At 36.3% G+C, this 72,089-nt stretch overlaps 3 protein-coding genes and 1 pseudogene across 8 annotated transcripts; all 4 read left to right on the top strand.

The window, feature by feature from the left end:
• Positions 1–860: 860 nt before the first annotated feature.
• On the top strand, positions 861–10,461 carry LOC132306898 (uncharacterized). 2 transcript variants are annotated; one of them, XM_059804487.1, is made up of 8 exons: positions 861–1,065; positions 2,850–2,959; positions 3,274–3,387; positions 3,485–3,763; positions 3,971–4,084; positions 5,442–5,514; positions 5,660–5,726; positions 10,154–10,461. In XM_059804487.1, exons 2-7 carry the CDS (start codon positions 2,897–2,899, stop codon positions 5,695–5,697), a joined length of 681 nt encoding a protein of 226 aa, XP_059660470.1. In that variant the 5' UTR covers positions 861–1,065; positions 2,850–2,896; the 3' UTR covers positions 5,698–5,726; positions 10,154–10,461. The 2 variants fall into 2 exon arrangements, with proteins under 2 accessions (XP_059660470.1, XP_059660471.1); XM_059804488.1 differs by lacking the exon at positions 861–1,065 and adding an exon at positions 1,075–1,264.
• A 6,542-nt stretch (positions 10,462–17,003) lies between these two features.
• LOC132306899 (type I inositol polyphosphate 5-phosphatase 4-like) lies at positions 17,004–22,496 on the top strand. Of its 3 annotated transcripts, none has more exons than XM_059804490.1 (15): positions 17,004–17,784; positions 17,890–17,977; positions 18,338–18,406; positions 18,575–18,662; positions 18,750–18,854; positions 18,947–19,568; positions 19,664–19,857; positions 20,019–20,127; positions 20,219–20,367; positions 20,589–20,833; positions 20,914–20,980; positions 21,084–21,155; positions 21,537–21,597; positions 21,698–21,837; positions 21,959–22,496. In XM_059804490.1, exons 1-10 carry the CDS (start codon positions 17,755–17,757, stop codon positions 20,812–20,814), a joined length of 1,680 nt encoding a protein of 559 aa, XP_059660473.1. In that variant the 5' UTR covers positions 17,004–17,754; the 3' UTR covers positions 20,815–20,833; positions 20,914–20,980; positions 21,084–21,155; positions 21,537–21,597; positions 21,698–21,837; positions 21,959–22,496. The 3 variants fall into 3 exon arrangements, with proteins under 3 accessions (XP_059660473.1, XP_059660474.1, XP_059660472.1); XM_059804491.1 differs by having other exon boundaries at positions 17,005–17,784; positions 20,946–20,980; XM_059804489.1 differs by having other exon boundaries at positions 17,008–17,784; positions 20,910–20,980.
• A 3,206-nt stretch (positions 22,497–25,702) lies between these two features.
• LOC132306901 (putative pentatricopeptide repeat-containing protein At1g12700, mitochondrial) lies at positions 25,703–29,345 on the top strand. Of its 3 annotated transcripts, none has more exons than XM_059804493.1 (2): positions 25,703–25,772; positions 27,293–29,345. In XM_059804493.1, the coding sequence occupies exon 2, from the start codon at positions 27,374–27,376 to the stop codon at positions 29,030–29,032; it is 1,659 nt and encodes a 552-aa protein (XP_059660476.1). In that variant the 5' UTR covers positions 25,703–25,772; positions 27,293–27,373; the 3' UTR covers positions 29,033–29,345. The 3 variants fall into 3 exon arrangements, with proteins under 3 accessions (XP_059660476.1, XP_059660475.1, XP_059660477.1); XM_059804492.1 differs by having other exon boundaries at positions 27,319–29,345; XM_059804494.1 differs by having other exon boundaries at positions 27,346–29,345.
• On the top strand, positions 29,341–41,775 carry LOC132309491 (type IV inositol polyphosphate 5-phosphatase 7-like; annotated as a pseudogene).
• Positions 41,776–72,089: the final 30,314 nt, after the last annotated feature.

Raw genomic sequence — 72,089 nt, forward strand, 5'->3', positions numbered from 1 at the left:
GCTAATCTTTGAAAATTTAATAAGATCTTGAATTAGTTTTAAATTAAATTACTTTTAAATAAAAAAAAGTTTAAAGACATTTTGTAAATTTTTAATAAATTACAAACAAATTCATATAAAATTAATTATGGTAAATGTTAACATACAAGTTGAAAAGGAAAAAGGTAATCATAGTTTAAATATTATATATAATGTGTATATATATATATATACATATGAAAATAATATTAGAATTAGGGCGGGTTGGCTAACTCTTCAACCCAAGCTCAACCCTAATCGTAAAAATGATTTTCCAAGCCCACAAAAAATCGGATTGGACTCAGGTTGGGTTTGGGTTGCCCAACCCAAGTTGCACCCCTAGTTTTTTTTGACTTACATGTATTGGTATGTGGTCCTCTTGAATTTTTTATCTTCTTTTTATCATTATAAAGGCACAAAAACCAAGCCATTAATGGCAGCACAGAGGTAAAAAGCTCAAGGGAGAATGATAGCAACAGAACAGACCCAAAGGTCCAACATCTCTGACAGCGGGAAAACCGCCCAAACCCGCATAAGATCAAATTAGATGGTAAAGATGAGACAAAGTTGGGAACAATTAAAACGGACATACATTAGAGATCTAGCCGGAGAGAAAACAACAAATCCATCCATACTGGCAGGAAACAAGCCAAACATGAGCAGATCTAGCCGAACAAAAGCAAAAACGGCTTGAAAAATACCTACACAGCGAATTTATTGACACATGCCAAGTTTAGGATGTTACTAAATTAGGCAAAATATGACAGTCATATTTAACGGTAGTCTCTACCTTCGACTTTGAAAGGCTTAAACATATCAGTATCATGGATGTCTCCTAAAATGTGATTTGCAATACCCAATTTGTGAAGAAGAAAAAAATACCCAATTTGATTGTTTTGCCTTACGTTAAAAATAAAAAATAAAAAATAAAAAAATAAATAAATACTGTACCCAATTTGATTTAAGTGACCTGTTTCTGGGTGCTAATATCTTCTCCGCTCTGTAAGCTATCGTTCTTACACACGCCGCAAAAGCTTAAAACCAAAGGTTGCACTTTCCCTCATATATATTCTTGTTCTTCATTTCACTCGCTAACTCAATATACATACACACACATATATATACACATGTATATTTTTATTGTTAATTTTTCTTCGCAACTTCATAAAATAGTGTTTTGATCTTGTTTGGGGCACACACCCACATGGATTCAAGTTATCTTTTCGCGACTCTTTTACAGTTTCTGGTATTTCTTTTGGTTTCTGGAATATTTTACATATGCAATATGACTGTATATATATTATATAGAAAACCACACGCGCACTTGAAAGCTGATGAAAAGTTTGAATGAATAACGATGTAATTTGGGTAAATTGTACATTTGAAGTTATGTGGTTGCATTGGGGGAATTCATCAATTCTGTAGAGAGCACTTCCCAGATAATCAACTGTTTGTGACATAGTTACCCACTTTATCAATATGAACGAGCCTTTAAAAAATGTCAATGTTCAGTGACTACTTGTATTGGTTGGGAAGATTTTATTTTTATTTATTTTATTTATTTTTTCTCAGTGTGAATTATCCTGATATACAACTTTAGAGTAGATGATGATTTGGTATTTTAAATTGTAGATAGTGATTGTTGAAAAAGTAGAATTTTTAGCTGTGTAGCCATTGCGGATGGGAGTTCTTTCTCTTTCCTTGAAGAAGCATCTGCATTGATTTTGTAGTTCTTACCGTGGGCATTGTTAATTGTGGTGAATGAGTTTTGTATGTGCTTCAGTGCAGCAATAACTAAATGCCTATCGGAATTTTTAACATCGAATATCATGTTTCTGTTCTACTGAAAAGTTTTAATAGCCATATTTGCAATGCCTTTCATGTTACCATGTTCACTTTCAAAAAAGCATTTGTGAAAAGAAGCAATTGCATCAAGGTATCTGTTTCTATTAATAGCCAATGACTAATCATATATTGTTGTCGTCAAACTTTTAACATTCTATATGAACTAATTATTGAACGAAAATGCTTGTGACTGGGGAATGTCCTGTTATTTGTCTTCTTTCTTCAGCTCTACCGGCCTGTCCACTAAAAATAGTTTGTGTCATCAGGCTGTTGGATGAAGTGTGCACTGTGTGACATTAGTGAGCTTTTTTGCTTACGGATGAAATGAATGAGCCTCCAAATCAGTTTTGTGGATGCAATATTCCATGATCAATTGATCGCTCCCTCCTCCAAACACACTTGCACACAGTACTTAACGAGAAAGGGAAAAGGAGAAAAAACTGAATTGATAAGCTAACCAGCCAACGAATGGGGGATGGACAATTGTAGAAATTTTTGTTGGCCAAGTATTAATTCTTTCTTTTCTACAAACAAGAAACATTGTGATATATTGTTGAATAATTCCTTTGTCTATGTTTGTGTTTTTTTACCAATGATGATTTGAAAGGATAACAATGCTTATTGCGTAGCATACTCCTTCACTATGCATCTCATTGGCTACAAGGGAAAGACATTGAAAAAAAAGAACCTGCTCGAGGATTAAATTATCATTTTTCTAGTTATGCATCTGAAAAGGAATTAGCTAGGAGAGCCTTTCAAAATGTAGTCTGACCTCGTATGGCCAATATTAGCACCTATCAGTATCTGGTTTATTCTACTGTGGCTGATAATAGTGTCCATCTATATCTTGCGTACTTTATTTTTATGCAAAAATTTTATAGAACAGAAAGGGAGGCTGAATAAATTATACTTGTCAGAGCTCCTCTGTATCTTTTGTTTAGATTATTACTTTCTCTTGCATGGTAAATCTATCAACATATTTGCAGTTAAGACAAAGACCCTAGATCAACATCAGACTACTAAAATATTCTTTATGGAGATCGTGGAAGACAGAAAATCTGGATCCTTAGTTTTACTGAAGCAAGGCGCTGAAGCTGTAAGTTACAATTGTTCTTTTAATGGCATGTTCTAGAACCACAAAATGTTTCCAGATCTTTTAAACTCATTTTGATGATCTGTGCATTGCAGCATTGGTCACCAACTGATCTCTATTATATTTTTATAAATATTTTGAGGATGATAGGATATGAAAATTATATCATTGTAATAAAATTTTCAATACAGGATACGTATAGGGACAAATCATAGCCATTGCCTGGTTTTGCAGTTTACTATGCAGCAATGAATACAAGTTGACCTACCCATCCTGTTTATCTTATAATTTTGTATTTCTTTGCTTTTTTCTCTTAGAAAATTTTGGAGTCAACCTTTATGGGAAGGAGATCTGTTGTTAAGGAACGTTTCTCAAAGAAGTACAGGCATCCGTCATTAGATTCAAAGCTTACTCTCAAACGCTTAAATGCGGTAAATGAACTTTCTTGTCAACATTATTTATCTCGATGGAGTAATGATCCAGTATTGGATGCTTGCTTGACTTTTCATAATTCAAAATCTGTAACAGGAGGCTAGATGCATGACAAAAGCTAGAAAACTTGGGGTTTTGACTCCAATTATTTATGCTGTTGACCCTGTGTTGCATACCCTAACATTTGAATATGTGGAGGGTCCTTCTGTCAAAGACATATTCCTTGACTCTGGAGCACATGGCATTGTTAAAGAACAAATAGATGATATTGCAGTGAAGATTGGTGGTGCAATAGGCAAACTACATGATGGTGGCCTAATACATGGTGATTTGACCACATCAAACATGTTAGTCCGAAATAATAGCAATCAGTTGGTGGGTCTTATTTTCATATTATATTATTTATTTATTTGTTTTATTTTTAATTAAAAATATTATTGATTTATATATTTTAGGGACAATTTTTATTTTTTATTTTATGTTCTTTTCCGGTTTGCAGATGTTCTATCTTTCTGATTCTGTATGACTACTTGTTTTATGTTTTTATAAATCTGCATCACAGCTGGTTCTTTCTTCTCTCAGGTACTCATCGACTTTGGTTTGGGCTTCACTTCAACTCTTGCAGAAGATAAGGCAGTTGATTTGTATGTACTGGAAAGAGCTTTACTTGCAATGCATTCTTCATGTGGGAATGTGGTAAGTCAACTATTCCACTTTTGATTAATTCTTGGCAAGCAGATAGAGATAGAGCATTAGATACTTTTTTTTTTTTTTTTTCAATGAGTTGAAATCACATTGTAACTACAACATTAATGCATGAGCTACTCATCCCCGGGACCGGAACTTCAAAGGAACAACCTCCCCCACCCGCGGGGAGGGGGGGGGTGGAATCTACATACCTCCCTAAAGTTTGTCAAAACTCTATATATTATGTCTTTAATGCTGCCCATTTTTAAAAAAAAAAATCTGTAAACCACCCCCCTTCTCCCTCCTTCCCACGATTAAATAATTGAGTTTTTCAATGATGGACCCCCTTAGAAAAACCAAAAACCTCTTCAACACTTCTTAATTTGGTTTCATCTCCAACTCTTGAGTTATTAAAACATGGGCCCCTGATAATTGAGTTTTTGCACTATTCATATCTCCTTTTTGAAGGTTAAAAGTATTTTATTTGCGTAAGATCTTTTGTACTTGTATTATTGAGCCTTCAATTTTATAGCATTACTATAATTTTTTTGCTTTCATTGGTTTCCCATCAATTGTTTTTCCTACTATAGGTTCAATGTTACAACTTATTTGAATAGCCTGCAATCATGAAATGATGTGCTATTGCTTCTACTTGCAGAAAGGGCTCTTCTAGCTACGAAAACTATTAATACAAACTTTTCAACAAGATGGAGGATGACTTTATAACAAATTACTTGGTTGTCAACATTGAAAATTTTAATTGCTGAGAATTTCAATTTAGATTGAATAACAGGTGTTTTTTCTTTCTCTAGAAGATCGCCGAGTACAAATTTGGCAGTGGATATTTGATCAATGTTTCTTTTTTTTTTTTTTTTTCATTTTGTACATATCCATGTCATATTTGACTGGATAATAGATTACAAAAAATTTAATTCTTTTTGCCCATTTTTGTGTGTATCTATGATGAAATCACCAAGATGTAAGATTATATGAGCTTAGTAGATTATAAAATATTCTGATTCACGAACAATGTTTAAATTATATATTTTATATTAAGAACATATTCCAAGACTTCTATTGAAAGAAAAATATAGTACACATCACATTTTCTTTTTAAGTTCTATTTTTCATGTTACTAATTTGGTCCCCCAAGATAAAATTCTTAAGTCTGCTCCTTCTCATCCTTATCATATGAATGTGTGTCTCCTTGAATTAAACATTGGGGTGATAACATTATCTTCCGCATCGTCATCAAAAGAATTTTTCTCCAACACATGGCATTCTTTACCCAAATTTTTTTTTCATAAATATAATGGAGCCTTATAAAAGTGAAATTATTGTTCTTTTGGGTTATGTTCTTGCACAGATGGATCAAATACTTGTTGCATACAGGAAGTCCTCAAAGCAATGGTCATCAACATTGAATAAGCTAGCTCAAGGTGCGACTCCTCTATCTTATAAGTTATTGTTTGTCTTATATTTTAATTTTATTTTTACATTGAAGCTTTCTCTTTTATCTATATATCATTTTCTTGTATTTGTCTCTCTCTTTATTTATTTATTTATTTTTATAACTTATTACAGTGAGACAAAGAGGGAGAAAGCGTGTCATGATAGGTTGAGTTTCTTCCACCTGTTGTTCCACATTAAGGTAAGAGAAGAAGAAGTTTTTGTATACTGATTAATGTTATGTACAATTCATAACTTTGATGTTATCTCTTTCCATACACTCTGCACGTGCTTCTGTGACTGATAATATATATGCACTCACTCCAAAGTTGTGATACATAATTGAAAGTAAAACATCTGTTTATCTCATGCATCACAAGGTCCAAACATTATGTCTTAGTAATCCAGTAAAATTGTCTCCAACATTTTTCATGACTTAATCTTAAGGAAGAGCATTTCTATTACATGGACATTGTCATTGGTGTATAGTTGAAGTGAAATTGGCTAGCTGTAATGGCTGGGTGCTTCGCGATCCGACCCAAAATCTTAAGCTATTAGGTGGGGCTAACGCCCAACTCATATAGATCCATTCACTTCCCCATCCGGATCCGATGTGGGACAAATCCCCCTTGTAACACTAGCTATGTGCATTATGCAGTACAAGGGTCAGAAATTTGAATCGAGTATACACAAATCGTGTTTTTCTGGTATATAACCAAAGTGTATGCGAGGCCTTATGAACTCTGCAGAGCAGACTTGATTAGGTAAAGGCATCTTCATCTGCTTGGCAGCAGGACGGCCCAGGAGTTTGGTTCATAGTAGCCAAATGCTTTAACTAGAGCAGTTCAGCATACACTGCGAATTCTTAGGGAAGCTGAATACTGCAAACTAGTTTGCAGTCACTCAAGGATTTATATTGTTGTATGTATCCAATGAGGTAACGTATTTGAGATTTTTTGGTGAGTGGATCCCTGAAGCCAGATGTAGAGTATATGGTACGGAATCTAGTTTTCTTCAAAAACTGTTAACAGCTTACCAGGTTTCATAAGAAGCTGCAAATCTCTGTCTAATGATAGTTTTAGCATCTTCACCTATGTTCAACCCTTAAATGTCTAGTTCCATTCCTGTATTAGTCTTTGCTTCTAATACCACCGCTGTTGAAATGGCCTCCACCTTGTTTGGTGCACTACAAAGTGTTTACTTTAGTTGAACTCTCTCTCTCTCTCTCTCTATATATATATATAGATATATTATTCTTATTACCATTGTAGGGGATACAAGGGCAAGAGGTTGGAGGAGAGATTGGAAATGTAGTTTTTTGTGTCTGGTGATGAGCTCAAAGACCAGGACGAGGAAAACCGTTCCAATGTATCACGATGATAGTGGATAGTTATGCTAAGAAATATAATGGGAATTAGATTAGTTGATGTGGTTATGATGATGATGATTGATATATTGGCATTGTTCTTAGCCACAATGATGGTTGCAATAACAGTTTTTGCTTGGTCCACTATGTGCATTAGACCTGTAAATGGGTCAAATTTGGACTGGATCAGTGCTGAACCGATCCGAATCTGATAAGGCTATAATTGATCCAATCCGATAATCTGAAGGATATTATGTGAATCGATCCATATCTAATTTGTTAATAAGCGGATATCTGATCCGATAAGTGTGTGTATTATTTTTATTTATTTTTTTGTTAAAAAAAATTAATGTCAAAAGAGAATAAAAATAGTAAAAAAATAAAGATAAATAAAATATAAAAATAAATATTAGGTATTTTACTCTTTGTTAAAGAATAAAAACTTGGGAATAAGAAAAAATAGAAAGAGTGAAGGAGGAAAGGAGAAAATAATGATAAGAATATTTTTATAATATAAAAATATTATATATCATAAAGTTATATTATATATGTTAATATATTATTTTGGATCGGATTATTATCGGATCGGATTGACTATAATTCATATCGGATTTGTTTAGCTAATGGATTATCGGATTCGGATCGTTAACGGGTTATCAAATTAAATTTTCAATCCATATCCGAGTTATCGGATCGGATTCGGATCAAAATCCAAACCATTGACAGGTCTAATGTGCATAGGTTTATGTATTTAAAAATTCTTTTCGTTGTGAGCCTGGATATATGGTCCTCTTCCCGATACTTACACCTCAGATTACTATGGAGTATGGTCCCTATTTGTCTCTTCAACTTCCTCATTTCCTATGTGTCATGTGATAACATGTGAAGGAATATGCCATAGAAACAATTATAGTGGTCCCTCGGGAATAATAATTTGTGGAGATTTTTATGCTATTAAATGCAGGCAGATCTTTTGTTTTCTTTTTTATTATTTTTGGTAAATCAGATCTTTCATATTCATATTTACTAATTTTTATTTTTTTTATTTTCCTCCGAACATACATCCACACGTTCATTGTGAAAATCCCTTAGAGGTTGACTCCAACAGTGGGAAGTTGAACTAAGAATTTTCTTACATGCGTCTTGGTTGTCTAATTAAAGAACTTTCTTTTGTGTGTCGTCGATTCCATCTAATTAATGAGTTTCATTGTCATATTATTTTATTAGTATTCTCAAACTGCCATATATGACTTCCTTAGTGAACCTCAAATTTTCAAATAAAAATAAAAATAGAAAAAGAAGAAAAAAGAAGGGAAAATGAAAAAGGAAGTGCTTGCTGGGCACCCTGTGCTCGAACCTTTTGATCAAGTATTCAATATACTTAGGGCCCGCAATATATTGTGTGCTTTTTCTTTGGGTTAAATCAAGTGTAAGGGTAATAAAGGTATCGTGAACCACCCTTATCCAACCTATATGCTTGGTACCAGCCCAGTTTACCTCCCTGACTCTGATTTTTTTGGCCCAACTAATCCTTGCCTGAAAGTACCTCCAGAACCATTGTTAACCAGACAGCAAGCTCATTCACAAAGGCACACCATTCTAGCGTGCCGAAGCCCTGAGTGTCATCATGAGCCAAGAGCTTGAACTCTCAAGCTTGACAAATTCCTTAATTTCACCGTTGATAACGCCACCAGTTACATCCCGTGTCCTTTACCTCAACCAACTCAAGTCCCACTCCTCCTTTGGAAACCATCTCATGTTCAATATATTGCAGATATGGTCCCTAGTTTTGCCTCGCAAATCCAGCTGAGGTTGTTGCAAGAGCATGGTCAGAGCCATCGTTTACAGAAGTGAAATTATGGTCTTTACTGTTGCTGTTGGGAGAAAAATGAATGTGAGGGATTGCACTGGTTGGATAGCATTAAGTTGGCTCGCTAGTGTTAAGATCATGTACCTAGCTAGAAATAATTAAGATGATATAATCTGTAATTTTTTTTTTTTTTTTTTTTTTTGTGCAATATAACATCATTGTCATTTTTTTAAGATTCTCTCTTGTGAAATCTAAATTCTTTGTTCCTTTTATTCAGTCACTGCAAAATTCAGATAATTAATTCTAAGATGCAGATAGCTTTCTAAAAAGAATTTTTTCTCTTTCTATTCCTTGTATAATTAATTCTAAGGTGTAGAAAGCAGAATAAGTAGCGTTGGCTTTTCTATCTGAACAAAGCTTTGGAACAAATTGGGATTGGCCTTGTGGTTCTTTCTCCGTACTTTCTGAATTTCATGCTTATGAGGCGTGACAAAGTTTAATATTAGCCATCCACCTATCACAGCCATCCCTTCTGTTGGTTATTTGTTTTGTCATTGATAAGACTTAAAAACATGATGTGTTGGTTCTTAGATAGAATCAGCACAATAAGTGATGAAATATGAAGAGAAGTAGCTAATTTATCTTGATATTGCAGTTCAGTACTTATAGGGGCATGGAATGCTGTGAGAATATTATGTGATGGACAGCAGGCAAATCGAAAATTAGGTTAGCATTGGAGTTGAGATAACTGTTGAAAAGTTGAAGAACTGCAAATACTTCATAAACCATTCATCAGAAATTAATTTATGATGGTGACTTGCATTATGGACACTCGATTCATTGTGTTGAGGCTTTATAGTGGACCTGTATTTTCTACTTCACCAATTCAGAATCTATACAATTATAGCTAAACATGTAGCAAAAACCATATAGGCTTTGGGTATAGCAACCACTATCTTGATTGAGCTTGAATCATTCTTTGTGGTGACGATTTTGAGACACACTAGGAGGTGTTCAAATTAATAATTGATGGGGGATAAGAAGATTCTCGCTTTATATGGTGCTTACAGATATCAGAATTAGATATTCACGGCCTATGAAGCTAGCTAACAAGTAGAATTAATGCCTTTTGTCAAGTAAACATGAATAGCACTCACTTAGCTTTGCAGCACCATAATAGCTGACAATAATACATTTTTGACTCTGTAGGTTCTGGATTGCTTTTACATATTTTGTTCTCGTCTCAGTTTTATCAAGTTAAATTCGGTCTGAACTTGCTGAAGGATTTCTTGTGACTTCTTTAGACATTGCAATTTAAATTCTCTGCGATATTTATTTTTAAAGTTATGTCATCAAGATGGAAGATAGATACTGCAATATCAAACAAGGAATTATTTTATAAATAAATTAGTCATCTTTTTCGGTTTTAAAAGTGGATTTACTCATTTTGTAGGATGAAAAATCACACCCTTGCCCAGCTCATATGGTAGGCAGCAGGTCCGTTGGCACGAGCATTTTCCGTCATGAAGAAAACAATGCTTTGGACATCCGTAGGATCTCGCTTGAGATGAGTTGGATGTTAGGTGAGGAAGATATTTTGACCATGTAAGCGATTGTGAAAAAGAAAAATAGTCCCACTTGGACTGCAGGAGTTTAGGGTATTATTATTCTTTTCATTGTAGTATGTTGATACAATTGGAAGTTGTTGTGTCGCTTTCTATATAGTTGTGGATATTTTCAATGAAGATCAACATTCTGTCCTGGTGCGTTGCATGTTTTGGTCGACCTATATACACACACAAAACATATCATTCAATGTGCAGGCCAGTATTCTCCTTTTATATCTTTTTCTGTGTCTCTGCGTGTGTGTTTTGACATGAACACATAATAGACTTATGTGGCTCCTAAATTGTCGTGACGCGCCCACACCGTGTAGGTATTGTCTACATAGGAGTTGTTCACACATATAAGTCTCAACAATCTCTCTCTCGCCAGTGGTGATGTGGGACGTCACAATCACTCTTTCTTGGATCCAACATTCTTGTTGACTTGCTCTCCTCTCGGTGTTCACTTTTGAAAGCGTGTTTACACGGTTAGGAGATGTCACACGTATAAGTGTTAACCACCTCCCCTCAGGCGATAAATAGTGCCTAAAAGGGGAAGTTTGGATTCTCTTTAAGCTCCTTTGATATATTGAAAAAATAATAGAAATTAATTGAACATGCTTTCTCTGTGTTCTCCTATGGAAAGGTGCAGGGTTCATATCTAAGATAAGAGGGACATGGGGAAAAGACAAGTCATGCATTGGCAAAGAACTCCCTCACCTTATGAAACTCATGATAGTATCTCACACAGACGCGCACACATTAAAAATCAAGAATCCCATTATAAAGTTGGTAGTTTTGGGTTGAATGGATATTAATTATAATGAAAAAGACAGGCCTTATGAAGTGATGGGCAACATGTAGGGTGATGAAGGCTCTGGCTCTGAGAATGAAAGGCGAGAAAGACAGTGACAACTTCTATCTCCGGGTCAACGAAATTAACAAATGGGTATCAGAAATTGTTTGGTGAAAGGAAAAAAAAGGCAAAAAAAAAAATGAAAAATTTCCAATCGTCACTGTCCTTGGAACTTGAAAACTGCAAAGCTTTGCATCAAAGTTGACTTATTAGTCCATTTTCTTTTCTTTTTTTTTTTTATTTATTATTTTTCTTTCCTGCTGGACAAATATTCTTTGCACCTTCAACAGGAAACAGGTCCCAAACATCGAAGTAGAACAGAATGGTCCTATGATTCAATATGAAAAAGAAAACTGAAAAAAAAAAAAAACCCGAAAAGAAAGAAAAAGGAAGGTACTGTAAGTACCATTTGGATTCAAAATTGAAGTTCTAGTTGGAGACAATAACAAGAATAGAAATATAGTGACTAGCGGAAGTGCTTCTGATTGGCATCATATAAAAACTACTCAAAACTATATTTCATTGATGCCTTGACTAGTGGCAATTGGAAGACATGCACTAGGGTTCCTGATGTACTATAGTGTCTTCAAGCATGCAGAAGACACTCTGTTCCTTCTTCTATCATTTCCTCTGAATCAAATAGAAAAATAATATACAGTCGGACAATGAGACAACTTCGACGATTCGACATGCAAAATTGTTAGGAGTTGTCCAATTGTTAAACTCTGTATCATAACTCAACCAAATGATATCAAGGAAACATTCACTATTTTCCTTAAGCATACATTAATTTTGTCCCTTACCTCTCCAAAAAATTGTTGGGTATTCCAGGGCACCTACAATGTACGTAGAAAAATCTGTCAATAAACACTCATATTTTCGCCGATAAAAAATATTTCTCCCGTTCCAAAATTATGTTATGTAATTGTCTGTTTTGAGAACGGTGACTCACAATTTATCATAGATTGAACCGCTGAATCGAAAAAATTGGATGCTATCATATAGCTTTGTATCGGCTAAGTTCACAAGTTGGAGATAAGCGGACTCGAACCACTGACATTCGACACAGGGTAAACCACTGTCTCTCAGGTCCCCTGACTGATTCTACCATAGATGCCAATGATAAACAATAACTCCCTCGAACACAGCTTACAACTTTCATCGTACCGTGCTCTCTGAAGAGCAACTCTTCTCAAAATCTCACTCAAAAGATGTTGAATTGGAATCCCATTACAACTATTTTGAGAGAAATTGAGTAATAACTTACCATTGGTCGAGTTACTACATTATCGGTATCCCGGATATCCAATTAATAATTTCTCAAATCCTTCTAATTCTCCATTGTACACAAAAATAGTGTAAAAGCAACTGACTTCATCACCAAAATTCCTACCACTTAGTAAACTAAATGATTTTTTTATTTTTATTTTATCATACTTTTTAGCTTAATCTATCCGAGAGCTAAAAAGATGTTTTGATCCATCCATGGTCACCTATGTCCATGTTCCATCACTCGTGCTATAGGTTTCAAAATTATATGCACACCTACCATACATACATGTAGATACATACATATATATATATATACATATATATCTAAACATATTGGAGAACATTACATGAATTGCTGTGTCTACAGAAGAAGCAGTATGATGAAGTACACAAGAACCAGAGATGCTTTGAAATATGCTTCTATATCTTTTGGCAGATGATGGCAATGAAAATGAATAAGAACAAAGCTCATTCCAAAGACAAAAAGCCCCCAAAATAAAAGCTTGAAAATCGTTTTGAGTGACAAGAGGAGAGGGTTGGCTCAAGAAGGGAGATTTAAAGCTGAAAAAGCAAAAGAAAATAGTATTCCCTCATTGAGAAGTAGATACTTTCCCCAAAGTACAAATCATAGATCATACATCCTTTGACTGCCTCATTTGTCTGTTATCATTTTGATTTCTCATCTCATTGCTACAAGGGCATTTCTGGAATCATACATAACCTTAATTACTCGAAGTGTTGAACTAGTTTTTATTTAGATTAGTTGGATAGTTTGAACAAAAATGATGTGCTTAAGAGAGGTTATGATTATATTATCATATTTAATGACTTTACGATGATATCATTCCTCAATCAATTATATAAAATAGTTAGATACATAAGATTTTACGGCCATAAATAATCCATCAAAGTAACACTGGACCTACAATACAACCAAAAAGTTAATTCATTTGTTTTAGTGGATTGTTTGTGGTCGTCAGTTATATAACGTTGCAAACGTTATAACTTATAATTTCTCTAACTTTTGAACCTTTTCTTTATACTTTTGTTATTTCTATCTCCTTTTTCATTTTGCACCTTTTTTGTTCCCACTTCTTCTCATCTAGAAATTATACATGGTTGCAACGCTGGCGTGGTATAATTGACAGCCATAAACAATCAACCAAAACAAAATAAACCTGCAAATCAAAAATTAAAAATCATACTATTTTAAACCTATGAATATAACAAAGTTATAACTTTTTTTTTTTTCTTTTATTCCTGATGAATTTAATGTTATCTGTGATTATTTCCATTGCATTGATGGCTTCTAGGGTTTTTTTTGGATCCCTGGATTCATAATCAAATCATAAATTTGAGTTTGTTCACAAAATGAAATAGTTGAAGAAAATCAGGCCGTTGTTTTTATATTTTATGGTTTGATCTATGATTTGTTGTGTCTATAGTTTCATAATCTCTTTTCAAATGTCAGATACTGTTATATAACTTCGTATTTGTTCGAATTCGTTACACCGCAATATATCTTCGTATTTGTTCGAATTCGTTATACCGCAATCACGACGAATACCGTAATTATAAACCTTGGTATGATCATTATTTTTTTCTCATCAAAATTGTTTATGATGGACAATATTGAGACGCAGCCTTAATTTGCAACACGTGAGAAAAAAATTGAAAAGAAAAGAATGATGATGGATTTGCAAGTTGCAGCAACGTGGCGTATAGTCAGATGATAAGGTAGAAGTCAATGTCAGGGAAGATTGGGGAATCATAAATTCTATCATATCATTATTGAATCCCAAGTTTAATGGTATCCCTTTAGAATCCCATTTTCGTGACAATTAATGGTGTACCAAACAGTCCCTCTCTTGGAAAAGCTCCGATTGTACAGCAATCCCCTCTTGATAAGCTCCATGGAGAGGAAATGAAATGCATTTCCATGCTGTTAAAAGTCTTAAATTATTATGATTTATCAATTTCATTTATTTCTGTTAAATCTTACTAGGCCTTCTCATTTGAGTCATTTATGACATGATATGGATCTGAAAAAGATTCTCTTCAACCGAATCAACACGGTGGTTGGAACAAAGACCCGTTTGGTTATGAATTCTATCACATCATTATTGAATCCAATTTTATGGTGTCCCCTTAGAACGCCTTTTTTTTTTCATGATAATTAATGGTGTACCAAACAGTCCCTCAATTGGAAAAGTGAAAGACCTCCGATTGTATAAACATTTATCAATCGACTCCATCTTGTCACCCAGATGGAATGTTAACAAGTTTATTTTTAGGCGCTCGATATTGACGTCCCAACAAAGTATTCAGATACTCTAATCGAGTACCTTAATGAAATATTCTTCATATAATGACAATCACATGTATAGTGTACATAGGGTTTTATTTGTAATTTTATTTTAAAGTGTCAACTACATTATTGGAACGTCAATATAAGTTCCTTATATTTTTTATTTTAATTATAATTACAAGTTTGTTTCTTCATTTGTCCTAAAGTGATTCATAGACAACATAGCGCAAGAAATCAGCAAGGACATTTGTTATTGACTTCTTACAGGAAAAAGCACATTAAAAAAAGTAAAAGACAATTGCTTAATCAAGCATTTTGATTGATATATAGTTTGATTAGATGGCTTAATGAACAAAATGACAGCCCACAAATTCTCCCTCCTCTCTCTCTCTCTCTCTCTCTCTATATATATATATATATGTATTGCATGCATATAAAAAGATGACATAATGGTGAAGGGACCTTTTGTGGGACAACTAGGATGAATTGGACAATTCTTGACAACTTATAAGTGGGACATTAGAGGCATAGATAGGTTATAATGCTAGTGGAAGCTTCACTGGGCTAGTGGGCTGTTTGGTGTTTGTTTGTTAGAGATTATCCATTTGTGAGTGTCTTGGAGTGTCCCGTCAAGTTCATTAGTTCGATCATTTCACACATAAACCAGTGCACTGATTAATTAAATATCAAAAGATTAAGACTAAGCTTAAGAACCAGACACAGTCTCCCAAATGTGGCATGTCTAATTAAGATTAGTCAAATAACTTTTCAAATGTTGAGAGCTTAATTCAAGAAATTACTTTGTTCTATAGTAACCCAAAACCCTAGGAGATCGTCGGGCTAGGGCTAGGGACCCTAAGTGGTCTAACAAAATCCAATATAGATAACATTAGGTGTCAAAAATATTTAATAAGATTTGATACAGTGCTTATAACACTCTCCTGTCATGAAATGCGTATAATAAAATAAGATAAACGATTTGTAACATTGGTTAGATATTTTATCAAGTAAATACAAAATCGACACTAACCCATGAATTAATACGAGTTGATCACAAATGTAAGCAAAAGATCCTAGAATTTGGGACTTGTCATGGCTTCTATAGACACTAAGTACAGATAGAGCCAACACAAGCACGAATTTGCTCAACAGAGAGGAGGCATTGTTCACAGTACAGGTTCACAACCAAATGTTGAACCCCAAAAACTGTGCAAATCTTCCAAAACCCAAAAATCTACATTGGAGAAACAGCCTCTTTCCAAACAAGAATTCCGTTTTTTTAAACCCTAGAAAGTTATAGATGTCTCGTGTAGTCCTTGCGAAACAAAAATTCCTTGCAAACTGCAAACATTCCCACAACTTCCAAAATAATTAATTTGTCAAAATAGGTTCGTTCGTATTATTTATTTATTTATTTGGCGCCAACAATAAATAACTGAAAAAGGAAAATAGGTCTGTTCTAATTTTGTTATTTTAGAAAAGAAACTACTACTAAAAAAAGAAACAAACAAATTTTCTCGAAACCAGAGGGTCAATGGTCCACTATCTTATCTGTATTTTTTATATATACTTAAATTTTGATATTTTTAAATAGGTCCCCAGTGAAATTTTATTTTATTTATATTTTTTGTACTCAAATTTTAGTATTTATAAACATGCCCCCACTAAGCTCTTTAAAAAATCAATAAAGACCTTAAGAGAAACTTCTAATATTAATAAAACTTCTTATTTTCTAATTGACTTGCCAACAAAAATTTCAAAATTCAAAAAAATAAAATAAAAACATGTCGTTTCTCTTCCAGCGGGCCTCACAGAACTTTTAATTCTAGTTTTTTAACTGCCAACAAAATTTTTCAAAATTCAAAAAAAAAATAAAAACATGTCGTTCTGTTCAACGGGTCTTACAAAATTTTTAAGAATCAAAATTCAGGAAGAATCGTGGTTCAATTTTTTTCCTCAACTAAATTCCTGTCTCAGTCACTCTCAAGTGATATAGGTTCTGAAAAAAGAGAAAAAATAAATTTTATAAGAAAAAAAGCAAACAAAGGAAACAAACTCTACAAACATTTCTTTATTTCTTTTCTCCTTTAATTGTTCTTTTTTCCCCTCTCAGAAGACCAAATGGGATTATGGGAAAATGGGTTCTGCTTAGATTTTAGATCAACTTTAACTACTTTGCTGACCACAAACATAGATTTTAGAGAGAGAGAGAGAGAAAAAAGCCAAGATACATATATGCAATATCAATATGCATATATCTATAATATAGAGAGAGAGCGTGTGTCTAGGAGAGAGAATTAAGGAGGGGGGTCTTGCAGGCTGTGTTGTTGGGTGACAAATAAAACCCATTGCCCCTATCAAGCTGGGTCGGCCTTGGATTTGGGGTGGGTAAAATGCCGAGAATATATATATAGAGAGATCACTCTCCCCTTCTACTTTATTCTCTTCAAATTCGATACTTTGCTGTACCCGGAACGAGGTTTTGAGGAGACTGGAGAGAATACCTTCTTCTCTCTCTAATTTCTCGCTCTACCCTCTCTCTCTTTATGTCTCCCACATTGTCTGATTCCAACTTCAGAACATAGTTCTACTTTCACACATCAGTGTTGTCCTCTCTGTTCTTTTCTTTCTGAATTTCTCTCTTTCATATCTTCTTCCCTCTTTTTTCTCTCGAATTATCACAGAAGACAAACAACCCAAGTGGGTTCTTTCAATTCCACTTCCTGTTTGGCCCTGAAACCCAAATGCCTAGAAAATGGGGTTTTCTCATTTCCATTAACTGTTCTCTGTTTGTCACCTGAGAAAACAGAGGACTCTGTTCTAATCTCATTCAATCTGGTGAGGGAAATCTCTGTTTTTGTTCTCTTTTTTTCTTCAATCGCTAAATTGGTTCATTTTTCTTCATTTTTACTACATTCTGAGCGAAACCCAGAAGTTCCAATTGAAACAAGAAGAGAAAGATTCAATCTCTTCTTCTGTAAATCAGAGATTTTTATATGTGAAGCTGTGAAACAATGAGAGATGGGAACCCCAAGAAAAGCAAGGTTTGTTTGAGAAATGCCAAAAATTTAATGACCCTTTTACTGATTCGCTTGCCTGCATTGATTGTTGTGTTTGAAACTGCTGACTTTTTTCTGTTATTTGTGAAGCTTTCGTGGCCAAAGACCCTGGTCAAGAAATGGTTTAATGTCAAGAGCAAATCCGAGGACTTTCGTGCAGACGATGCCATTTATGGAGGTTCATCTTCTATGCTCCATTTTGATATTGCCCCAATGTAATTAGGGTTCTGAAATTGGGAATCTGGGTTTTCGTACTGAAAGCAGAAAATGGGTTTTTCTCATAAACTTTTTCACTGACTGGCTTTAGCTTATTCACCATCAACACTGTTTCTTTTGTACCAATAAGAACAATAGTAATTGGATTTTAATGGATTCTGTTATTTCTAATTACAGTTCCTTGTTTTCCTTTTCTTTCTGAAATTCAAGGACTTTTTTTTCTGTTTTCTTTTTTTGATTTAAGTTAAATTGATTTTATTATTATTGTGTTTGAATGTGTGTTTGATTGGAATTACAGTGGAATATGTCTTTTCCTTTTCAGGTGGTGATGAAGAATGGAGGAACGAGTTCTTAGAGAGGGAAGCATGCGCTATCAAGAAAAGCAAGACAGGTCCAGTATCAGATAACCAGTATGCCTTTGGACTACATCACTCTTCAACCCCCCATTGAATTTTACATAATAAGCCTAATTAAGAAGAAAACTTTTTTGTTTTGTTGATCTTTGTTTTTGCCCAACTTCAAAATGTGTCTTATTTTTCTCTCCCCTTTTGATGAATAGAGAGATCAACTAGGAGGAACTCAGATCGTGTTCGGCGGAGTAAGAATGACTTGCAGGCCTCTCAAGTTACAGATGTGCATAACTATGGGTATGTTCTATTATTGTTTTCTCTTGTATTGATTTGCTTTAATTTAAGAATAGGGTTTATTGGTTCTCTCTTTCCTTTTGGGCACAGTATCTTTGTAGCTACATGGAATGTAGCTGGGAAATCTCCTCCAAGCCATTTGAACCTTGAAGATTGGCTTCATGCCTCACCTCCTGCTGACATCTATGTTCTTGGGTAAGATTGATATCAGAAGTTGTTTTTAATCTTTTTTTTCTGTCTATGCAACCTTTGTAATTGAAGCCTCTTTTATACCTTTTGACATTCAGATTTCAAGAAATTGTTCCTTTGAATGCTGGTAATGTTCTTGGCACAGAAGACAATGGCCCAGCAAGAAAATGGACGACACTTATCCGGAAGACTCTAAACAGTCTTCCTGGAACAAGTGGAGGTTGCCACACACCTTCACCAATCCCTGGCCCAATTGTGGAACAAGATGCTGATTTTGAGGGATCAACTAGAGAGAAAGCCTCATTTTTCTTCCAGCGTCGCTCATTCCAGTCCTTGAGTCGCAGTATGAGAATGATGGACAATGACATGCCCATGCCAGAACCTCGACTTGATCGTCGATTCAGTGTCTGTGATCGGGCTACCCTTGGGCACAGGCCAAGTGATTATGACCCAAATTTCAGATGGGGTTCCTTCGATGATGAGAATGGGCTTGGGGATTCGCCAGGCACCATGCACTACTCGCCAATCTCATACAACGAGTCTATTTACATGGAGGACAGAGATAGACAGCCAGGGCATTCAAGGTATTGTTTGGTGACCAGTAAGCAAATGGTTGGAGTATTCCTCACAGTGTGGGTGAAGAGTGATCTAAGGGATGATGTTCGCAACATGAAGGTGTCATGTGTGGGCAGAGGATTGATGGGTTATCTCGGAAACAAGGTACAATTTGCTTTTTGAAAATTTTCTGAAACTTTTAGAGTGAATCCTTAATTAATTAAGCAAAAGCAGTGATTTTGTTCTCTTGAAATTTCCAGGGTTCAATTTCAATTAGCATGTCTCTGCACCAAACAAGCTTCTGCTTCGTTTGTAGTCATTTAACCTCCGGGCAGAAGGAGGGCGATGAGCTGCGAAGAAACTCTGATGTCATGGAAATTCTTAGGAAGACGAGGTTTCCTAGGGTCCAAGGCAATGGGGATGAGAACTCCCCTCAAACAATCCTTGAGCATGAGTAAGGACCTAAAACAATAAATTTTTACATGTTGTCATGATTTATTCTGTTTGAACAAAATTTTGTCATTACTTTACCAACTGCTTCAGTGTCTTAAAAACCTAATTTATGTTTTATCTGAGGTTGTCTCAAATTTCCAAGTTTTGTTTGTATTCTTGTAGTCGAATAATTTGGCTTGGGGATTTGAATTACCGGATTGCCCTGTCTTACCGTTCTGCAAAGGCTCTTGTTGAGATGCGCAATTGGAGGGCTTTGTTAGAAAATGATCAGGCATGTCACACAAACTCTTGCTACACATTTCTCTTCTTGACCTATATATGGAACAGCTAAATATGAAATATTTGATGGCTATTCTGAGCAGCTTCAGATAGAGCGGAGAGGAGGTCGTGTCTTTGAAGGATGGAATGAAGGGAAGATATATTTTCCTCCCACTTACAAGTATTCAAATAATTCAGACAGATATACTGGGGATGACATGCTCCCAAAGCAGAAGCGAAGGACCCCTGCATGGTAAGCCTTCTTTTTACAAAAGAGAAACAAAAATATATAAATATAGCAAACGGAATTCCTCTTCTATCACTGAGTGAGAGACTAGACAATCTAAATTGATACAACTGGATGTAGTTGGTATCATGGATCATCAATGAACACATATATGAAACAATGTAACTTGTGATATTTATAACATTCCTATAAGATGACAATTAATCTAGTTATTATGTTATGTGAAGGTGTGATCGTATATTGTGGTATGGAAGAGGCCTCCATCAAATATCTTATGTTCGCGGGGAGTCTAGATTCTCAGATCACAGACCAGTTTATAGCATATTTGTAGCAGAGGTTGAATCCATTAATCGTAATCGAATCAAGAAAAACACAAGTTGTTCCAGTTCTAGGGTTGAGGTTGAAGAGTTGTTGCCACACTCACGTAGATACTCTGGACTGAATTTTTTCTAAGGAATGGATTCATGTTCAAGTATGCTCTCTCTCTCTCTCTCTCGATTTTTACTGAAGTTTTCTTGTTCTAAGATTCATACTCTATTGATATTTAGGAAGGCATGATTTTCTAACACCAAGATAATGAACAGTCACAAGCTTTGTGGATGCTTCAGGACTATGCAATGTAAGATACTAAAAATGAATCAACTTATTTGTTTGATTGCCATTCCTTGTATTTTTCTTTGTAATTGAAGCAAGTTCTCATGGACTATAGTCATTATTTTCAGGTTGATTCCAAAATATCATGTAAGAATTCACTTTTCTCAATTCAACCTGAGGCTGTCTCCTCAATCAGTAAGGTGATCATTCATTCTGTTTTTCATAATCTATATTCTAGTCTCACCCTTAGGGAAAAGAAAAGCTGCTTTTATCAAATTGGTGACAAGACTTGATAGATATAGTCTGGGGTCCACCTTAGCTTGCTTTCAAGCTGAATAAATTGGATCCACAGACTATGATATATTTATATATCTTGTGGGGCTCCATAGAATTTTGACCTTTTGGCCTCTGAATTGTGGGCTATTTGGATTCACCCCCAACTTTATAAAATAGCATATGTAGTTATTTACACAGGATAAGCATTGTTGTTTTAACATCATCTTCTCTTTTCCATGAAAGCTCAGTTGTGAAGATTTCTTGATTGTTGTTATTCTTTTTGTTTTATGGTCCCCCATTTACAGATCACGTGAAGAAACTCTGCCTCAATGGTGAAAGAGACCTTTGGTTGGTCCCTAAAAGAAGGTTGGCATTTCATTTTTTCCCTTCTTCCGTTGTTTGGGTAGTAATTTTTCTTTGAAAATTTGACTTTCTAATTCTCTCTCTGTGTTTCCTTGTCCAACAGCGACTTGCAATTTTGTAGATAACCACTAACTTTGCAATTCTCCGGCTCACATTCTTTTATCACCGAGTCCAAATTAGCAAAATTTGAAATTTCTGGTTGGAACTTGGATAGAAGCATTCACCATCATGCCTAGCTATTAGGTAAGCGAAGCTAGTTGATGGATTACCATTCATATAATAAATTATATATATGAATGTCTTTTATAAAGTTAAATGCAATTGAGTGTAATTGCATTCTTAACTTTTTTTAATGTTTTTGCAGGACAAGTCGATCGATCCGGGGTGCCAGGTGGCTCAGTGATAGAATTTGATCATAGTTATTTTTTGTAAAAGAAGAAAATGAGAAAAATTGAAAATTGGCTTGCACTGCATAGAAAAGATTATCAAAATAAGATAATATATTTTTTGATATGTTTTACTTGAGAGAGAAATGAGATGTGGATATTCATTACAGTTTAAAAGTGAGAAAGGGGAAGTAGTTATGATGGATATGAAGCTTCTTTTTCTTTTTGCTCTTAAATGATTCTTTCAGAGAAGATAAAGGCTATATACATGATTGTCTTCACTGTTGTTTCACTTTCTTTTCTCTATTGTGGTGTTTGTTTGGAAGGAAAAACACCAATCTTTGCAGTTGGTTGCATGTGACAGATAGCTATGGGAATCTCATAATTTGGATTTTTGGAGAGACTTTCAAATGTATTCTAACTAGTAAAAAAGGAAAAAAGTGAGTTGGATGTTCCTGGTTGTTGATTCATTGTGAGCCATACTATTTCTAAATAAAGTTTTTACTTTTGCCCTCATATACTGATGCTCTACCTTGTGTAAGGTCATTGTCTAGTGATATTCTGTCAATTTAGGGTTTTTGTGATTAGAGAAGGCCAACACTATTTATGTGATCCTATTGTAGTGTTTAGATTCTTTGAAATCTGAGTATGTGAATTGCCTCTAGAATGAGATGATTGTATTTTTGGTGTCTACAGTCTTGCTAGCTTTAGAGCGTTTCTTCTCTAGGTAAATGTTGGATTTGGTACATATTTCTTGTTTTATTTAAAAAGAAACCAGTTTACGAAACCTTATCTCTCTATATATCTCCGCATATGTAGATGATTTCTTAATTCAAACTCGTGATCTCCAAGTCATAATGAAATAACTTTATTGTTGCATGAAGGTTTACAGCGAAAAAGAGATTCAGTGGACTTTGTATTGTCCTAGATGTCTAAGAAAGAATAGAATAATTTATTTATTTATTTATTTTTGTTGTTTAAATTCAGAAAATATTTTATTCAGAATTCTAAAAATCCTGTTAATACTTTTTTTATTATCTCAGAAGAAACTTGAGTGAAATTACTGTAAATTTAGTCAAATTCAACCAAAAGAAATAATAACTTCAAATTTTAGAAAGCTGAAAATTCAGCTAAAAACATAAAATTAAGTTGAATATTAAAAGAAAGATGATACTAGCATTTACACAATAAAAAAAAAGAAAAAAATAATACTACTTGTTGAGGCATGTGTCACAATATTCAATTTATTCAATTGCATCATACTTTAAACAAATGTCACAACTTATTGATTGCAGAATAAAATTCAGGTAAAATCCAACTCATCCAATTGATAAATAATGTTATGAAAAAAAAAAATTGATAAATAATGTTAGATAATGATTAGTGATAACTATCCAAATCATCATAGTGTTAATGTAGGCCATCAAATCCGAGCTTTAGTCTAACCAAAGTCAACTGTGTACACAAACTTCGAAGATTGCTAACTTAAGTAAAAGGCAGGCACATGGAATCGTACAGTGTTCTTTAGTGGATCAGACGGTCCAGATTTTATACTACATGTTTGGACGGTCCCAGATTTAGGAGAGAGAAACCCACACAGCAAGCACTTTGTTCAGATTCCCCAGACAGACTTGACATCTCGCTAAATCTCTTTTTCTTGCATGCCATGGGGAATTGAAAATTCTATTACTCAAAGTTTTGCTCATTTTGTTTATTTTTCAATTAACATTTATTCTATTTATTAGCACCAACATTGGAATCTATACATCCATATTCATTAAAAGTAAATTTAAAAATCAATTAGAAGAAAAAAAACCAAGTCGAATAGGACAACCAATTAATTGATGAAACTGTATCCACTGCAAGAAATTATTAAATAATTTTGGTTTGTTTAATACGTGGTGGACTAATTGAATAATTTAAGTTAGAGTTTCTTTTTAATATATTAGTATACTTTTATGATTTTAATTTAAAATATTTGATCAATCTATCAAAAGTTAATGGAACAAAACTATCTAATAAAATTTTATTCACTAGACCATTCGTGCATATTAATATAGTCATTAATTGCATTATAAACCGTAAGTTACATATGTTTTTTCCCTGTATGGACAATATAACTACACCTTTGCTGAAGCTATATAAATGAGTCAATGAAAATAAAGAAAAGGGAGACACAAAATCAAAGTGGAGATTTGGGTGCATCTTATGTTTTAAAGAACACACATTAGCCAACCTTGGTACCATAAAGAAATCGAAAAAAAGAAAAAGATAAAAGGAAAGGTTGAATTAACTTCCTATTTCAATATAATTATACCTACATGTGTATATTCATACATACATATATATATATATGTATATAATGTATGAGTAAATGTTTAAAATTCATGGCAAAATTGTAAAGACTGACATTATATGTTTTCTACTTGAACATTTTTTACATTATTAACCTATTCTTAATTTCTTACACAAATTATTGAGTGGGAACAAATTTTACATGGTAGTATGATTTCTCAATATGTGTAGACCATGTCCCTAAATTTCAATTTAAATTTTCTTTAACTGGTTACATATCATTTGGACTTGGACCACAATAGAAAAAATTCACTACAATTTGCAACCCAAAAAAAAAAAAAAAAATGAAGCTAGAAACCCCAAAAACATTATGAATATAATTATATAGGGTGCACGGGCCTCTCCATCAAATGCACTAATAGATTTGTATAATTTATTAAAATACCTTCAAGTTGTTATGATAAATGACTGCAGTACTCTTCTATATGTATGAGAGAGGGGAGACGGAGTAAGGGTAATATTGAAATTTTAATTTATTCAGTACATGACATTAGTAAAATTCGTCATTAACTCACATTGACTGTAACAAAAGAGAAGTATGCGTAAGTTTGTTTAATTTTTAAGAAAGGTCCGAATAATTTTTCAAACTATAGGACAAATTTTTATAATTATGATAAATCATAGAAATATATATATATAGTGTGAGCGCAAAGTAATCCTCTCTATAAATATAATAAACTCTCTATAAATATATAATAAACTCTCTAAACTCTCTATATTTATAGTGAGTTTATTATATTTATAGAGAGGATTACTTTGCGCTCACACTTTTAACACCTTTATTTTGAGCAAATTTATCTGTCTACCATTAAAAATGGTAAAAATTACTTTACCCATTAATACAAGAAACATCTTAAAATAGGCAAGGCATACCCACCAAGTGTTGTTCTTCCACGTGTCTTTCTATTATTGGGTGCTCTAATTATCTTACATCAGCCTCGGAGAACCCCAAACTCTCAGTCGGAGCTCTGGTTGCTTACGCCATTTGAGGTGACCAAGGAGGGGTGTGTACTTCTGTCACGTGTTGACCACGTGACGTCTTTGGAACATCATCACTATATATGAAGGTTGGTGTTTGAAACAATCCTTGTACGTTTAAAACTCTCTTAAACATCGTCTTATCTCCCTTATTGATCATCCATTAGTTTCATTCACAAACTGGTAAACATCGAAAACTTTACAGTATGAGTATTTGCAGGGCCGGCCCTGGCCCAAGTTGACCAAGGCTATCGCCTTGGGCCTCAAATTTTAGAGGCCCATAAGAAATGGAAAAACTAAAAATTAAGTTAGGACAAGTCTTGGTCGCCTTGGGCCTCAGGCCCATAGGGGATGGGAAAAAAAAAAAATAAAAAAAAAAAGTAAGGGGAAGTTTCGGATGACACAATCTGCTTCGACACTCCGCAGGGCGCAGCCTCCGCTATCGCCTCAGGTGACAAGGTATGTTCATCCACTCTCTCTCTCTCTCTCTCTCTCTCTCTCTCTCTCTCTCTCTCCTTTTGCATGAATCGATCTTTTAGATATGTTTCTTTCTTTCTTTCATCTCATCATTTGATTTGTTCTAACTTTGGTTCGTTTGATTCGGGACTTTACCTTTGTTCCAATAGTGAAAAGTCGCTTCTAAACTAGGGTTTTTTGTGTGTCACTGTGTGTGATGGCTATCAAAAGCTGAATGAATATATTATGGTTCTCTTAGTAATTTAATAAATGTGTGCCTTTCTACATGTGTCTTTCATGGCGATCGAGTCCATAATCTATGGCAGGTACTTTTTTTTTTTTTTCCCTCCCTAATTCCACTCCAATCTCACACAAGCAGCAACCATACCCCTTTTCGTCATAATTTTTTGCATTTTCACATTCAATCCTACAAAAATTAAGGATCCCTTCTAGTGGGTTGAGCCGTTGAGGTAATAATTAACTTTTTGGATCTCTAAATTTTGCTCATACTTAAAAGTGCCAAAATTAAGGTTTTTTTTTTTTTTTTATATTTTATTTTTATATGAAGGTACATACCACCATTATTGATGTTATGTGAAGTTGGCTCAGCTAGAATTTCAGTTAATAATACTGTCAAAGCACTTGCCATCAGAATGTACAAACACATGGAAATCAAGAGCAGGCTTTAACAAAACAAAAGTTAATGGTATTTCTATTAATTTGCACAGGTCTTCTGTAGCGATGATCAATCAATCACTGCTACTAAAGTTGATTCCTCATCCTGAAATCAAGAAAGGGGTAATTGGCTCCCAAAAACACACACACACAAAGTGTAGTGTAGTTAATATAAAGAGTGAAAGACAAAACTATACATGATAGTGGATGCCACATATAACCTAAAAGTCCCACTACGTTTTCAGTACTACAAGTTCAGCCTCCTATATATATATAGTCACCTCATCTCCACATATTTTTGTCATCTGTAATCATCAAATTTTAGTAGCTATATAAACAATGAATGTAAAAGAAGCTGCAGTTGTCTATGCTCTTGTAAACTGTTCTCTTAAATTTTTATTTTGTGCCTGTGAAAATTTCCCACTCTTTAATTGATAAATTTATTGTTATTAGTTAGCTGTCTTATGCACACTGCACATGCGCGCGATTATTTATTGATGATGATAGATTTATAGTTATTAGTTAGTTGTCTTATGTAAACTGCACAGGCGCACAATTATTTATTGGTGGTGATAAAAATTTATAGTTATTAGTTAGTTGTCTTAAGCACACTGCACAGACGCACAATTATTTATTGGTGGTGATAGATTTATACTTATTAGTTAGTTGTCTTATGCACAATGTACAGACGCACAATTATTTGTTGGTGGTGATAAATTTATAGTTATTAGTTAGTTGTCTTATGCACAATGCACAAGCGCACAATTATATTAGCTATAGAATTTGAAAACATCGTGTTAAAATTTCGCACTCTTATTTTTTTTTTTTTTGCGCGTGTGAAACTTAAGGGTCTCACATTTGAAAGTTTGGTTAGGGTCTCTCAAAATATTTGGAATCTCAGGGCCGCCCTGAGTATTTGAACCCGGTTTATGAAGTCTGCGAGGAACCAATGTGGATTTGATTTTACCACTCTTAAAGATGCACTCGCACTGTTTGTTCAAATGTCTCAAAGGCGACCTCTTCCTTCAATTGTGCGTTTTACTCGATTGATAGGGGCCATTGTCAGAATGAAACATTACACCACTGCAATATCTTTGCTTAATCAAATGGAATCCTCTCGAATGTTTGAGCCAAACAAGTATACTCTAAGCATCTTGATGAATTGTTATTGCCATTTGAATCGGGTCGATTTCGGTTTCTCTGTTCTGGGGAGAACTTTGAAGCTTGGTTATGAAGTGGACTGTACGATGCTCAACACTTTGATGAGGGGGCTATGTAGTAAGGATAAACTAGGCCAGGCGGTAAAGTTGTTTAATGACATGGCGGCGAAAGGATTTCGACCTAATGCAGTTACTTGTGGAACGATTATAAATGGGTTGTGCAAAACGGGGAACACCAGAGCGGCTATTGAGTTGGTTAAGAAGATGGAAGAGAGAAATTGGGTTGCTGATGTTTTTGATTATAGCATGATCATTGACAGTCTTTGTAAGGATAGACTGGTAGCTGAGGCTTTTGTCTTCTTTTCAGAAATGATCCGTAAAGGCATTTCCCCCAATGTTGTCACTTACAACTCCTTAATCCTTGGCCTATGCAATTCAAACCAGTGGAATGAGGCTACAAGGTTGTTGAATGAAATGGAGAACAAAAAAATCAAACCGGATGTAAGAAGCTTCACTATATTGGTGGATGCACTTTGTAAGGAAGGGAAGGTTGCAAAAGCAGTAGAAATAGTGGACGTAATGATTCAACGAGGTGTGGAGCCTAATACAGTCACTTACAGTGCACTGATGGATGGATATTGTCTGCAAAACAAATTTCACAAGGCAAAGAAGGTACTTGATTTGATGATTGGTAGGGGTTGTGCCCCTGATGTTCATAGCTATAGCATCTTGATTAATGGATATTGTAAGAAGCGGAGAATGGATGCCGCTCTAAGACTTTTTTATGAAATTTCTCAGATAGGATTGGTTCCTGATATTGTTACTTACACCACTCTTATACGTGGTTTCTGCCATGCGGGAAAACCTCTAGTTGCGCAACAACTTCTGAATGAGATGCGAGCCCGTGGCCAACATCCTAATCTTATGACCTACTCTACTTTGTTAGATGGATTGTGTAAAAACCAATGCTTAGCTGCAGCAGTGGCTTTGTCTCGAGACATGGAAGAAAGTGGAATGCATCCTAATATTGTGGTTTATAGCATCCTCATTGATGGTATGTGCAGAGCTGGAAACATTATAGCTGCAAGGGAACTCTTTTATAGTCTTTCTTCCAAAAGGTTGCAACCTGATGTTCGCGCATATACCATTATGATCAATGGTCTTTGTAAGGAAGGGTTGTTAAGCGAAGTAAACGCGTTGCTCGAGAAAATGGAAGAGAATGGTTGCTCACCAAATGGTTTCACTTACAATATAATTGTCCAGGGATTTCTTAGAAACGATCAGACTTTAAGGGCAATGCAACTTCTTCAAGAAATGGTTGAGAAAGGATTCTCTGCTGATGCACGTACTATGACTCTATTATTGAAGTTATCAAATAATAGTGGATTGGATCAGTCAGTTTTGGAGATGCTCAATAAGATTCTGTGATCTCTTTTAGGTTTTCTCATGTTAGGTGGAAGTTTCATATTTTGTTGGCCTTGTAGTGTGCTGTATGTATGGCCTATAGATGCTTGCATCAGTGTCTTTTTCCTGTTTTGGGGGTGAAATTATTGTTCCATGAGAAGTACGAAGGAGAGAACCTGAGTTGGGTGAGGTTGGGGAACTTAAGAAGAATGCCGGAGGGATTTGTATAAAACTGGTTGACTAGATGGGATAAGGAAGGTGGTTTGGTGAATCAGAAGCTGTTTTTAATCTTTGTTCTGTATGTGCAACTTTTGTGATTGAAGCCTCTTTGATACCTTTTGACATTTAGATTTCAAGAAATTGTTCCTCTAAATACTGGTAATGTTCTCGGCACAGAAGTCAATGGCCCAGCAAAAAAATGGACGACACTTATCCGGAAGACTCTAAACAGTCTTCCTGGAACAAGTGGGAGGTTGCCACATACCTTCACCAGTCCCTGGTCCAATTATGGAACAAGTTGCTGATTTTGAGGGATCTACAAGACAGAAAGCCTCATTTTTCTTCCAGTGTCACTCGTTCCACTCCTTGAGTTGCAGTATGAGAATGATGGACAATGACATGTCCATGCTACAAGCTCAAATTGATCGTCAATTGAGTGTCTGTGATTGGGTTACCCATGGTTACAGGCCAAGTGATTATGATCCAAATTTCAGATCGGGTTCCTTCGATGATGAGAATGGGCTTGGGGATTAGCCAGTGAGTGTATTTCCATGGAGTACAGAGATAGACAGCCAGGGCATTCAAGGTACTGTTTCGCGACCAGTAAGCAAATCGTTGGAGTATTCCTCAGAGTGTGGGTGCAGAGTGATATAAGGGATGATGTTCGCAATGTGAAAGTGGTGTGTGGGCAGAGGACTGATGGGTTATCTTGGAAACAAGGTACAATTTGCTTTATGAAAAAATTCTTTAACTTTTAGAGTGAACCCTTAATTAATTAATGCAAAAACGGTAATCTTGTTCTCTTGGAATTTCCAGGGTCAATTTCAATTAGCATGTCTCTGCACCAAACAAGCTTCTGCTTTGTTTGTAGTCATTTAACCTCTGGGCAGAAGGAGGGTGATGAGCTGCGAAGAAAATCTGATGTCATGGAAATTCTTAGGAAGACGAGGTTTCCTAGGTTTCATGGCAATGGGGATGAGAACTCTCCTCAAACAATACTTAAGCATGATTTAGGACCTAAAGCATTAAATTTCATATGTTATCATGATTCTTTCCATTTGAACAAAAAATTGAATCAGTATTTTACCAACTGCTTCAGTGTCATAAATACCTATTCTGTGTTATAAATACCTATTCTGTGTTTATCAGAGGTCGGAAATTCAGTTGAAACTCGCTCTTTAGCTTGTTTTGCTCAAAATTCCAAGTTTTGTTTGTATCCTTCTAGTTGAATAATTTGGCTTGGGGATTTGAATTACCGGATTGCCCTGTCTTACCGGAGAAAATTTTGATTTATTTTGTGGCTATTCTGAGCAGCTTCAGAGTGGAGAGGAGGTCGTGTCTTTGAAGGATGGAATGAAGGGAAGATATATTTTCCTCCCACTTACAAGTATTCAAGTAATTCAGACAGATATACTAGGCATGACATGCTCCCGAAGCAGAAGCGGAGGACCCCTGCATGGTAAGCCTTCTTTTAACAAAAAGGCCAAAAATGTATAAATATAACAAATGGAATACCTCTTCTAGCACAGAGTGAGAGATTAGACAATCTAAATTGACACAAGTGGATATAATTGGCATCATGTATCATATATGAACGTATAGAAACAATGTAACTTATGATCGTTGTAACATTCTTATAAGATGACAATTAATCGAGCCATTGTGTATGTGAAGGTGTGATCGTATATTGTGGTATGGAAGAGGCCTCCATCAATTATCTTACATTCGTGGGGAGACTAGAATCTCAGATCACAGACCAGTTTATAGCATATTTCTACCAGAGGTTGAATCCATTAAACATAATCGAATCAAGAAAAGCACGAGTTGTTCCAGTTCTAGGGTTTAGGTAGAAGAGTTGTTGCCATACTCACATAGATACTCTTGACTGAATTTCCTCTAAGGAATGGATTCATGTTCAAGTATGCTCTTTCTCTTTCTCTCACTCATTTTTTGCTGAAGTTTTCTTGTGCTAAGATTTGAACTTTATTGATGGTTAGGAAGGCATGATTTTCTTGCACCATGATAATGAATTTGTGAATGCTTCAGGACTATGCAATGTAAGATACTAAAATTGAATCAACTTCTTTGTTTGAATGCCATTCCTTGTATTTTTCTTTGTAATTGAAGCATTTTCTCAACGGACTATAGACATGTTTTCAGGTTGATTCCAAAATATCATGTAAGAATTCACTGTTCTTCTCAATTCAACCTGAGGTTGTCTCCTCAACAGTGAGGTGATCATTCTTTGTGTTTTTCATAATGTATATTCTATTCTCACCCTTGGGGAAAAGAAAAGCTGCTTTTGTCAAATTGGTGACATGACTTGATAGATATAGTCTAGGGTTCACCCTAGCTTGCTTTCAAGCTGAACAAATTGGATCCATAGACTATGATATATTTATATATCTTGTGGGGCTACATGGAATTTTGACCTTAGAAAATAGCATAAGCATTGTTGTTTTAACATCAGCTTCTCTTTTCCATGAAAGCTCAGTTGTGAAGATTTCTTGATTGTTGTTATTCCTTTTGTTATATGGTTCCCCATTTGCAGATCGTGCGAAGAAACTCTGCCTTGATGGTGAAAGAAGAACCTTTGGTTGGTAGCAACCCTAAAAGAAGGTTGGCCTTGCTTTTATTTCACTTTTTCCTTCTTCTTCCTTTGTTTGGCCAGTAATTGTTCTTCCAAATTCGACTTTCTAATTCTCTCTATGCCTTTCCTTGTCCGACAGCGACTAGCAATTTTGTTAATAACCACTAACTTCACAATTCTCTGGCTCACATTCTTTTATCACCGAGTCCAAATTAGCAAATTTTGAAATTTCTGGTTGGATAGAAGCATCAAGGTCAAAGCTAGTTGATGGATTACCATTCATATAATAAATTATATCTATGACTTCTTTTATAAGATTAAATACATTTGAGTGTACTTGCGTTCTCTTAACTTCTTTTTATTTATTTATTTATTTTTTATAATGATTTTGCTGGACGAGACCAATCAATCCAAGGTGCCAGGTGGCTCACTGATACAATGTGCGCATCATATATATATATATTGTTAAAATAGGAAAATGAGAAATATGGATAATTGATTTATACTGCAAAGAAAAGATAAAAGATTATCAAAATAAAAATGTATATTTCTTGATTTGTTTTACTTGAGAGAGAAATGAGATGTGGATTTTCATTCATTACAGTTCAAAATTGAAAAATGGAAAGTTGAAGTTATGATGGATATGTAAAGCTTCTTTTTCGTGTTGCTGTTAAATGATTCTTTCAGAGAAGAAAAAGGGTATACACATTGATTGTCTCCACTGCTATTTCACTTTCTTTTCTCTATTTGTTTGGAGAGAAGGAAAAAACCCACTCTTTGCAGTTCCTCACGGGTCACTTAGCTGTGGGAATCTCATAATTTGGACTTTTGGAGAGACTTTCAAATATATTCTTACCTGGAAAAAAAACAAAGTGAGTTAGGTGCTCCTAGTTGATTCATTGAGGTCATTGTCTAGTGATATTCTGTCAATTTAGGGTTTTAAAGATTTCAGGCAATCTAATAACTTCAGAAGGCCAACACTATTTACAGGGTATTGCGTATGGACTGGGATGTGAACTGATGATGTATAGTAGTAGTACTAAATATTCTTTTTTGGACCTGGGTTATAGCCCAGGTAGGTTAGCCCTTCAGTAGCTCCGCCCATGACTATTTATGTGATCCTATTGTGGTGTTTAAATTTTGTGAAATCTGAGTCTGAATTGCCTCTAGGTTGGGATGATTGTAATCTTAAAACATGTTTTGTTTTTTTTTTTTGTCAAGTTACATGACGGTGATGGTTTCCACTTATTTTTGGTACGGTCTTGCTAGATCTAGTGTGTGTTGGACATAACACTATATGCAAATGATCGTTTGACAGTGAACTTCTAATTCAAGGCTTCATGCAAATAATACATTCAACGCTACATGCAAATAATACGTTTTGCAAAGCAACGCTCCATACAAATAATACTTTACGCTTTCTGAATTCTAACCTAATTGACTATAGCCACGTAATCAATATGAAATTCCTCCCCTTCTATAAAGAAAGTCGGCGCAATAGAGAAAATTCACTATCAGGATACAACGGTCTCTATTGTTGTAATCTAACATTGCACAATTCACCACAGCCCCAAAAAAGTGCATAACATAGAGTATCCAAAAGTAATTTGAAAATTGAAAGACAAATAATTCTGAAAGTACATGCTACAGAAGGTACATGAACAGTTAATCTTTAACAACCGAGTGTTCCTTGTCTAGGTAAATATAGGACTTGAATAGGTCTGGATTTTTGTACTGAGAGACATTGTTTCCTGAACTATAATCTGGTATAATGGAAGAACTTTACCTTAAGTCAAGAAAGAATAAACAAAATTTGATTTTTTTTTTTTTTTAAATTCAGAAAATATCATATACATAATTCAAAAAACCCTATTAATAAATTTTTATTATCACAGAAGAAACTTGAGTAAATTTGCTGTAAATTTAGTCAAATTCAAAAATTTGAGAAAGCTGAAAATTTAACTAAAAACTTATAATTAAGTTGAATATTAAAAGACGCTTAACCTTTCTTAACGTTTATCGCAAAAAATATTACTTTAGATTCTCCATCACTTGTCCTACTCTTGAAATTAGATAATACTCTTCAAATTAAACGTATTGATAGACTTTCTATTTCCACTTTACATTTCTATTCCCTTCCGATAGATTTTTACTTTTAGTTTACCCCAATTTCTCAAATATTTCATTGTACTTTTCTTCTCAAGTTTATAATCAACAATCATGCAATGAATTCGTCACACCATTGTTATGACGCAAATCTACTATATAAATAAAAATCGAATGATCTGTCCGTGAATTCTATTCTCCTTCTCATAAATATTTCATTTTCATAATTATTCATTTTATATGTTGATTTTGAAAATTTTATGATAAGTTTTGACATTAATATCCATTATTAAATAATATATTTCTTTGGTGAAATTTATTATTTTATATATATGTATGTTTTAATATAGTATCTTTTATAATAATATTATGTGTAGAAGATATTCAAGGCAAAAAAATAATATATACAACATTCAGATTTCAGATTTTGCATTTAATAAATAATCTTAATTAATTTAGCTCTTAAAATTAATACAATATCAAACAAGTTTACAAATTAATATATTCGACACTTAAAATTTCAGCACTTAAAATTTAATATTTAAAATTTTTAGTGTTTTATTTTCAGTTTTATCAAACAACACCTAACATTCCCTTAGAATAAATAAATAAATAAATAAAATTGAAGACACAACTTGTTGAGGTGCTGCAGTATTCAACTGGATCATACTTTTCACAACTGTCACAACTTATTGATTTTTTATTTATTTTTTTACCCTTGCAAACCAAAACAACAACAACAGAAAACATTGTAAACTGTCATTGTCTGCCAAATCAAGGATATCAATAAGAATATGAACAAGAACAGTATCCTTTGGAATTTGTTGACGGGAAAGCTTCGCAAAAGCGTGAGTGACCTCATTGTCATTTCTATTGACATGGCTAAGATGAGAAAATGAGAATCACCTAAACGTCACCTAAACGTCACTTGAATATCGAATGAAATTGGTTGAATATCAATTGGTCCTAGAGCAACTCCCGTCACGGCTTGAACGACAATCAAAAAATCACGTTCAAACCATACCTAGGCAAAGGAAAATGATAACACCCAAAGAACCGCTTTATGAAGACGGATGGGTGTAGCAATGGTTGCATTACCAGCAGGAAAAGGAGAAAAAACCACAGCCTACAAAAATTGTCTCATAGAATTGTGAAATACAGCACCACCAGCCCCAACTTACGATGAAAAAAGAAAAGACGCATTCACATTACATTTAATCATACCATCTGTAGGAGGCACCCATCGTGAACGAGAAGAAGGAGACGGAAATGAGTCACAACTTATTGATTGCACAATAAAATTGATCTAAATCCAACTCATCCCACTGATAAAATGAAGTTACTCATCCCCTAGACCATTCCTGCGGATTAATATAATCATTAATTGTAGTATTTTATCAGTATGGATAAATAAAATAAATTACATCTTTGCTTTAAGAAATAAGCGAGTCAATGACAATAAAGAAAGGAGACAAAATCAAAGTGGAGATTGGGGTGAACCTTATTTTTTAAAGGACACACATTAGCCAAATACCATAATGATATCGAAATAAAGAAAAAGAAAAAGGAAAGATTGAATTGACCTTCCTATTTGACTCCTGTTTTTTCCAAATTTATGTGTTTTTAAATAGGGTAAAGTGCTGAAAATTCGCTTCTAATATATGTTTCGTGCACAATGCTTTCCTCTTTTTCAACCGTGAGCATTTTTCAAAAAGAGTGCATGTCATTCCGTGCAAATAATCATCCCCTCTCATCACTTTTTGACAAAAAGTAAATATAATAGTCAATTTTATCTTGTTATTTTTTTTATTTTACTCCTCTCACATAATGTGTATAAAAATTCCCTTCCCAACCCATTTTCGTTATTTATCTAAGCAACGTAGATGGTCAACACGATCATCATTCTCACCATCCACAAAATGACTAAGATCTTTTCTTAATTTTAATTTGTTGTTTGTAGAAGAAGGTAGCCAACAAAGTTAAATAATAAATAAGCAAAAGTGAAAAAAAATCTTTGAACTTTTCACTTTGTTGCAAATTCCCCCTAAATTACAAAAAGGTTGCAAATACCACCTTAAGACTCACCGGATCAACTTTTCGACGTTTGTTGATTTGAAATGATATAAATAACCTTATTTATTAAATTATATAAAAAAATAAAAAAAAGCCTAATTGTGAAATACCAATTTTACCTTAACTAACTTAAGTTGCCCTAAATTCTGAATTTGTTGATTAATTAGAGAGAGGTAGGAACAATGATCGATCCATATGAACTATGAATAATGAATATTGAACGATGAACAATGAACAATCCATATATATCACTTTCTCTCTCTAAATTAATCCATATGTATCACTTTCTCTCTCTAAATTTTTCGGATCATCTCTGATTACACTCCTTTGTTCTACTAAATCAAATAGTCTCGAAAACGCTCTTCTGACAATTACTCTACTCATGTTATAATAATTCAAAAACTAAAACACAGATGTGTTTATATATACATACCCTCAATTATACATATATCTGTTTGTGTATGCAAATATTGTTCATTCTATCAAAGGAATTAAAGCTTGAGGGAAATACACATTCGTGTATATTTTCTTTTATGTATCAAATAAATTTCAAAGAGAGTAACAACCATCTAATATTTATATGATAAGCAAACATTCATTCAATTAGGAAGATAAAGACGGAAAAATAATTATTCAAAATTCAAACCCTAGGACTCGCAGATGAAACAAATATACAATACTAACATAATCACATGAATCAAATATACAAATATTTATGTAAATGCCACAAAAATAGGGTGATTACTCAACCTTCTCTTTACAATTTCGCTTTCTGTCATTCAATCTCATTTCTCTCTATCTCTCTCTCTCTCTCTCAAACTATTGCTTTCTCTCTCTGAAGATTCGTTTATTATTGCTATTCAATGTTTGGTTATATATATATATTTATATATACATATATTGATGAGCATGTTGGTGGAGAAGACGATCCAGAAGGGCTCCGTCTGGATCATGGCGTGCCGGAGGGTCCCTGGAGTTAGGTTCGCTGCATCGCGGTCGGAGGAGTCGGTGACGATGTAGATCCGGCCACCTTTGCCGCCGAGCGCGCCCTTTATGAACCCTATGGCACAGTCGGCGAGGCGTTGCTGGTTGTTGGCCTTTTGGGTCGCATTTATAGCAGTCGTTGATGGGTTCCGGTGAGGCCATATCCAATTCATCATCATTGAAGACTGCATAATATTTGATGTGTGTGTGTGTGTGTATATATATATATATACTGGATATGAAATTTGTAATTACATAAATATGATGCTTATCAGATCATACAATAATTCAAGTTTCCATTAACAAATAGATATATATATATATATAGGAAAATACACTGTGTAATAATTATCACAAAAAAATAAATTTATATACATATATATATATTAAAAAGGGCAGTTTGGGCATTATCATAATTTCAATAGGCGCCTGACTTTACACATGCCGAAAAAATTGATCTAATGAGTCTCAGGGGGGGTGTTTGCAACTTTTTATAGTTCAGGAGGAGATTTGCAACAAAGTGAGTAGTTTAGGGGGGTTTTTTTTGCACTTTTACCTAATAATAATAGGGTAATTGGCACTCACACCTCCTGATGTTTGGGTCAATGTCACTCAACGGACAATCAACACACTAGTTTACATTGACACCCTTGAGATTTCAAATGCACACATACACACCCCCAAGACCTCTGACACTCGAGAAAACAACTATTTAGCCCTTTGACTTGGTCATCAATACATAAAAAGTGTAAATTGCCATATATAACCTTTTAAACTAAAGTTGAACTAATGACCAAAATAACTTTCACCATTCTCTCAAATCTGCACCCTTTATCATGACCCTCTATCCTCATCACCACCATCATGTAATTAGAGAAGCAAGAACCCAATCCAAAAGACCGTTGAGCCTTCTGAAGAGGTGTAGGAAGTAACGACACCCAACTTGCCGACCTATCTGATTCGTCTCCCAACTCCCTCTAGAAGTCCTCGAACGTCGATCTTAAGACCCAACTCACCAATCTCTTCGATTCGCCTCCCAACCGACGTCGATCTCAACACCCAACTTACTCGATCTCTTCGATTCACCTCTCAACCCTCTCCAACTCGCTCCATCTCAAAATCCCTCCACGACAGCGCCGTTCTTTGGTCGCTGTCGAAGATGGAGTCTATATGAGTTAAGGGTCAAAATTTGATAACTCAGTCACAGATTGGGACGATTGAGTCGAAGAACTCGGCGATGGTGCCGCACGGGATCGTTCCGGTGCTCATGGATTCGAGATCGTCACTGGTGGGGTGTGTGTGGGTATGATGGTGGTTGTGGTGGTGTGGGTGCATATGGGTGTGACCAGTTGGGTGGTGTATGGCATGTTTGATGTGGCGGCGGTGTGTGGATGTTGCAGTGTGGCGGTGTGGTTGAGGTGGCGTGTGGGTATTGCAGTGTGTGGTTGTGGCTGTGTCTTCTTTGACCCAGAGACGGCGTGCTTGATATGGCGGTATTGTGTGGCTGGTGTATGGCATGTTTGATGTGACGGCGATGTGCGGTGATTACGTTGTGGTGGTATGGGGTTGTGGCGGTGTATGTGTGGGGCGGTCGTGGGGGTTAGGGTTATTTTTGTCAATTAGCAGATTTGGGGATAAATATAAATTTTGAAGTGTCACTATAAACTAATTCGTTGACCATTCGTTGAGTGTAATTGATCTGAGGTAATTGACCCAAACCTCAGGAGGTGTGAGTGCAATTTACCCATAATAATAATAATAATAATGACAAAATCTTGATGGTTAAAATTAACCAGAAACAATGATCATTTATCAAATCTACCAAACCGTATTATTCAAATCTTCAAAACAAAAAGTAAATATAAATTTTACAAAATTAATAAATAACATTTGTGATAATAAACAAATATTTTTCTTTGAAATTCATTAAGCTAAATATAAATTTTAGTGTAATGGTAATAGATAGTGGATGTACACCAAAAAACCTTCTGAGTATATTAGACAAAAGGTAGCTTTTGGAAAAATGGTTGAATAGGGTTGATTGGGTAACAGTTTTGGTTCCATGCATTACAATAAAGTTAGTTAGCAACTTCCTATGATAATAGGACAAAACGGTCATTTTATATTATTTGCATTTTTATTTATTAATCCATTCTTTTGACACGTTACAATCATTTTAAGACTCAAGGAGGGCCATTTGCACCAAATCGATAGTATAAATGAGTTTTAAACTACACATGAATTTTTTTTTGGCACTACATCGATAGTATAGAAAAGTGTTTTTACACTTTATCCTTTTAATAATGTATACTTATGTGTATAGTGATATATTTGATTTGACTTAATGTTCCAAATTAATGGCCAAATTTAAAGAGTGACATAATATGTTTTAACTACTTGAACTCTTTTAGCACATTATTAAGCTATTCTTAATTTCTTATTTTTTACCTAGTAGTATAATTTCTCAAGATACTGTGATCGATTTGCCATTCATTTTATGTCATTGCTCCTCGCTTGACTTTCATTCATTTTCTCTATGGCTTTGGTGGGTTCTATTAACCAAGCCACTGCCCATGAGCTGCCAGTTCATTCTTTAACAAGCATGCAGTCAGAGCCTTGGGCTCCTCCTTGCGACTTACGATTAAAATGACGACTTCAGGCATCACCAACTCACGTAGTGTGATGGGCGATGTGTATAAGGTTTGAGAATGGCTCCAAATAGATAAGATAAAATCATAAATACTCTTTATAATAATCTATATGTAATTTTTTCCCACATTGAATTCTATATGTAGACCATGTCCCTAAATTTCAATATTTCAATAGTTACAGTATCAGTTAGACCATAGTGGAGAAATTTCACTACAATTTAAATACATGCATATTTACTTTTTCCTCTTTCTTTTGATACCTTTATTTTGAGCAAATTTATGTGTCTAGTAGTTAAAAATGGTAAAAATAAGTTTATCCAATAATAGAAGAAACATCTTAAAATTGGAAAGACATACTAAAGATGCAATAACAAGCTCTTTCAATTTGGAAAGATTAGTTCTTACACTCCAAAATATCTCAACCCCTTTTCCCTCTCTTTTCATTTTATTTATAGACATTTACAATTGTTCTAGAAGCTTCTTTTTCAGCTCTTTACGTTGGACCGATCTTTTGGGCACACCTTCAGTATCGGCCATTTCCTTTGCTCTATGATTAGGCTTCTGGATTGTTTTTGCGAATATTGGGTCTGATGTGTGTTTACTCGACCGGCCCAGTGCTCTTTCCAAATCTAGTCTTGAATAATATGGGTAGTATCCAGCCCAGGTTATTTTTGGTATCTTCACCTGCCCCCTAATCTCTCCCTAATTAATTAGGATGAGATTACCGAAGTGGCGCAATTATGGCTTGATTGCTCGAGATGGTCACGTGGGGGAGTGAACGGTCGGTTCAGAAATCGATGTTTTGAATTTTAAAATCTTTTCACTTCCCTGACATCTCAGTTATTGGGACCATCCTTCCTTTTTAAACTCCTCAATCTGTACTTATAGCCTTTTCTATTGTCTCTATCACATCTCTTGTCAATCAGTTCAATGTTTATTATTCCCAGCAAAATCAAGTCTTCCTTGGCGAATTTTTACAAAAGGTTTACCCTTTTCAGCTTTCTCACAGTATCTTTAGCAATCCTCAACTCTTTTAAGGTTAGTCTTACTTTTCTTTATTGTGGAAAACTTAATATATTTCTTTGAGGGTTCCGATCGTCCTTACCATGACCATTGATTTAGACATTATTCACCTGAAACACCAAATCCCTAGAAATGTACTTATTAGGGTATGCCCCAAGAATGTGAATATCAGAACTGGTGCAGGTCTTCTCCCTGGTGAAATCCTGTTCTCTCTCCTCCATCTGAATGTTATCAGATTTCCTTTGTACCTTTTCTTCTGTTATGTCTTTAATAGGCTAAAACTTTCCCCTCTTCAAGTAAACCCCAACTTTTTTAGGGTTTTGTCTGTTCTTTTGATTCTGAACGGCGACAGGGGTTTAGATCTTGATATTTTAGATATTCTCCTTTGTTACAGGGTTAGTAAAATTAGGTTAACTGACATGTACTACCATTTATTTCTCATTGAGAAACGATCCATTTATATAGATAAGTTAGATCCCTAGAAAGGGTGGAAGAAAAACATAATCGGGGTTAGAGGGGCTTGGTTTGCTCCAACCGCTAGGGATTATCCCATCCCGAGCGCATTTGATGAATGCTCTGTTTCCTTGTACAAAAAATATAAAACTCACAAGAGTGAATGTCCTTGTGAAATTTGTATTCCTTGCTTCTGTACTTTTCTTTTTGATTCTCTAGGTATTCCTCATAACAAACTGAGTTACAACATTTGCAGGGATAAAATCAATCACTTAAAGGAGAACGTTCTGAATAACGTTCCTTTTAACTTGGAACTCCTTTTATTTGAGAATTTTAGCGACATATCACTTTTGGGTGTTCTCATGGATCAGATCCAGATCCCCTCTTTCAGTAGAAGAAAAAATCCTCCCAGGAATGTCATTGCTCCCATTTTGGCTTCCGCTCCAGCTTCCACCTATGCCTTGGCATCTACTTCTGCTACCACTTCCAGTGCTACTTCGAGCGTTACACCTTCCATCAATTGTAGCGCCAATACTTCCCCTATCGCTCTGACCGATACTCCTGGGGTTAGTAACCCTCCTAATGCTCGTGTGCCTGCTTCGGATAAGGGTCAAGGGAAGAGACCTCGGCCAGATGGTGAATTTGACCCAAATGACGTTCCGCTATAAAGATAGGTTCGGTCTTCTAGGGTGGCTACACTTATTACTTCATAGGGTAGAACAACCACTACCTCTAGAACTAGAAAAGCTTCCACTTCGCCCTCTGAATCAGTTCCATAGACTCCCCGATTCGTTCGAGCGGATGGATCAATTATCAACTCTAATGATACCATATTTAAAGATTTTTTGACCGCCCTGGCCTATTGTAAGCATCTGTGGTCCCTTAAGGATATTAAGATGCAAAAGGGACTGACCCAGAAGGAAACGTTCAGCCATTTTCCCATGGCTGCCATGGAGGTAATTTTCCATCCCTCATTTGGTAAGATCAATTTTTTTTTTTATCTTCTGACTTCTTTGGATATATGTTCGGCATAATTAGGATTCATGCATTTACTTGTAGACTCTGTTTGGAATGATGACAATGCAAAAACATGTTGAGTCATCCAATGCAAAGGCATGCAGGCTTGCCATTGGACTTGATACGACCAATAAAAAAAATAAGATAATCAGCACCAAAAATGCTAAACTAATGGTGCAGTTGAATAATGTTTAGAATGAAAGGGATGCTCTGAAAAAAGAGGCAGATTCCCTCCAAGATGAGAAAAATACTCTTCAGATAGAGAAGAACATTATGCAGACCGAACGGGAAGCACTGAGAACTGAAAGAGAAAATCTCCAGCTTTCATTGGACGATGAACGGGTAATGCGACTGGCTTTTGAGAAGAAAACTTCAGATGAGTGTGCTGCTTTGCTTCGCATCATTGGTAGGGTTGATGGCAGAATGAGGGCTCTTCATGCTCATTTCTCCTAGATTGGGGCCCTCAAATACGCAGAAGGATATAGAGATGGCTACATTGACCGTTCTCCTCCTGAAGGTTAAACCAGTTCTTACGCTGGTCCAGATGATGTTGATGCTTACTTGAAGATCGATCCTCCAAGCATCTACACTGATCCAGCATCTAATCCTGCTGAACATATCTTTAAGGAATGAAAATAAATTGCTTCTTCTGGGGTCATTCATGTCCCCTCATCTGATCAGCCTCTAGACATTCCCTCTTTGTCTACTATGGTTCTTCCTGCAATTGTTGCTGATGGCGGAGTTCAACCAAATGAGGAGATTATCCAGCTTAACTCTCCTTCCAAAGGGGATGGGACAGTTAACGATGGTGGGGAGAACACCGAGCGCAACAAGGAGACTGAGGGAATAGATAAGGCTGGTAAGGATCTTGTAGATGTGCCAGTTTTTTTTTTTTTTTTTTTTTTTTTTTTCAGGACACTTCATTTTTGTAACTCTGAACTTGATATGAATGATCGAATGAAATGAATATACACATAAGTATGTTTTCGGCCAATCCTATCGCTGTTAAACACTCCAAATGTTGTTCCAACTTTTAATGTCATATTGTTGTTTTCATTTTAGGCATGTATTTGGTGCTCGGCCATGATAACATTTTGCCAGTTGATTTTTGGTGCAAGTTTTTGGCGTTCAGCTCATAGTGCCATTTGCCACTTACTTGTCTAAGTGTTTGGCGCTCGGCTAGAATGCCACTTGCCACTTGCCACTTGACTTTTTATTTTGGTGCAAGTTTTTTGGCATTCAGCTCATAGTGCCATTTGCTACTTACTTGGCTAAGTGTTTGGCGCTTGGCTAGAATGTCACTTACCACTTGTCTTTTTATTTTGGTGCAAGTTTTCTGGCGTTCAGCTCATAGTGTCATTTGTCACTTACTTGGCTAAGTGTTTGGCACTCGGCTAGAATGCCACTTGCCACTGACCTTTTTATTTTGGTGCAAGTTTTTTGGCGTTTGGCTCATAGTACTATTTGCCACTTACTTGGCTTTTACTAAATGTTCCTTGCTCAATCAACTTTTGAAACAAAACAAGCTCTTTTTATAAATCTTGACGAGTCTGTACATTTGTAAGAACGTAATTCTAAATGAACATCATTCAGAATGGAATTCAATTTTCATTGGTAGTACATTTTTAGAGACATGGTGTTCTATGGTTTATCTATCAATCCTCCAGCCATGGTCTCTAAACTGTATGCCTCCTTTCCTATGGCCTCTGTAACTCTGTTTGGAACTTCCCAGGGTGACATCATCTTTCTGACAATTCCCACTTTCTTTTTTAGAACTAAATCACCAGGTGTAAAGTCTTTATACTTCACCTATTTGTTGTGGCTATTCACAAGTGTTTGCTGATAAGATGCGAGTCTTATTGCTACTGCATTTATTTATTTTTTTCTAGCAAATCGAGGTTAAATTTTAACATAGTATCGTTCTGCTGTTGATCCCATGCCAAACTTTGAATAGTCAGAACTAAATGCTCAGTCGGTATTATTGCCTCGGTGCCGTAAGCCATAGCGAATGGACTTTCACCAGTGGGTCGCCTAGAGGTTGTTTTATAAGCCTACAAGACATTCAGAAGCTCATCCAACCATTTGCCCTTCTTATCTTCAAGCTTCTTCTTGATACATGAAAAGATTGTTCTGTTTGTGATTTCGGCTTGACCGTTTGCTTGCGGATTGCCAATTACTGCCAACTTTTGATTAATTCCATACTCTTCTAATAGGCTCCTTACTTGCTTACTGTCCAGATTGGTTCCATTGTCTATAACGATCGATCTTGGCACGTCGAAACGACAAATGATATTGCTTCAGATGAAGCGTCTTACTTGAGTTTAGGTTACACTGGGATACGGTTCGGCTCTTACCCATTTGGTAAAATAATTTGTTGCAAGCAGAATGTATTTGTTCTGTGATCTAGCCTTTGGCAGAGGGCCAACCACATCCATCCCCCATTGCGCGAAAGGCCATGGTTTGGCCATTATGTGTAAGTCTTCAAGGGGTTAGTGGATCAGTGGTCCAAACCGTTGGCACTTATTGCATTTCTAGGGAATTCTTCTGCATCCCGCAAATGTTTGGCCAAAAATATCCTTACGTCATTGCTTTATGCTCTAGAGATCTTCCTATCGAGTGATTGCCACACATACCTTCATGGATAGCTCGCAGGATCTGCCCAGCTTCCGAGGGGGTAACACATTTCAAATACGGGCCTAAGAATGACCTTATATATAATTGGTTATGGATAATGGTATACTTTACAGCATTTGATATGATTTTCTTTGCCTCATAATTCCGTTCAGGCAACACACTATCTCATATGAAAGTAATGATTGGATTAATCCAGCTCGGTTCGTATGATAGGACATTCACTTGTTGAGGATCCGCGCTGAGTGGTTCTTCGAAAATAGAGGGTTGAGACAACACGTCAACTGGAATCACCCTTGCCAGTGTTTCTCCCGAACTCTACGCACTGCAGGCTAACTGATTGACATCCTCATTATATTCTCTTGGCAATTGAACGAATTTGATCTGATCAAAACTCTTTGCTTCACGCATAATGGCAGAACGATATGCTTCCATGGTTTCATCTTTGGTACCATAGTCTCTAGTCACTTGCAGAATGATCAGCTGCAAATTGCTAAAAGCAACTAGACTTTTGACCTTCAGTTGCTTGGCCAGCCTCAGTCCTGCCAGTAATGCTTCATATTCTGCTTCATTGTTAGTTGCGTTGAACTCAAGTCTGATCGCTTGGCTCAGCGTGGTGCCTTCTGGTGTCTGCAGTTTGATCCCAATTCTTGCCCCCATTTGATTTGAAGAGCCATTAACAAAAAGTTTCCATGATGAGCTTCCAAGGTCTTCTTCTATGTCTTCTACATCACACTCCAGCAGGAAATCAGCCACAACTTGCCCTTTTATAACCGTTCGGGGTTTATACGTTATATCAAACGAGCTCAGCTATATGGCCCACTTTGTCATTCTTCCTGACAGATCTGGCTTATGCAAGATCACCCTTATAGGAAAGGTGGTAAGAACGACGATAGGATGGGATTCAAAATAGTGCCTGAGTTTTTTCTTCACATTCACCAATGATAGGATCACTCGTTCGGCCTTCGAATACCTTTTTTCTGGCTAGGCCATTGTTTTGCTAACGTAGAACACTGGGAATTGCTTGCCTTCTTCACACCGAACCAGAACGGCACTCGTTGTAATGCTGGACACGCCAAGATACATGAAAAGATTTTCACCTAGTTTTGGGGCAGATAAGATTGGAGGGTTCCACATATATTCTTTCAACTTGGTCAGTGCCTGTTGTTGTTCATCCCCCTAGGTTTGTCTTTCGTGGTCTTTTATTATATTGAAGAACGGTTTGCAACGATCTGACAGCTTAGAAATGAATCGACTCAGCGTTGCTATTCATCCGGTGAGTACTTGCACCTCTTTAACTGTTCTTGGTTCTGTATTTTTTATCAGAGCTTTTGGTTGGGTTAGGCTAACTTCAATCCCTCTGTTATTGACCACGTGCCCCAGGAACTACCCAGAACCTATACCGAACGAGCACTTGGTTGGGTTAAGCTTCATACTGTACTTCCTCAATAACCCGAACACATCTTGCAAGTGTTTCAAATGATGGTCCTTCCTTTTACTTTTCACTACCATATCATCAATATAGGCCTCTACAGTTTTGCCCATTTGACTTTTGAAAATCTTACTAACCAGCCTTTGGTAAGTGGCTCCAGCATTCTTTAATCCGAACGGCATGACCTTGTAGCAATAAATCCCTCGTTCGGTGACAAAAGAAGTTTTTTCCTCATCGTTAGGATCCATAGGGATTTGATTGTAACTCGAATAAGCGAAAAGTCAGCCGTTCATACCCGGTAGTGGCATCCACCATCTGATCAATTTTTGGCAACGAGAAACTATCCTTCGGACAAGCTTTGTTCAGGTTAGTGAAATTGATACATACTCTCCATTTCCCATTCTTCTTTTGCACTACAACCATATGTGAAAGCCAAGATGGGTACTGAATTTCTCTGATGAATCCTGCATCCAACAATCTGTCAATTTCATCAGTTATAATTTGATTACGTTCTAGAGCGAACCTCCTATGCTTCTGTCTAACAAGCTTGACATTCGAATCTACATTGAGGGAATGACATGACATAGAGGGATCGATTCCTGGCATATCTGAATGGCTCAAGGCAAACACATCTGCGTTTTGAGACAAGAAATCAACCAGCTGCCGTTTCTCTTCCTCTGCAAGCCCTGATCCTACCCTCGTTGTTCTGTCCGGCCTCAGAGGATCGATCTGCACATCTGTGAGGGGTTCTTCAGTAGGCACTGAAGGCTCGTCTTCCTCCCCAACCTCTTTGGGTGGAGGCCCCTATAATTGCTATCTTGGACAATCAGATTAAATGGGCGCTTTCCCCTTCCTAGCGACTTTCAACGTTACAGAGTAGCACTCCTTAGCTGCGACCTGGTCCCCATGGATATCAATCACTTTGCTTCTATCTAGGCTCAAGCATCTCATCACCTAGTGCAAAGTCGATGGGACACCTTGGACCCTGTGAATCCACCCTCTTTCCATCAAGAGATTATAGGATGGGTGAATTTCAACGACCATGAAGCTCTCTATCAATTCTTTCTCGGCAGAAAACACCGGCAGCTCCACCATAACAATAGGCTCTACTCGCTTCCCATCGAATCCCAACAGTGGATTTCCTGTAGGTTAAAGCTTTTTTGGTCCAATCTCAAGTCGGTCAAATGTTATTCTTGGCATGACATTTGCGCTGCTCCCTGGATCAATCAAGACTCTTCAAATCAAGCATTCTGCTGCCCTTAAGCTAATGACCAGGGAATCTTCATGTAGGATTTGAACTCGTAACAGATTCGTTTTGTCAAACTTTATTTGAACTGTGGTGTTTTGCTGGTGAAGAGCATTTACACTGCCTATTCTCCTCTTCATTTGTGCTTGACGTAGACGCGTTTAGAGCAGTTCTTCTAATTCTTCAGTCAGCTCGAGCCGGCCATGAATTGCATTTATTATTCGAACAGGCTGAGTGTTGTGGTAGTTCAGCTTCTGATTTCTTTTCACTTGCTCAGCTGGTCGATTTTGCTCCACTGCTGGTCCTTGAATGTACCCAGCGAATTCTCTTTTTGTAATCAGCATCTCCACTTGTCTTATTAAATTCCTGTATTTATTAGTCAGATGGCCAAAATCACTATGAAAAACACAATATTTAGATTGATCTCTCTGTTCGAGCGGTTGTCTGATTGGTAGGGGAAGGCGAAACTTATCTTTATTTTATTAGAATAACCTTGCCAAGGTGACTTTGAGTGGAGTGACCGATTCCTCTTCTCTAGGCCTCTTTTCTGCTTTCTAGGAGGTCTGACGTTGTGGTGCAACTTGCTTTTGCCTGATCTTTGTTTTGGTCTTCTCCTCTGTCGCGACCATGGACGTCTTCCTCGCAATGGTGGCTTCTTCTTCTTCCAAGCGCACAAAACCATCAGCTTTTTCGTTCAGCTCGTCCATGGTCTTTGGGGTATTCACCACTAGATTTGTGTGGAACTGAATCCCTCGGGTCATGGCCAATTTGAACGCCTGAATCGCCATGGACGGATGACACTCTATTACCATGCTCTTTCCTAGGTTAAATCTAGTGAGGAAAACTTGTAGACGTTTGCCTTCTAGCTGTTTCATTATAAACAGACTCGAGATATCCTTGGTCAGACACTTGTTTTCATAATACTGGCTTATGAATCTGTCGCATAGGTTCCGGAAGCTGTCCACCGAGCCCCTTGCCAAGTTCTTGAACTAGTTGAGCGTCGGTCTGGTCAGGATTGTAGGAAAAACCTTGCACATTAGGGGATCATTCTTTGTGTTCAGAGCGATTTTCAGTTGAATATGATAAACATGCTCGATCGGATCGCTTGTTCTATCGAACAAAGTAAAAACTGGCATGGAGAACTTTCTTGGATTTGGAGCACCCAAGATTGCATCTGAAAATGGTGAATCGACAGTCCGAGTTGCCGAACAAAGGGCTTCGTTTTCCCTCGATAGTATCATCTGCTCAACAGATCTCCTGTTTGAACTTCTATAGTCGTGCATTGTCATTGATGGACGGTAGATCGGATCGAACGACCTTTCCTCCGTTAACTCTTTTTGCCATGATAACGTAGCCTTATTGCGACCGTACTCCAAGGCTTTCTCTCGCCTAAGCTTTCTTGATACGAATCGAACGCTATGGCTTCTTTTCGCCTAGCTCTTTCGCGGTATGGATCGATCTCTATGGCCTCTTTTCACCTAGCTCTTTTGCGGTGCGGATCGATTTCCATGGCCTTTTCTCACCTGATCCGTTCGTGAGGCGAATCCAAATGAACAGATCCTTCTCAATCTTCCACACGATGAACATTTAGCGGTAAATTTTCTGGCCTAATCCCTTTGCGGTGAAGATCCAGGTAGACGCTTCCTTCTTGCTCACCCTGGCGAGCAACATTTGGTTGCGGAACTCTTTCTCCTATTGGAGGCTGTCGTGGATTTGCTGGAACTTCTCAACACTCCATTCTGGCTTTCAATTCCGTATTCTCTCTCCTTAGAGCTTCAATCATACTCATCAATTCGTCGAGCTTTGAGTGTTGTTCATTCTCCTGCGGATAAGAACTCTCATCTCCTATCATCGTTCCTAATCGGAGCAGAGTCATCAATCGGGAATTCTTGATCGGATCTAAACTCTAACGACGTGAACGTATTAGATCTGTCCTTGGACTGGCCAAATTCCGATCTCTGTCAGCGAGTTCTAAGTCTTTGCTGCCGTGAACTCGTCGGATCTGGTCTTCGTCGATCAAGATCGGATCTTCTCAAAACAACTCACAATCTTCCGGATTGAGATCCAATTTCCAAAAATCAAGCTTCTCCATCACAAATCAATCCTGATCCTCCGAAAGACTGATCAATTTGCGTGTAGAGAACTTGATGATCAACTAGATCCTTCCCTCGGTTCCCACAAAGGGCGCCATTGACGATGCAATAACAAACTCTCTCAATCTGGAAAGATTAGTTTTTACACTCCAAAATATCTCAACCATTTTTCCCTCTCTTTTCATTCTATTTATAGACATTTATAATTGTTCTAGAAGTTTCTTTTTCAGCTCTCTATGTTGGACCGATCTTTTGGGCTCATCTTCAGTATCGGCTCATTTCTTTTGCTCTACGATTAGGCTTTTGGATTGTCTTCGTGAATATTGGGCCTGATGTGTGCTTACTTGACCGGCCCTTTGCTCTTTCCCGATCCAATCTTGAATAATATGGGTCATATCCGGCCCAGGTTATTTTTGGTATCTTCACATACCTACTAAGTGGTGTTAGGAAAACCTTATAATCTTCAATGTGTCGTTATGTTATTAGAGCATTCTCTAATTATCTTACATCAGCCTCGGAGGACCCAAACTCATAGTCGGAGCACGAGTATTCGCTAACATAAAAAAAAAAAAAATAAAAAAATAAAAAAAATAATAATAATAATAATAATAATAATAATAATAATAACTAATAACCATTCTTGGCAGGTACTGACAAGGTCAACACGCGTATTGGCTAACTGCTACGCGAGATGTAAGAAATTGCTTGCACATCACCGTAGTCAATATTGTCATCCGTAGCATAAACAATTAATACGAAGTTTAGTGGAAAGTCGCAAGCAAATTATGTATACTTCCCAAGTGCAGAAAATGGCTAAGATGTGTAATATATATAATTCTATTTGCTCTGCAGATGTTTAGCTCCGACTAATTTGGCACACACAATTAAAGCAAGGTTCCTATATATGGCTTCTTCTTCACTACCTCGATGGATATATGACGTGTTCTTGAGCTTCAGAGGCATTGACACTCGCAGAACCTTCGTCAGCCATCTCTACACCGCTCTGTGTCAGAGAGGAATCAAGACCTTCAAAGATGACGAAAGGCTTCAGCAAGGAAAATCTATTTCTTTGGATCTCGTGAAACATATCAATTTATCCAGCATTGCTGTCATCGTTTTCTCCAAGAACTACGCTTCTTCGTCATGGTGCTTAGATGAAGTGGTGGAGATCTTCGAGTCCAGGAGGACCAAGGGACAAATAGTTTTGCCCGTTTTCTACGATGTGGAAGCATCAGACGTTCGAAGACAAAGGCGGCGTTTTGAGGAAGCATTTATCCGGCATGAAGAATTACAAAGTAAGGAAAGGGTGGAGAGATGGAGGGCTGTTTTGGCGGAAGCAGCAAGTCTAAGCGGGTTAGAATTAGAAAATGGAGCAAATGGGTAAGTACAGAGCTTCTGCTTCTACTAGTTACTAGCTTAGTTCAACCCCTCTCTCTCTCTCTCTCTATATATATATATATATGTGTGTGTGTATATATATATATACTATTATATTGGTTTGTGCCTTATGGGAAAGTGAAACGAGCAACAAATTTTTTATCGGTATAACTAACATCCTAAATTCCAAATACAATAGTCTCCTATCTCAATTAGACTGCCCATTAAACGGTGCCAAACTTCAGATTTAAGTAGCAGAGCCTTGTTTCTCGAGCATTTTCTTTTATATATATTATTAAATATTTTCATGATACATATCACAAATGACATGACAAGTCACGTGGAATGGAGTATTGGATTGGTTGACATGAGGACTAAACCTATTGTTGCATTTGTTATTATTAACATCAATGCCTCTAATTAAGTACCGAGAATTATTTTGTGCACAATTGGGTGTTTCGAGCAAATGGGTTCTGTACCGTTATTTTTTCAACTCTCTCTCTCTCTCTCTCTCTCTCTCTCTCTCTATATATATATATATATATATATATATAAGTTATAATAAATATTTCAACCTTTATATATGTATTTATCTCTCTCCCTCTCCCTTTTTTCCATCACTAGATTAAAATTTTAATGTGCTTTATACTTGATAGGGATGAGAGTAAGTTTATCCAACAAATTGTTCAAGTGATTTCAAGAGAATTGGAGCTGCTTCCCTCTCCTTCCCACATCACCCCTGTTTTCCCTACAAGATCTACTCCTCATGGATCAAGCATGCTTCACTCAGGCCAAATCCCCATCAACCTCAACACTGTCCACATACCACAAAATCTACATCCTCCAATGTCACCCGACTTACCTGCATTTGCTGATCATATGCAACCCATCTCTCCCTTTGCAGAAAAGCCACTTGTGGTGACCCTGCCCAATGGGTTGGAAACAGCTGATCTCATCAAGGAGATCGCCTGGCTGAAAGAGAACCTCGAAAAGGCTGGAGAAAGAATTGTTAGACTTGAGCAAACAATCTCTGAGCTCAATGCTCGAGATGCCACCACCATGACCAGCACTGATGAAGAATCCAACGATGAGGCGTCCTCCGGTGGCCATATCCCTTCAGGTAAGAGAGCATTGTATTCCAATTCAAGAATCGAAGCCCAGTCCGCCAAAAGGTGTCCAATCCCAACATCCCACAAAAGGAACCTCACTCTTATGAAAACCACCAAGCACCAAAACAGCCTTACACTATCTACCACCACTCATCAACAAGCCAAACAACCACCAATACGAAAAATGAAATTCGAGTTCCACAAGCCTACTTCAGTAGATCAAAATGGCCAGCCTATCGTTGACCCTCCCAAAGAGGTATCTGAAGAAGGTATAGAATACTGGAAAGCATACGTGGTAGGCTACTTTCTTGACAATTATAAAATGCCTTGCAGTAGTGTTGTCCAGCCAGCTGCAATGAGGATATGGAAAGACAAGGGGCTCACTGAGGTTTTAGCCGATGGGAAAGGATTTTTCTACTTCAAGTTTGACGACCTAACTGCAACTGAAGCCATTCTCAGCTCGGGGCCATGGAGCATTGCTGGGAAGCAAATCATGCTAATGAAATGGAACCCTGATTTGTCTAATTATGAGGAGGAACGGTGCAGTTTGGTGCCTGTGTGGGTTAAGTTTTATAACATACCAAAACAGTTCTGGACAGGGAACGGTCTAAGCTATATAGCTAGTGCCGTAGGGAAGCCCTTACATGCAGATCAAGTTACGGAGAGTAGGAAGAATTTGATCTTTGCTAGAATCTGCGTTGAGGTAGATGTGAGCAGCTCTCCTCTTCTAGACAAAATCATGCTCAAGAATCGGCATAATACACAGGTTGAAATTAAGGTGGAATATGAATGCGTTCCAAAGTACTGCTCTTTGTGATCTAAGATTGGACACTCAACCTGCTCCTGTCAAGCTCTCAGTCTCAAAAAACAGGAAGTCAAATGAAGACATCAGCTCACAGAATCCAAACCTTACTCATCGAGTTTAACACAACCAAAATGGGGAGGTTGAGTTTAGCAAGTCTAACGATTTTTCTAAAATGGTCAAGGCTGCTTCTCTCTTTTTTAGGACCCATTTGTCAATACAGTTGCTTCATCCTTTTGCTTTGATTCCAAACAGAAGTAATGTTTCTGTTTTTATAGTGTGTTTAACACTATTTAGAAATTTATTTGTTAACGTAAATTTGTTATAATATTTTTAGAAGCAAAAATATAAAAGTATGTTTGGTAAAAAGTGTTGCAAGTTTGAAAATTTAAATGGTTAGTTAAAAATGTTATTTTAGATTTTATTTTTTTATTTTTTATATTTTTTTAACAGTGTTTTGCTACAGTGCAGAAGCAAACAAAAGCATCATTTTGATACCTTCGATTTTGGCCTCAATTTTGGAAGCACTTCGGTACTATTCAAAAGCATAGCAAATATTACCAAACATACTTCGTGGTTTTGTTTTGTTATAGTACACTAACAAAAGTAAAAAACACGAAACAAAAACACTAGCCAAACATACCCTATATTTAGGCTTCTGTCTTCAATTTTGGAGGCATGCCCTTATATATATAGTTTTTTATTTTTATTTTATTTTCATGTGTAATTTATAATTCACTTAGTTGCATCAAGTTATCCCTCATACCAACCATTGATAAATCATTTATAATTTGAACATTATCGTTATGGTAAAATGAGATGTGGATATATTAGTTCATTACGGTTCAAAATTGAAAAATGGGAAGTTGAAGTTATAATGGATATAAAACTTCTTTTTCTTGTTGCTATTAAAATATGATTCTTTCACATTGATTGTATCCACCGCTATTTCACTTTCTTTTCTCTATTTGTTTGGAGAGAAATAAAAAACCCACTATTTGCAGTTTGTAATACCCTTAATTTTCAAAAAGATAAAATTAGAATTTAAATTTGATTTCTTGGGCATTTTTCTTTGTTTACATGGCTATGTGTTTTTGTGTTTAATTGTGTATTTGTTTAATTGGTTAATAATGTATTTGTTTAATTGTTTAATTGAAGTATGTGTTTAATTTAATTATATGATTTTGTTGGTTGTTTTAATTGTTTAAATTGATTTAATTGTTTATTCAATTTATTTGTTTAAATGATAAAATATGTTTTAAATTAAATTAATATTTTAAACAACGGAGTTGTGCTTGGATATGGGATTTTATGGTACAGTTATTACTCATGGATGGATATACATGTATATATATATATGTGTATAGAATTAAGTTAATTATTATGATTTATTAATAATTACATTTATACTAATTTATTAGTAATGATTTTAGGGTTTTATATTTTTAGGTCGTAGTCGACTTAGCTATATGATTAATTATTTTTCTACATCTCCTAATATAATTAGAGTTAGGGTTATGTTTGTATAAGCCTATATAAATACCTGTATTAGTCTGCTAAGAGTTTTTAGAATCCAAGTCACGTAGCAGTGGAGGCGACGAAATACAGAGAGTTGTGAGAGAAAAACAGAGAGAGGAAAGTAAGGGTTTGGCTAGGGACAAGAGCTGAATCAAGAAGGGATTACTTCTGGATTGAACCAAGAGCAACGGAGGTGCTAAACGGCAGTCCAGAATCTGTCGAAAAACTCAGAGACGGTGGTTTGAGGTTTCAAAACTAAAACCGAAGGCAAGTCTCTATTCTAACTCTTTCCCCTAAACCTGTGTTCTGTGCATGCCTAGGTAGACTACAGGGGTTTAATTAATATTAAAACAAGTCGTTTATGCATGTGTTAACTATATTTAATTTTGTTGAATTAAACTGGTATGCAAGTTCTTATAGTTCCGTTAATTGGTGCATGCTGTATTTGAGTTTAAGCTTAGTTTATTTGATGTTGTTGATGCATGTCAATACCTGATAATTAAACTAGGACATTAATTGAACACTTAAACTAGTATTAAAAAAATTACAGAGGCCTAGGTATCGCTGGAGGCGAGGAAGACGAAATAGAAAACGCAGAAAAGCTTTAGAGAGTGAGAGAGAGGGCTCCCAAAAGGAGGGAGCCAGCTCCCTCATCAATGGAGCCGGCTCTAAGGAGTATGGAGCTGGATCCTAGCTGCATAGAGCAGGCTCCCTAAGTTAGGGAGCCAGCTTCCATGCCAGAGGAGTAGGCTCTCAATTTGTGAGATCCTGCTCTTACCCAGAATTGCGTACTGTTGGTTTTAGGGTGTTGTTTGGACTGTGCAAGGTAGTTCTAATTCATTTAAATTCCTCGGAATGATGCTTATGATTGATATAAACCTGTAAAATATATAGGGAAATAATAATTCATAAATGGATTAAGGAACGGACAGTGTGAAATTAGGGAAAAGTCCTACATGTCGTACTTTGATTGTGAAATAACTTACATACTGTAACTTGGAGATTCTTATATATATGATTTTATACTGTTTAACCATATTGAAACAGAGTTATAATTATAGTGAACTACTTGAAATTTATTGTGCTTGGTTTGGATTAATTTGGGGTTTAATTTGTTATTAACCGCATCAAGTAATGAACTGTTTGGAGGATTTAGATGCCTAAACTTACTTTAGCCATTTAAATAGTTGAAAGATGATTTTTAGATTCTATAATGAGCATCTAATATCATTATGTATGTATTAATCTGTATGGATGCAAGTGGTTTAAATTGCTTATGTTGTTCTAGCAATTTTCTGTGAATGGTTATCAAATTCTAATCATGTATTAGTGGTATAAATTAAGCATGTTAAAATCTATACTATTTTTATTATGCTTGTAAAGGATTAATTGAGGTTTAAGTTTCAACATTTAACACATCAATTATGGGATTGGAATTATAAGCATGATAATTGGCCAATGTTATTATGCTTGCCATGGAATTAATTGAAGAAAACATTTATTTATGTTCTGTCAATTATATGGATTCTGTGGATTAGTTGGTATTTGCATTCATTACCTATATTATCAACTACTGGAATGTAAGGATTGTATGCACCGGCATGGGACGGTGGCATACTAGGGATGGATTAGTTTCAAAATACTAAATCTTACCTATGCTGGAATAAGGGAACGAATTATAAAATAAATCCTACTTTTATTTAAGTCAAAGAAGCTGATAAGTGCTTAAATGTTGCACATTTCAGCACCTAAGCTAAGGTATTTCAGTCTTTGCATCTATCTTAATTTTATGTTTTAGTCCTAATTTATGTTTATGTGTATTTCAGGGCAATAAAGTTAAAATGAGCTAAGAACGGTCCAATTAAGCCTTTTTGGAGTTAAGCAAAGATTTTCAGACAATGGCACAAAGCGGTCAATTTCGGGCCTTTGATGATGTTCCCAAAGATGGAGAAGCAAACCAAATAGCCCGGGGCAAAAATGGAGCTGAATAAGGCTTAAAGGAATTTGTCAACTCTGGGGGGATCGATCCCCAGGGTGGGGGATCGATCCCCCAGGACTTAGCAACATTACAGCTTTTATTTAATTTTTGGGCTCATTTTGGGAACTGTTGGGCTTTAATGAGATTGTTACTTAAGGCCCAGTGAGCCATTAGATTAGGGTTAGTTTTAGTTTTTATTTAGGTAAAGATTATTAGAGAAAAAAAGAGAGAATTTTATTTTATTATTTATTTTTTCTGTATCGTAGTATCGTATTTTCTCTCTGGAAAAACACGCGAAGAAAGGGAAAAAGCAGAACAGACTAGGGTTTGGAAGAAAAGTTCAGAGAAGATGATGCAGATGATGGGGATTGTCCTGTCTTCGACTCCATCAACCATGAGTGGCTGATTCTTCTACTTAGGGTTGGATAAACCCTAAGCATGTAACATATTCTCTCTCTCTTTTCATACTTTTTGGGGATTAATTTATGTAATTAGTGTATAGTCTTGAATATTATGAATTAAATTCTTCCAATTGATTATCTGTATTAATCTCATATTGTCTTATGTGTGGTTGATTGATAAACAAATTTTACACATGAATTCTTTGTTAATTGATTCTTGTGATGGCTATGCATGGTATTGCTTAGTTGTAATTGTGTTTCAAATTGATGAAAAATGCTTCCATTTGATGGATGGTACTACATGTTTAGGTTAATTTGTTGTCTAATTAGTTTTAAATTCATGTTTAATTAGTTTAATTTAAGTTTAATTAATTTAATTGCAATTCAATTATTAGGTAAGTAGACCATCCATACTTATGTTTGAATTCCATACTTTTTGTCACAATTGCATTATCTTCTAAATTAATGTATGTTAAATTTGTAACTTGGATTGATAAATCATGCTTTGAATTGGTGAATTGCATTACACTTAGTTTAATTGTCATTAGGTAGTTGATTCATGCTTGAAATTGATGGTTTACACTTTTCATTGCACTTGTTAGCCACATATAGATTACATAGTATTATTTCCCCAATTAGTTGAAAGTGAGTGAGTTAGGGAATGTGCTTAGTGGTGAATCCTACACCCTAAGTCTCTTTCCAATCTCTTAAACTCTATTTCTTTATTGCAATCATTTAGTTTAAAATTAGTTTTAATCACAAACAAAACCCTTTTGGCAATCACATAAGCACTAAAGTAGAATTCAATTCTGGAAAACCTATAATTGTTTAGATCTCTTGGGACGATCCCTGCTCACTTCATACTCCATAGTATAAGTGTTTAGTGGTTTTATAAATTTTAAAATATGGTGCCCACTTGACATTATTTCTAAACCTAAAGTGTTGTGCATTATTTTGTGCACACGCTCGGTCGCACCAGAAGCTGTACAAGCTGAATGACTAATTGGATTACTTGTTATCTATGTTAAGTCAAAGAAGCTGCACAAGCTGAATGGCTAACTGGATTTCTTATGGATGGATATGATATGACTTTAAATATATTTTTATGATACCGCGATATGAGCTTGAGTCTCAAAGTCGATGGTTAGGTAGTGTATATGCAGTACGATGCGTAGTTGGCTATGTCGGTTGAGGTATACCCTTTTAGGCTTAGGTACTCATGCTCACTCAGGTGCATTTTGCGTGTTGCCTTCTATTCAGGTTGAGACCCTCTTCATAGTCCAGTGAGAGTCCCGTAGTGTGGATATATATCTATATATATGTATATATCTATATATATATGTACGGACTACATAGTTATTGTTGAGCTATCTAGGATGTGTCTGCGTATCGGGTTTCTGTATGGATCGTAGTAGAATAGGACTTGCGTGTAGGCCTGACCCATTCTTTTATTTTTCAGATGTTCGTTAGATTCAGGGTTAGAGCTTGGTCGTGCAGAGCAGATATAGACACTCATTCCTCCGACTACGTAGGACTACTTTCCATGTTTGGATTTAGATTTTATTTCAGTTGCTTCAGTTTTCAGTTTGGAATATTATTAGGGGTCTACAGGATGGATTCTCGAGTTGTACAGATATTGGAAAGTTTGGAATTTATATTAATTTATAAATTTTGAGGATTTTTAATTTAGAATTCTTTTCAGCTTATTATTTTATTTCATAATTCTTTTGTATTCTGTGCTTATTTACATATTGATTGGTTGGTATCCCTTGGATCTGTGCTCGGACTTGATGACTCGTGGCTCTAGAATTGAGGTGTATCACACAGTTCCTCACTATAGGTGCAAAAATTCGTTCAACTTTGACAAGTCAACGAAATCTCTACAATTACTACACCTAAAATAATAATGGAGAAGAAACAAAGAACTAGAGAAATATTATAGAGATGGGGGTATTTTGATGATATGACCGAACCTAGGATTATCTAAATTGCCTACGTATCCCGCCTCATAGAGCGTGGGAATCAGGTCGAAACGTAGTCTTGGCGATAAGAATTGGATCTCTTTTTTGGGGACTTTGCCCTTTTTTCTCTGTCCCCTTTAATGAGGTCCTAAGCCCTTTTTATATAGGAGAAAAACCTTAATCGATTCCTTTTAGGACTCGCATTGCTCGTCTCTTAAGAATATGAATTACATCATACTATCCTTATAACAAGGATTTACATTATTCGGTTTCCATAGATCATAATCCTTTTTCTAATAGAACTGTTACTAAAATGGGTTTAGTAATATATTCGTAATTGGGCTTGGGGTCTCATCATCTCGGGCCTTCGTAATTGGATTTAAAGGTTGAATAGTCTCAGTGTTTGTGGTGGTCCCCTTATGTGCTGATGTGTTTTGTCTTAATTGGAAGGGGATATTTTGTCCCCATACTCACATGTGTCACTTAGCTATGGGAATCTCATAATTTGGACTTTTGGAGAGACTTTCAAATATATTATTACCTAGAAAAAAGGACAAAGTGAGTTAGGTGCACCTAGTTGATTCATTGTGAGCCATACTATTTGTAAGTAAAGTTTCATTGTATAGTGATATTATGTCAATTTAGGGTTTTAAGATTTTTGGCAATCTAATAACTTCAGAAAGCATACACTATTTATAGGGCGGAGTCAGGATTGCAAAGTGGACCGGGTTAAGAGGAAGAGTAGTATTGCATATGAACCTGGATGTGAACTGATGTATAGTAGTAATACTAACTTTTTTTTTTGGACTTGGGTTATAGTCCAGGTTAGCCCTTCAGTAGCTCCGCCTATATAATCCTATTGTGGTGTTTAAATTCTGTGAAATCTAAGTCTATGAATTACCTCTAGGATGGGATGATTGTAATCTTAAAACATGGTTTCTAGTTTTTTGTTATTTGAAATTACATGACATTAATGGTTTCCACTTATTTTTGGTGTCTACAGTATTGCTAGATCTAGAGTGTGTTAGACATAACATTATATGAAAATGATCGCTTGACAGTGAACTTCTAATTCAAGGCTTCATTCATGCAAGTAATACTTTCAACGCTCCATGCAAATAATACGTCTTGCAAAGCAATGCTCCATACAAATAATACGTTCGGCAAAGCAAGTCTGATAACAATATCATTTCTGAATTCTAACCTAATTGACTACAGCCATATAATCAATATGAAATTCCTCCCCTGCTATAAAGAAAGTCAGCGCAATCTCTGCTAGAGAAAATTCATTGTCAGGATACAACGGTCCCTTTTGTTGTAATTGAACATTGCACAATTCACCACAACCCCAAAACACTTTTAACACTCGTGTGCATGCTATAGAGTATCCAAAGTTGTTTACTCCATTATTTTTGGCCCAATGGAAAGGCAATGTGTGGCGGGTTCCAATGAACTTGCTACGTTAGATTGGTACTTTAAATATCCAAAAGAGGAACATGTGAGGTGGAATTGTTGAAGGAAGATTGAATACAATCTACCAATAAAGAAGAGGTGTGTGGTGAGTTCCAATCAAACTTACCACGCCAGATCATAACCCTAGTAAAATTTTGTTCGGTTTATTGAGATTATGTGGTTGCATATGAGGGCTAAGAATAATTGGTCCAGTTAAATTCTACCATGTGGAATTATTGATTAAAAGGGGAAGTGGTGAGTCCTAATAGGACTTACCAACTTTAAATGATATGCATAATGTCCTAAAAGAATAGGAAGGTGGCAAGATTTAAAGTTGACCAAAGCTAGAAGAGGGAGAACGTGGCCTGAATTATCTCCTAGATTGTAGGAGATTTCAATAACTGTTTGGCTAGGTCAAAACACCGAGTTACAAACAAATAGGGAAACAAGTGATATATATATATATATATATATATATATATATATATATATATATATATATATATATATATATGCTGAAAGACAACCCACGTTGAAGAAATCATTAAAGCCATGAGACTATGCCGCCACGGAAGCCATATATTGTATCAGATATAACCTATAACGAGAAGATTGCTGAAGTCCTGGGTCCATGATGCCATGAAAGCCAAGGTTGAATTGGAAAGTCCAATAGAAAGAGTTAACTAAAAATAAGGGCATCGTGGGTCTGCAAATAACTTCCATGTATATATATGATATATATAGAGTTATACGAGAATGAAATATTTGTAGAAGGAAAGACCTTGGAAAATGTGGGACACTTGGCTGAACAAGAATACTTTGGTTGAAACTGGCAGTGTTTCACGCCATCATCGCCATTAACTGAAAGCAGTTGTCTTAAATTATAGATGACAGGACTAAGATAATGAAATCGTGTTTGATTTGGAGAAGAAATCTACGGCAGAAGAAAGAAGGGCAAACAAACGTGGGACATGTGTAACTTTATGAAGAGGACAGGTGGAAAATTCAATTCAGAGTTATATACAACTTGAAATCGTGGAAGATATACCATGAAGATATGCTTGGAAGAAACTAAGAGAAGGAAGAAGATAGAAGAAAGAGGTTACAACTGCCAAGAGAATATGGGATACTTGGCAGTTCAAAGTCAAGCCAGATGAAAGTTGCCGAAGCTGCCACATCAAGCTACTACATGCATGAAAGAGTTCTATAAATAGAGCACTTAAAGCTAGTTTACAAACCCTGTTCAACACACACAATAAACAACACCTTATCTTTCAATTACATTTCATATATCTTTACATTCATGTAATGCACCTTCAATATGTTTAATTCTAGTCCGGCACTTATCTTTCTTACTTTCCAGCACCTTACATTGAAGTCTTGCACTTTCAATACCGCTTTTCATTCCACTAGCCATAGAGTAGTTTAGAAGTCCTTTTTCAAGGCAAAAAGAACCTCCGAAGTGGTAATTCTAGTCCTTCTAATCACCGTAATCTCCTACTGAATAATTGTTTGGATATCCACTTTGAAACGACAATAGTTCTTGGCACGCCCGAAATTCACCCTTCTTTCCACACTTGGAGGGAACCACAGTTTTTAGGAGCCGAGCATATTGGCATGCCCAACGGGACATCTTAATAAATTATTGAATGGCCGGTGGAAGAAAGCAAGACAAGTCTATCCAAGACCCTGCCGAACTAGAAGAGATGCAAGCCAGTGAACTTCCAGTGGAAAGTTCATGATTTGCACCTGATGAAAATGATATGGTAGAAAAATTTGCTCAAACAATGGCAAATGGACCCATCATGGACAACATCCGCATGATAGCAATGCAACAAGATAGGTTTACACAAGACCAAGCAACAGTCGCTCAAAACTTAGCTAGAGTTGCTCAAGACCAATCTAAAACTGTTCTTTCTTAAGAGCGGAATCTAGCAGAAATAGTGGACCAAATCTCTCATAGGTTTGAGTCCATATTAGAATGGTCCCTTGAAGGTTTGACTCAAGGTTTGGCCCGTCGGCCAAACATCTCTGAAGGGTCTCATTAGTCGGCCTTCCAAGCCAACAGGCTGGCCATATTTGTTGAAGGTAGTTCCTCTCAACAACATGCAGGTTCATTCCCTCCAACTTAGCAGCAAATACAGTCCTTTCCAATGGCACAGACTTACATTCTAGCTACACCTGTGACCGCTCCAGTGGCACAAATGACTATTCCACAATCAGCGTCCATGTCAGTCACTCAGTAAGTTCAGAATCCTCCACCTGTGGTGTTTCCATAGCAGACTTGGCATGATTAGCTTGGCCAACCATGGCCATACCACATTCCTCAATCACAGCAAAATGTTTCACCTGTGAACATTCAGCCAGCCGCACTTGCTCCTTCAAGGCCACCAATGGTCATTTCTATTGCGATTGGGGGGCAACCTTTTCCAAGGGAGCCACTTCTTGACCAAGGTGGAAGAAACCATGGCAGGAACAACTATACAGATACCAACCCACTGCTAATGGTTGGTGGGGGATATCAAGTGGCCAATTAACCTCAAAGTTGGCCAAACAACAACCCTTCATAGCCCATGGCACTTGATAGAGGTCAATTTATAGAATTCCTTCAACATGAATTTGGCCTAACTCGAAGGGGTGGAAGGCCAACCTACACAAAGCCCTATCTAGAGTTCATTGATGAAGTTGAATTTTTAAGAAATTTCAGAATTCCAGAGTTTGCAACGTTCATTGAAGAGGCCGAACAGTCCACATTGGAACATATCTGTCATTTCACTATCTAATGTGGAGAAGCAGCAGTGAATCCATGGCTAAAGGTACGCTTATTTCCAAATACACTGACTGGTTATGCTTTCAGATGGTATTCCAACTTGCCAGCCAACTCCATCTAAAATTGGTAGCAATTTAAGGATTCATTCCATACTCAGTTCTATAAAGCTGAGCTTGAAGTGTCTATGGCAGACATTTCCAGACTTCATCAACTACCTAGAGAGTCGGTGATGAGCTTTTTTTCCAAATTCAGGAGGGCCAAGTATAAATGTAATTTATCTTTGCCACCAGAAGAATATGTGAAGATGGTTGTGAACGGTCTAGAATTTGAACTTCATAAAAAGTTTAAAGGAGTACAATTCCATTACTTATTCAACTTGGCCAGCAGAGTGGCTAAGTATGAAGAGCTCCTTCATGAGGAGCAAGATCGAAAGAGCTCTTCCAAGGGCACCTACTATCGTGATCCTAATTATGAGGTGTATATCACTGAAGTTGAAGGAGAGTTTGAGGTGAATGTGGCTGAGCTTAACATAAAGAATGCCTATACTTGTGAGGCTTTGGCAAAACCAAAATCAGCCACGACCAACTTGCAGGCCTCCTCTAGTTCCAAGTGGAAGGGGGCATACCCGTCCAAGAGTTACCCTTTCGACATCTCTAAAGCCGAGCAAATTTTTGATTTGCTCATGGCTGACAACAACTGATCTTCATAGCAGGCCACAAGATGCCAACGGCCTTTGAAATGGCCGAGAAAGAGTATTGCAAATTTCACAATTCGTGGAGGCATTTCACTAACAATTGTGTACTTTTTCGTAATATTGTGCAGAATGCAATTGAAGATGACAGGTTGAAGTTTTCAGAAAAAAACAGAAGTCATGGGTGTTGATGGAAATCCTTACCCCAAGGTTGTAGCAACAAATGTTACTTTTCTGGCCTCGGAACTCCTTAAGAAAAAGGTAAACTTGGCAGATCTAGGGGCCAGTGGAAAAGTAGAAATTCGTGAAACTACATCCTCCATGGAGAAAACAGTGGCTGAGTTGGAAAAGCAACTCCGAGAGGCTCAGATAACCTTAATCCAACAAGGTTGTTGCCCCAAGTGTAAAACTCAAAATGAAGGTTGCCATGAAGACTTTCCAAAAGAAAAGCAGAATGAGAAGCTCTCCAATGGCGACCGAGGTTAGAAACGGAAGGTTCATGACTGACTATTTTTCTAAAAGGTGGAAAACTTAGTTACTGTGACCATTCCAGAGAAGGAAAGTCGGGTCTATAGAGAAAGAAGGTCAGTAGTAAAGAAACTAGAATTCCTTCTAAGGAGCGTGGAAAAGAATAGGGTTCCTTATGAGGCAAGTTTCCGTCCTCACAGAAAGTATAAAAGCAGCAGTTGGCAAGGCAGAAGCTCTGAAGGTGATAGGCATTCCAGGCCAAAATTGTCTAATGAAGTATGGGTTAGAAGGGGGAATGAGCATCTCTGTCCAAGAATGGTTAAGCCTCTCACCTCGCAAAATGACAGGTGGAAGAGGCTTGATCATCCCAAGTTTCATATTCATGATGATTCTTATTTGACCCGCACACAAAAGTGAAGGCAACAAAGGAAAATGGCTGATAGAAGGGAAATTATGGGAGAAAGACCATGGTTGGTCTAACTGGCTAAAGAAGATAACCAAGCCATCAGACTTATCAGAACCTCCAGCTAAAGGAAAGGACAGAGATCCTGATGATTTTTTATACCTTGTTTCAGAAGTTGGAAATTCCTTAATAGCAGACGGCCCTCCTACAAAAGATGAAACAGATATGGAAATCACCAACAGTTCCACCAGCAACAAGAAGATTTGTTTTGGTAGCCTTTCAGGTGAATTTACTTGCAATATGGTAGTGGTTCTTCCTTTATTTTTTGAGCAATAGCCAAATTAGCCAACTTCAATAGAATGAGATGTTGTTAATACAAGTCCTCCCATGGAAAGCCCTGGACAGTCTAGTTCTGGGCCATTCATAATGGAATCGAATAATGATATCCATATTGAAGAAGTTTTTGAGGATAAAGCTGAGCATCTTTAGAAGTTAAAAGACGTTGTAATTGAAGAAAACAGCCCCACAGCTCCAAAGAAGATTGTCTTAGAAAAGCCACAATATGGCATGACTCAGCAGCTCAAACCTTTATATATTAAGGTACTGGTGGAAGGGAGACCTTTGGCAAGAGTTCTGGTAGATAATGGTTCAGTATTGAATGTTGTTTCAGTCAATGTTGTACGTATGCTTGGAAAGTTGCCTGAAGACATCATTCCAACTGATGTATCCATTAGTGGATTCACAGGAGGAATAATGAAGACACAAGGCATTATACCATTGGAATTAACGGTGGGAGATAGAACTTCAATCACAGCCTTCTTCGTCATTGAGTCCACAGCGGCCTATAACTTGTTTTCAGGCCGCGAATAGATTCACCCAAACTTTTGCATTCCATCTTCACTCCATCAAATGCTGATATTTTGGGATGGAGATGAGGTAAAAATGGTGGAGGCTGATAACCGGCCATTTATGATAAGGGTCTACGATGCAAATACCGAGTTATACAGTGAAGAATTTGTACCAATCAGATTTATTGGAAAGGATAACAAAGGTAGTCTAAGGAAAGCCACCATGAGGAGAACTCTCATAGAAAATGACGCATGGGAGTTTTCCCAAAGAACACCAAGGCTAACAATTCTACCCAAGGCCAGTGTTCAGCATTACATTTCAAACAAAAGTTTTTATGGAAGAAAAACCTAAAGAAGATAGAATACTTGGCCAGGCGGTTAATTGCTGCCTTGCCAGGTTGAAAGCATATCTAGCTGAACTACGACTGGAAAGGACAACAGCTGCCAGTACTTCATTTTCAACCAATGTTTTAAGGGTTATAGAAGATACTAAAGATAAGTTGGATGCTATCCAACTGATAGACTTGAAGGTAGTGCCAATGACGCCTGATGATCTTAAGGCCGAAGTGTAAGATCCCTTGTTGGAAGTCAATTTTGGAATGGAGCAAGACCCATGGTCTACATATATCAGTAAGCTTCTGGAACTAACTTTTAGAGAAGAATTGATTTCCTTACCTCACAAATACAAAGATTGCTTTGCATGGACATACGAGAAAATGCCAGGACTTTCTAGAGAACTGGTAGAGCATAAGTTGCTAATCAAGGAAGTTCAAGCCTTTCAAGTAGCCTCCAAGAAGGATGTTGATGAGCGCTGAATATTGCATATTCGAGCCCTTAAATATACGTATGTTAAGGCCTAAAGTGATACTATTATCCATAGTTAGACTGATTTATGTTTAATATATGTTTATAGGTACTTTCCTAGAGAAATGGTTTAAACCGGGACTTTATGATGATATCGAAGCTTATAGAGTCGTTGTCGGTCATTCAGAGCAAGCTGAGAGCTTAAATGGTAAAGTTTGGAAGAATTCAAGAACCAGAGCTCGAGCCCAAGTCATGTAGCTCGAGCCTTGCAAGAAAAAAAGAAAAAAAAAGTCAACAAGGCATTGAAGCTCGAGCCCTAACAAAAGGTGCTCGAGCATTGACCCTCAAGCTCGAGCACAAGGCGTCGAAATTTGAAGAGTTGATTTAATGGAAAAACCAAGCTCCTAGGGCCTCATGCCAAGACTCAAAGATCGAGCACCATCACCAAAAGCTAGAGCCTTGAGTACTTAATGCTCGAGCCTGGTACCTAGTGCTTTAGCCCATGAAGCTTGGATCGAGCAATGTTAAAAGAGATAAATCCCAAAAATAATCTAAGTGTTGAAGGAAAAGATGCTTTGAAAAATAGTTGAAGAAATTTGGCTAAGTGTCAAGGTGAAGATCGAGTACCATCACTTGAAGCTTGAGCATTAATCCAGAGAAGCTTGAGCCTTGTTCCTAAAGCTCGAGCCCGAACCTCCAAGCTTGAGCTCCACTTCCTAAAGCTCGAGCTTTCTATGACATATTAGATTTTAAGTTACGGTATTATTCTTTTTCAAGTCGTATTTCACTCCAGATGGGCCAGAAGACCTAAAAGCCCACTAGATCTTTATTTTATTCTATAAAAGAAGGCATATGCCTTGATAGAAGAGGTCTAAAATTTTAAGTTTTTTTCTTGTATTATTCAGAAGGCTGATACGGTGGCGGCGGCTTTTAGGGTTTCCATAACCTTGAAAGTGAAGATCCTGAGAAGAGAGTGCCGTCTGTGACGATGAAGATGACTACAACATAGATGATATTCGGCATCGTCATAAGTAGCTAATTTCTCTCTTAGGGCACTGATGTAACCCAATCTAGTATTATGGTTTGATTGTTCTTAACTTTGGGATATTTTAATGTATATTATGTTTTTGATTACATGACTATGAGCAATTGAGACAACTCAATTGGATTTAATATTTAAATAGTTTTCAAATTGTTATTACCTTGTCTTAGATATACTGTTTGTCTTCTATTTTTAACCTATTCTTATTAGATGGTATCTGGCGGAGCCCTGTCGAACATGAGAGTAGAGGTCATGTAATGGTGTTCCAACGTTTTTATAAAAGAATGTTTTCATAGTCTATGCTTAGGGAAGATGGATTATTTACCAAGTAGTTAAAGTAGTTAGAGTAGGTATGTGGATAGTCCATGCTAACCGCAGATAGATTATAGTTAACTGAATTTTATATAACATCTTTCTTTAAAACCCGAATTGAATGAATGTTATTGAGTTCAATTCATTTAAAATATAATTTGTTAAATTCCTAGAGTTGAAACAGTTAACCATAGTACAATGATTGTGGTGAAGTCAAAGCTCTAAGATCTTTCTATCTCTGATCACTTTAGCTTAATTTTAGTTTAATTTTAGTGTTTAATCGTGACAACAATCAAACAATTCAACCAGTTACCTGTAAACCAATAGAACTTAATTAAAAGCAAAACATAAATACTCATCTCCTTATGGGTTTGACACCCTCTCTATAGTGATATCCTATAAGGATTCGTTCTATTGCGAGTGGTTATTTTATAAATTGATGATAACATGACACAACAGATATCCCAAGAAGTGGTTCTAAAGGTCAAAGAAGAGATAGAAAGGCTACACAAGGCTGGTTTTATAAGAACCGCCAGGTATGTTGACTAGATTTCTAACATAGTTACAATTATTAAGAAGAATGGTAAGCTAAGGGTATGTGTGGATTTCCGGAATATATATCTTGCAACTCCAAAAGATGAGTACCTGATGCCTATTGCTGACCAGTTGGTAGATTCTGCTGCCAAGAATAAAATTCTTTCATTCATGGATGGACATTTTGGGTAAAACCAGATTTATATTGCAGAGGAAGATATTGCTAAGACAGCCTTTAGATGTTTAGGATCCATTGGAACCTTTAAATGGGTTGTCATGCCATTTGGGTTGAAGAATGTCGGTGTGACGGCCCAAGTTTTTCAACCCGGTGTGTCATTGATGAACCGAAAGATGACCTGATAATGGATCCAAAATGCTGAAGCAAAAGACAAAACAACGGTCTCTAGAGATACAACATGGCTCTAAGACACCATTATGACCCTCAACGAGGTCACGGAACCCAAAGGAATCAAATGGGGACGCAACGTTTCAAAAACGAACAAGAATGAACCTAGGGGCAAAATCATCATTTCTAGCTTAAAATTGGGTGCCATCGAGTATACCATTGGAAAGACAACGAAAAATTAATGAATTTAGACTTAAGAATCACTTGATTCGAAGTCCGGATGAAGAAGATATGGCTAACGGAAGAAGAAGGGGCAAAACGGTCAAAAAGGTGACAACCAAGAACATCTAACCGGTTAGGAGACCTTCCTAACGGGTTAGGAGGCCAAAAAATTTGACCAAAACACTGCCCATGCACATGTAACTAGTTACGAAACCCCTCGTAACCGTTTACATGTGAAGAGGGCAGTAAAGTGCAACCCAAAAACCTGGCAGCAGGGGTTTTTCCGGGAAAAATGGAAATTTCAGGGCCTAGATGACATTTTTTGGAAAAACACAAAGAAGAAACCCCCCTCAAAATCGAGTTTTCTACATGAAAATTAAGGAAACTAAAAAAATATGCACTGTGAAATGCCTAAAATGCCCTCCCAAGAAAACTGGTCCAGAGGGTCTAAAAAGCTGCTAAATTTAAAAACTGAGAGCTGAACTTCGGGATCGATTTCCGTTGCCAAGACGACATTTCCCGGAAAAACAAGAAGAAGAAACCCCTCCCAAAATCACATTTTTTATTCAACTATATGAAGAATGGAATATATTTTCCAAAGCAAATTCCCAAAATACCCTTAGGTCAGAATATGCAATAAAAGTGAAAAATGAGTCCGTAGGAGGCTCATTTCACCAAAGAAGAATCTTTGCCCGAAAATGACCATGCACACAAATGTAACTTACCTAATAAGATGTGCTACAATGGTCCATGGCTCAAAAATATGGCCGATACAAAATATGACCCCCCAACGGCCAAAATTCCAAAAACGAAGTTTGGGACGAAAACTTGGAATTTAAAGCTATGAAATGGTTTCAAAATACCATTTGGCCCTTGGTCACACTTCATACATGATTAATGAATGCTAATGGAAGAATCAAAATGGAATTCCCACACCTAATGCGAACATGGTGAAACAAAAACTCAATATTTTTCAATACTTTCATAATACTCCATGTAGTAAAAAATTACATAGGATACAAATTATATGTCATTGGCCTCCGGCCTTATCTCATACATGTCAAATACATTGTAAATAGTGTACTCATGTACACATTACATATATGGAATCAAATGTACACATGTTGACATATAAGATTACAATTGGCATTCCAAGCCAACCTTCACCAAAAATGGAAGTCTCTAAGTCCACAAACCATCAAAGCATAATGAAGACCTCAACTTTGATTCTTGTACCTGAAATATGCCCCAGTATTGTAGGGGTGAGTAACATAAAGCTACTCGTAGGAAATGAGCATGCATCGACCTACGTTTTATAAGTTTGCATGGTTTAATTATTATGATTCATTCCATCTAACATCTACTATGTCAAAGGTGAGACTCAAGGAGCATCCTAGCTACCTAAGATCATTTTAAGCATCAATCACCTCATTCATGTAATTCAAACAACATGGAAACATGTTATACAAGGCAACAAGATATAGATTCTCAAAGTCTTCAACTTGAAATCCAAAATACGAAAACAACAAGTGTGGGTCATGCCACCTAACGTCTATGTTCAAAATGAATCTATAAGGTCATTCCTAAACTACATTTAAACATCAAAACACAAATTATGATATCGATGTAATTTAACCAATAATGGAACTTTCAATACAACATATGAAACATGCTTTCACAAAGCTACATCTTAAGCTCAAAATAGGAAATCAAATAAGGAACAACAAGTTACGATATCATCTAGTTATCAACTTGAAATGAAATACGAAATCAAATAAAGTGGATACTCGGACGTCACGCCGGATCAGACTGACAACATAGTTACTTTAGGGTTACTAGCCCTTGGGTAAGTTCCCTATGTGCGCACTAGACTATATAGAGGGACAATCCCCCGTACTAGAACCAAGTCCTAGTCGTAGCCAAACAATGATATCCCCAAGTTTCCAAAATCAACAAATTGTGCAACAACGTATATATATCAACATGTATATACAAGATATCAACTATTTACCAAGCACAATCCAAAATTTGGAAACTTATACAATACATGCTCAAAATTCACAACTACTATGGCATGTAAGATGTCACATACAAAGTGTGCAATTCCTTACACATAGCAACAATATATTCAATAAGGAAAAACATATTCTCATGAATATAAAAGTAACAACTATGTTATCCAATGCTCAAAAGTAATCAAGTGAATATACATCAAATCCAAATCCATGATTTAAATATAGAAACAACTTCCAAAATGCAATTAAATCCATGGAGTAATAAAGTAGAATTTAATTAAACATAAATAGTTAAATTCTCTAAATTCCAAGTTAATCCAAATAACCTCAATTTAATATATATTGAAAGACATGCCATGGTCATCATATATATAACATCAAATGACAAGTTAAGTGATTAAAGCACTTAAAACAAAATTAATCAAGCTAATTAATTAATTTTCTCTAAATTTTTAAACAATTCCAAATGCCCTCAATTTAATCTATGTTAGAGAACATGCCAAGGCCTATTTAAATACCACATTACAACTTGATTTAATGCTTGATACAACCATGCGAATTAAACTTTCACTAAAGATGAATATTAAATAAAAGTTGTAATTCTTAATCAAATGATCCAAATTTAATATATGTTAACCAATATATCTAGGCATAATTTCGTAGCATGTTACAATTCAAATCAAAGTTATATATCATCATAAATTTTAAATCTTATACAAAGAAATAAAAATTACTGACTTTCTAGATTTGATACAAGGCATACATATATGTTGTATAATCATGGCAAACACACAATACAACACACAAATAATTCTAAAACATTCCCTACCTCCATTTGAGATGAAATCTCAATCCCCACCAAAATAAATCGGCTTCGAATCCGACGAAACTCCTAGGTTTTGTCGGGGACAACACCACGAACATGAATCCCAAGGAAGCCCCATCAAAAACACAACTTGACTTCAAACCCGAACTCAAGAAATGGCCAAAACGAGATTCCAATCGGTTAGAATCGAAGGCCTCGCCGAGGGGAACAAAAAACATAAAGGCATCACTATTTTTTAGTGAGGGGAGAAAGCTCAAAAGAAGAGAGAGAAGATGGCATCCATGGCTGCCTCTAGATCCGTCCAAGAGAGAGGAGAAAGAGAGCAGAAATCTGATTTTTCACTTAAAGGCCCCCTATAGAAAAACTCAAAAAGTGTCCCGAACAAGCCCCGCCGGGTCCGGAAAAGTGAAATCTGAGCAGACGCGCTCCAACGGCAAAACTCTGTGAACAAAAAAGATTCCAAATGAGAAAATATGAACAACGAAAGAAATAACATCAAAAATCGAGTCCCGAGCAGAGAGTTATACCCAAAACAAGTTTGGCGTAAATTGGGGCTAAAAACCTTGAAACTGGAAAATATCGATCAGGAGGAAATTCTAAGAGTCCACGACTCGACGAAATGTGAAAATGAATCCCATACGAGGATCCAGGCTTAAAACAAGGCATTGAGTAATAACTTTCATT

Source organism: Cornus florida, unplaced genomic scaffold (genome assembly GCF_030987335.1).
Source record: "Cornus florida cultivar Cherokee Brave unplaced genomic scaffold, ASM3098733v1 CherokeeBrave_3.0.0_Hap2_Chr05, whole genome shotgun sequence".
Classification (NCBI taxonomy): Eukaryota; Viridiplantae; Streptophyta; class Magnoliopsida; order Cornales; family Cornaceae; genus Cornus; species Cornus florida.

Coding starts and splice junctions, on each gene's coding strand:
- LOC132306901 (XM_059804493.1), top strand. CDS start 27,374: ATGAAGTCTGCGAGGAACCAATGTGGATTTGATTTTACCACTCTTAAA.
- LOC132306899 (XM_059804490.1), top strand. CDS start 17,755: ATGAGAGATGGGAACCCCAAGAAAAGCAAG. Junction 17,978..18,337: donor AGACGATGCCATTTATGGAG/GTTCATCTTCTA, acceptor TTTCCTTTTCAG/GTGGTGATGAAGAATGGAGG. Junction 18,855..18,946: donor GCTGACATCTATGTTCTTGG/GTAAGATTGATA, acceptor TTTGACATTCAG/ATTTCAAGAAATTGTTCCTT.
- LOC132306898 (XM_059804487.1), top strand. CDS start 2,897: ATGGAGATCGTGGAAGACAGAAAATCTGGATCCTTAGTTTTACTGAAG. Junction 3,388..3,484: donor CTCTCAAACGCTTAAATGCG/GTAAATGAACTT, acceptor AATCTGTAACAG/GAGGCTAGATGCATGACAAA. Junction 3,764..3,970: donor GAAATAATAGCAATCAGTTG/GTGGGTCTTATT, acceptor TTCTTCTCTCAG/GTACTCATCGACTTTGGTTT.